Raw genomic sequence first — 72,089 nt, forward strand, 5'->3', positions numbered from 1 at the left:
TAACAAGCAGTCAACAGCCAGACCAAATAGGTTGAGCAAAGACGAGCGGGATGGGATTGACAAGATAGCAAAGACACTGGTAGAACGGAAAGAGAGCGAAGAATATACGATGGATATGCACAATTCACATGCCGGTAGCCACAGACGGCATTTCATTTTACGGTTCAGCTACCACACCCTGAACACATATGAGGATAGATATCAAACTAAGGGTCCTGCTAAGCTGACGGCTCTATATAGAAAGGTCGATGTTGGAGATGGGACTGAGCGCGATGTGACGGACCTCTTCATGCAAACGCTTGAAGTCTTCCGCCACCTCACGGAACAGAAACCAGAGGTCAAGATCACAGTCCCTGAAACGGATGAGTCCCCATTAGAAGTAGCCAACACTATGATGCCTATCAGAGAAGCCGCCCCCTACTGGGTTCCCCCAAGAGGTCAGGGAACAAACGACGATATCAACCACGCAGATGCAAAAGGGAGGGTTGTGTACAATTGGGTTTACCAACCATGGGATCGACAAGATATTTTAACCTTTAGGCAAACCCTGCCTGATTTAAGGAAGAACCCAACAGCATTTTACACCGAATTAGGCACAGCCTTGGGCTCAACGATAATGACTCTAGCAGACATTGATTTGTTTTTCGGGTTATGTCTGCCGGCTGACGTGTGGAAGCAAATCCGGAAAGCCGAACACACAGATCTGTTCGGACATACCTGGAATCAACTCAGTGAGCTAGATAGACGACGAGAGCCCGGAAGGAAACCGATAAAAGACATACTGGAACTTCCGGACAAAATAGTTCAGAAGTTAAAAACCTTGATCCCAGAGAAAAAGGTAGATTGGTCAATAGTCACGGCTTGCCGTCAGAAACCCCAGGAAGACGTATCAGAATACTTCTCCCGATTTGAAACGGTGTTCTCCGACTACAGTGGCCAAGACATGACCACCGCAACCGGACAACACCTATTTGTGCAAAACTACGTAAAGGGTCTGTCACGAGAGGTTTCCCAAAAGTTACAAACGAGCGAGAGTAGTTGGGGGGCCTCCAAACCCGCCGCTATTCTCCAAATGGCTCAGTACTACGAACACCAAAAGGATGAGAATGATAGGGAAATCGAGAGAAAGAAGAAAGATTTGAAAGAAAGGGTGATGATAGCCCAGATACAAGGGGTGGCAGTCGGGAAAGAACTACACAGGGGGAGCTACCAATCAATCGCCCCTAGAAATCCACCCCCAAAAGACCGCACACCCACTCCCTACTCTGGACGTAGGGATATAGAAGATAATCAGTGTGCATTTTGCAAAGGATTCGGGCATTGGAAGTCTCAATGTCCGGTTCTTCTGGAACTAATTAAAAATAAAGAAACGAGGGACATGACGAATGGCCCCAGGACTAGAGGACAGGGACGGGGGTACACAAACGACACCAACAGCGACAGACCAGGAAGATCGAACACATTTGACCGTCCCCGACAGAACCAGTACCAACTATCTGACAGTGAGAACACTCCCTACTTCGCATAGGACTGCCAGGGGCAAGGAAGGGATCCAGTCGAGCTCTGTGTTGACCAGCAAGGTCCTTACGTCACCGCTAAGGTCCTGGGTACAAAGTCTCCATTCTTGGTAGACACTGGAGCGACACGTAGTGTATTATCAAAGCGACTGATTCCAAGGGCACCCTTGTCTGGCTCACACATTACATCGATAGGTTTCGATGGAACGCCCTCCACTAATCCCCTGTCTGTACCTATCTCCTTTGACCTAGGAAACAACCCCACTGACACAACATTTCTGCTCTCCTCCAACTCCCCTGACGCCATTATGGGTATTGACTTACTAAAACATTTCCGAGCTACTATTAGGTGTTCCCCAGATGGAGTCCGGGTCATCCTGTACGACAACCCGAACATGTCCAGATCCCGCCCCGCACGACATATGTACTCTATAACTGATGCTGACCTATCCTTGCTCGACACCCTACCCCCGTACCTATGGGCCAGAAACGACTCGGATGTAGGACGAATGATGATCAACCCTGTGCACATAACTGTTCGACCAGACGCAATACTCCCGAAACTCCCACAGTACCGGATATCGCCCGAAGGCGAGAAGGCATTGGTAGCAATTATTCAGTCCCTGGTAGATGCAGGAGTGGTAGAGGAAGTGGTTAGAAATTTCTGCAACAGCCCTATCCTACCCATTGTTAAGAAGCAAGGTGAGGGAGATGAGAAAGCGTACCGCTTCATCATCGACCTGCGAGAAGTCAACAAAGTGGTGGTGCCACAGTACCCCGTAGTCTCAGACATCACCACCATTCTGACCCTCATCCCGTCCACTGCCACCACCTTCACCGCTATTGATCTCAAGAATGCATTTTTCTCTATCCCCATCCATCCAGACAGCCGTTATCTCTTCGGCTTCACCTTAAAAAACCGTTCGTACCGATTTTGTAGAGCTCCCCAGGGCTACACTGAAAGTCCCAGCATTTACAGCCAGGCCCTCAAAAGACAGCTGGACGCCGTCCAGCTACCAGATGGAGTGGTGTTGATCCAATATGTCGATGATATCCTTTTGGCGGCCGACACCACTCCACTTGCAATCACGGCCACTATCCAACTCTTGCACTTTCTTGCGGAGAATGGCCACAAAGTCTCCAAAAAGAAACTGCAGTTCTGCCAGCCTCAAGTGACATACCTAGGCCATCTCCTGTCCAAAGAAGGGAGGAAACTTACGCCCGACCGAATCCAAACCATCCTAGACACCCCCATCCCAAAAACACAGAAGCAAGTCCGTTCATTGGTGGGCCTTACCTCTTTTTGCCGACAATGGTTACCAAATTTCAGTCTCATTATAAAGCCCCTACTTTCCCTGTTGGCCAAAGATGTTCCCTTCCCACTCCCTTGGACCCCCGAATGCCAAGCATCCTTTAAGGAGTTGCGGGATGCCCTTTGCTTGGCACCCGTCCTAGGGACACCAGATTACTCCAAGCCCTTCTCCCTCTTCACTCACGAAAGGGAGGGTTGCGCATTATCTGTTCTAACTCAGCCCATCGGTTCCAAACAACGCCCTTGTGCCTACTTCTCTGCCACTCTTGACCCAGTCGCCAGAGCTTTACCTGCCTGCCTTCGAGCAGTAGCTGCCGCTGCTGTCTCTATCCGTCAGAGTGAGGGAATTGTACTTTCGAACTCTCTCACGGTGTTAGTACCCCACGCAGTTGACACCCTTTTGAACCAGACCAAGACCCAACACCTGACTAGTGCACGACTGACGGGGTACGAATTGACCCTACTTGCACCCCACATCACTCTGAAGAGATGCACAACTTTGAATCCTGCTACACTGTTGCCCTTGCCTGAAAATGACCCCGATGTGCCCCCTATACACGACTGTGTGACCCTCACTAGCGAACAGACCAGGAGTAGAATTGACCTCCGAGACATTGCTTTTACAGACCCTGATGGAGAACTATGGGTAGACGGCTCTTGTATCAAACTCCCAGACGGCACCACTTCAGCTGCCTATGCGGTGACGACAGCCCGAACAGTAGTTGAAACAGCCCGCATCACGCAACGATCCGCACAGGCGGCAGAGCTAATTGCCCTCACACGAGCATGTATCATAGCAGCAGGAACCACGGCAAACATTTACACGGACAGCCAGTATGCCTTCGGGGTGGTTCATCATTTTGGGCTCTTGTGGAGGGAAAGGGGATTCCTGACGTCCTACGGCACGCCCATCCTTCACGGAGATCTAGTCTCCGCCCTGATTGAAGCAGTCCTCCTCCCCAAACGATTAGCAGTGATCAAATGCCAGGCACACAAGAAGGTGACGGACTTAGTTGGACAGGGAAACGCACTGGCCCACATCACTGCCCGAACCACAGCTGAGAATAGGACGACGACACACATATTTGTGACCAGGTCACAAGCAGAAAAATGGACTGACGCTAGGGAAACGATTAGGGACATCCAGTCGCCAGCACACCTCACGAACTGACTGAGTGGGCACGGGTGGGTCTAAAGGACGATGAAGGCTGCTGGCGGACAAAAGACACAAACAAATGGTTGCTGCCTGACTCATACTTGATTCCCATACTGACTATGGCGCACTCCCCTGCACACATAGGTTCTGCCCCCATGATTGAACTCATTTCCAAAGTCTGGCACAACAACAAAATCCCCGACTCAGCCAAACGCCTGGTCCAGCAGTGCCTTATCTGCCTACAACACAACCCCGTGAAAGGAACTGTGGTACCCCGGGGAGGGTTTGGGATCCCCGACCACCCCTTTGAGGTCCTCCAGATGGATTACATCCAGCTGGAGAGATGCCAAGGCTTGAAGTACGTATTAGTCATTGTATGCGCCTTCAGCAAATGGGTGGAAGCCTATCCAACCCGTGATAACACTGCCATGACTACTACCAAAGTACTACTGAAAGAGTTTTTCCCTCGCTACGGCCTTTGTCGAATTTTATGGAGCGACAATGGCCCCCACTTCATTGCTGAAGTTATCCAACTAATCTTGAAGGGGCTGGGGGTAAAGCAAAGGTTCCATGCGGTCTTCCACCCCCAATCCGCTGGCCTAGTTGAGCGACACAATGCTACACTAAAACTGAAACTGTCAAAAATAGTGGCCACCACAGGACTTAAGTGGCCAGATGCCCTCCCACTGGCATTGCTATCGATGCGCTCCACTCCCACTAAGCACCACTTGACCCCCTACGAGGTTGTGTTTGGGCGACCAATGAACCTCTGGACTGCCCCCAAACCGACCTCCATTCACGACGTCCCCGACGTCCTGCTGTCAGATTATTTGTGCAAATTAACTAAAACGTTGTCTGTCATTCATCAACAGGTGCAGCAGGCCATCCCCGATGCTTCCAGGGGTCCCGGTCACGATATCCAACCGGGAGATTATGTTTTAGTCCGGAATTTTCAACGGGCAAAGAGTCTGGAACCCCGGTGGACGGGCCCCTGGCAAGTACTGATCACCACTCGGACGGCTCTTCGAGTAGAGGGAAAAAGGCACTGGCTGCACGCACACCACTGCAAGAAGGTCTCCTCGACCCTGGCCACTACAGAAAACGTCGACACCCAAGAAGAGCTCCTGAACAAAGACCGGCCATCACTGAACTGCTATCCTGATACCGAGGCACTTGAACTTGCAAAATTCTCTGATCCCACTGTGCCATCCCGGGAAGGGTATTTCCTGCGTCGAAAAGGAGGAAGCTTCGGCTAAGTAGACCACGGACTAAGTTAAAATCTCAGAACGGTGGCCTAAAACAACCAAGGGTTACCCGGAGAGAAGCTAAACAAAGTCTGTGGTTCTGCCCACTACCGAGCACCTTGAAGATGATGGAAGCGCCAGATAAGAAGATGATGGAAGCGCCAGACAAGAAGATGATGGACGCAACCGGAAATACCCACTACAGGAACCCAAAGGCTGACAATTTGCACAAATCAAAGACAATCGCCTTCTTCATTCTCTTCCTCCTGTGCCTCCTCCTCATGACTTCCTTCTGGATCTTGGAGGAAAGCACACCCGCTCATCAGATATTGCTGACCACTGCACAGCCAACCACCATGAAAGAGCATCACCTGATCTCCCTTTCGCCTCAGCTCCGAGAAAGGCGTAAGGAGTTCTGGAACAATTCCTTCGTGCAACTATTGCACCAGCACAACCTTGCTGCAAATGCCACGAACTGCTGGGTCTGCGGGTTGCTCCCGCATGCCACTGGACACTCCATCCCCTTCATCCCTTCTCCTTTTTCAGTTCACGGCTCCTGCCTCGCCTGGTTGATCCTCTTGCAGGAAAGCCACAAGGACAACGCCGCTTCTGGTCAAACAGTGTCACACTTCTACTATGGGTTCTGGCTGAACAAAACAGGAAGGACGTCTGCCCCCTTTTGTCCTGTGACCTCAGGTTCCGCCTTCCATATGAACATCCCTGCCAAAGAACGAGTTGAAATGCAAGTGCTCCACAATCCAGCTAGACCCACCTTCTCCTACCTGCGGAAGCGAACGGCTGCCACTCTGACTGTGGCCCTGTCTGTCATCAATGTCACAGGTCTCGTGTGCCTCGAAGGCCAGGGAACACAGCTGGTGGGTCACAGTTCCTGCCACATCACCAGAACATTGGTCTCAGTTGATCCCCCCTCCTTTGTTGCTTCTCCGAATATGTACTTTGTTTGAGGCATCAAAGCTTACACTTGGCTCCCGAAAGGTTGGAGGGGTACGTGCTACATCGCCTTCATTCTCCCCCCACGTATGTGGCCCCAGCCAACCATCACCGGCAAAAGCGCGCCGGAGACATTGGACAAGCCGACTCCACCGAAGCACAGTTCCTGGATGCGGTGAAGGGACTTGTTCCTCTGTGGGGCCCAATGGCAAATAGCCGCGCTATCCGACACCTGACTCAGGCAGTAGAAACAACCATTAACATCACTGCTGGCATCCTCGCTAACAACACGGCTGAGCTTCAGGCAGTCCGCCTGGTGGCTTTTCAAAACCGCCTTGTTCTAGATGTGGTTCTGGCCGAACGTGGAGGAGCATGCCGCATCATCGGCTCCAGCTGTTGCACCTACGTGCCGGATAACTCGCCTTCAGTCTACAAAGCAATCGAACACCTCCACAGACTATCCTCAGAGGTTCACCAGGAGCAAGAAGGATGGTCGCTTGGAAGCTGGTTTTGGGACACTTTGAAGGACTGGGGATGGAGGTTGTTTACATTTATACTGATACCAGTCGTGGTACTGTGTGGGTGTTGCTTAGGTATTCAATGTTTGCCACCTTTGTGTTCACTCATTTCTAACTGTATGTGCCCTAAGACTTTGGACTATAGAACTGAGCACATGAGTCCCCTCTATGAGATAGAAATACGTGGTCTTATGGGGATAGATCCGAATTGACAAGCTGGCGAGACATGTTAAAAGGGAGGACTGTGGAATTTTAGTTCGTGAACTGAACATCATCTGCGCCATCTTGCCCATTCCTCAGACTCACGTATGAACATACACAACAGCCATTTTAGGTACCATGGTCTCCCTGTTCACGATCCATCATCAGCGCACTTCCCTGACCCTGCAAGCATCCCCCATGCACCCTGGCTGCCCCCGCTCTCACATGCACAAGTCATGAACCCTCCCCTTCCGCATGACTCTGTCTCTGGGTATCACACCCCGCGCCTGACCAACACCTCCTTTCCTTTCATGAATACCCCTCTTTTGATAAACCCTTCCTCTACGCTCGATTGTCCACACCGATCCTTCCTTTCATGAATATCTCTCCTTTGATGACCCCTTCCTCTGAGCCCGATTGTCTGCACGGACCGCTGGTCATCCCTTAGCCTGAGGATACAGTTTATTGCCCACTACTGTATGCACTCGCCCCTCTTCAAAGGAGCTACTATTGATCATGACCTCCCCACCCCCTGAGATTCGATCAGGCGCACACATTCCACAGGAATCGGCGGAACACTCAGCTGCGTGATAGCCCCCTCCTATTGTATGGGGGGTGAGGACCTCTACTGTAGCCACGTGTTGGAATGAGCCGGAACTGGGGGGGTACCGGGGATGTCGTTTTTCATTATTTCACAATGTCTTTATTGTAATAAAGAGCGGTCACATGTCGTAAACCAGTGTATAAAAGGCCAGGCCTCAGAGAGGCTAGAGAGAGCACCTTGAGACGATACCTTGTTGTCCGATCTGATGTGTTCTGCTCCTTCGGAATAAAACTTGTTTCCTGTCTTCCTGTCTCCAGCGCCTGCCTCTTTATTTGATAAACTTCGTATGGTATTAGAGGCGTTTTACACCGGGCAAAATTACTTAAGAAACATCGACTAAATCGCCTGACCATTTTTCTGACTTTCCTCAGGAAAACGTGCCACAATTCAATATAAGGCAGAGATAAACAGGGCATGCTACGTGCAGTACTAACTACGCCAGATGTATTTTAAATTAAGTAGCCCATGTGTAGATTCTATCCAGGAACTGCTCAGAGAAAAATTCTTTCCACCTATTCGATATTGCTTCTTTTCATATGGCTCTAAATTAAAAAAAGATCCGGAGACAGTCTTGTCCACCGCAGTCTGACATGGTTTGGGGCTTCCAAGTATGTTCAAGTCAGTCAATTAAGATTGGAATTTAGGCTTACTAATTTAACTAGGATGGGCGATTTTACTTTTCATTAAATAGTGTCTGGGGAAAAAAAAGCTGTAGTAGGCCTGCTCAAGAATTTCTCAGGGAAGTAGCGTTGTACTGATTTAAAAATGCATATTACAAATGTCATCACGAATCTTACCAGAATTATAAACGATTCAAGACTTAACAAAGATTGGAACAGTCATCAGAGCTACATCTCCCTCAAGGAAATGGCCAAAGAGTCACTTGAAAAATCTGAGAAAAGAATTACATGTATACAAATCAGGTTCTGCCTTCTCTCAGGAGAAGTATGAGTGAGCTGGAAATAACAAGACTCAATGCACTGTAAATATTATTGCGGTTGTAACTATACTTGTGAATCATTCCCTCTTAAACTCTGTGTCTCCTCCTATTAGGGCTCAGAATTAGTTTATTAAGGCCCTGTTTCTTAAAATTGGGGATACACACTATTAATGAGGCGACTGCATTGTGTGTGCTGGGTCAAGATGTACAGCAATTCTGCAGATTGGTGAAATATTGTGACCTTGCTATCGGAGAACTTGAAAGGTAACGGATAGAACCCATGCTCTGGCTCGTAGGAAGGGAAGCATCCCAGATTAATGCACACTGTCACTTATGAATTGCACACCTTCTTTGAAGATTTCTTTCAGAACGTACCTAGTCATACATTGTAGCATTTTTTATTTCCCTGTGAATTCCCAATATTTTTTCCAAGAAGCCGAGGAATATTTATATACATTCAGTTTGGCTTGTAAAAATATTGTAATCTTGGTTTTCAGTGGGAATCGGCACCTGTGCACTATTGTTTTGACCCCCTATTGCAAGGATATTAAAAATGAGGGAGAGGGAGTGAGTCAGAGAGAGAGGGAGACAGAGGGAGGGAGACAGTCGGAGGGAGAGGGAGTGAGACAGAGAGGGAGTGAGACAGAGAGGGAGTGAGACAGAGAGGGAGTGAGACAGGGAGGGAGGGAGACAGTCGGATAGAGAGGGAGTGAGACAGAGGGAGGAAGACAGAGAGGGAGTGAGACAGAGAAGGAGTGAGGCAGAGAAGGAGTGAGACAGAGAAGGAGTGAGACGGAGAAGGAGTGAGACAGAGAAGGAGTGAGACAGAGAGGGATTGAGACAGAGAGAGAGGGAGGGAGACAGTCGGAGGGAGACAGATGGAGGGAGACAGATGGAGGGAAAGGCCACCTCCGCCACTGATTCCCTCACTAGTACCCTTTAACAGTGCCCTTCAAGTCTCTGTGTGTGGGGGATGTGTGTGGGGTGTGTGTGTGTGTGGGCTGTGTGTGTGTGTGTGTGTGGGGTGTGTGTGTGTGGGGTGTGTGTGTGGGGGTGTGTGTCGGGGTGTGTGTGTGGGTGTGGGGGTGGGGTTATGTGTGTGGGGTGTGTGTGTGGGGTGTGTATGTGTGGGGTGGTGTGTCTGTGGGGTGGTGTGTGTGGGGTTGTGTGTGGGGTGGGGTGTGTGTGTGTGGGGCCCGAACCCACCATAGGTGGTTCGGGCTCACTCGCTGCGCTTCCTCGCGTTAATGTGTCCCTGAAATTCTTTTCACAAGAGGGTGTGTCACCAACATGAAAAGTTTGGAAAGCTGTGGTGTAGATAAATGTGTTCCTCCTTTTGCCTTGAGATCTTGTATAATCGATTATGGGCACGAGGGTCTGGTATGGAGGCCCCGTGGACCGAGGATAAGTTTGCCCTCTGTCCTCTGGTGGAAAGTGAGGTCCTCAGACTGATGGAAGCGGTGAAATCTGGGTCACCTCTTGATCCAGCCCCTCCAAAATGTTTGCAACTAGGAAAGAAAATCATTGCTCTTGTTCTCACCTCGCTACTGTACCTGTCCTTTAGCATGGGGCAGGTCCCCAGTAATTAGAAACATGCTATGGTTGTCCCTATATTGAAGAAACCCTCATTGGACCCCGCTCTTCCTGAAAATCTAAGACCCATATCTCTACTTCCCTATTTAGCTAAAATTGCAGAGAAACATCTGAATGGCCAACTCTCAACGTTTTTGGAAGAGAGGCAGGTTCTTCATGATACCCAGTCCGACTTTAGGCCTTTGCATAGTACAGAGTCCACTCTCCTCCTGGCAGCCGAAGTTGTGAGGACAGTGGCTGATGAAGGTAGGACCACAGCCTTGATTCTGCTGGACCTAAGTGCCGCGTTCAACACGGTGTCCCACAGCCTTCTACTTGAGAGGTTATGGGAAGTCGGGGTCAGAGGTGGCACGTGGATTTGGCTGAAGAATTTTCTGGAAAATAGATCCTTCCAGGTTTTGCAACATCCTTTCAACTCCAGAGTCTGTCCTTAAAACCAGGGGGTGCCGCAGGGATCAGCTCTCAGCCCTACCCTGTTTAATATTTATATGCGCCCGCTTGCAAATATTGTTCTGTGACATGGAATTAAGCTGGTGTCATATGCTGATGACACTCAGCTAGTTGTGACCCTGGAACAAAAGGAATCTGGAAGGGCTGTTGATTTCGGAACTTGCCTGGGCGAGCTTATGGACTGGATGAGACTGAGTTGCCTTCAGTAAAATGCAGGGAAGACAGAGGTGATGGCGGTTGGAAAACAGCCCTCTTTCTGGTTGTAGCACTGGTGGCCAGATGAACTAGGACCTAGTCCAGTGCCGAAAGCCCCGTGAAAAATTTTGTAGTGTGGTTCGCCGAAAATCTTTCCTTCTCTAAGCAAATATCTGCTGTGGCTGGGTCATGTTTTGGCATTTTAAGGATGCTACGTAAGATTCTGGACCTCCTCCCTGGACGCTAAAAGAACTATTGTACAGGCTCTGGTCATGTCTTGCCTTGACTATTGCAATGTCCTGTATTTAGGGGTTACTGCAAAAAAATTTAACATTTTGCAGAAGGTCCAAAATGCCGCAGCCCGGCTTATCCTGAATATCCCAAGGAGGGCTTCGATGGGAGAAGCTTTAACGGAACTGCATTCCCTCCCTATCCGGGCCAGAGTCACCTTTAAGGCATATGCTTTAGTCATAGGATCCTCAGGAAAAGGGGCCGTGTTTCTCCTCCCCCTCCTGACGATCTACCATCCTGCCCATAATCTGAGATCGTTGGGGAGTGCTAGATTGACTGTGCCCAGGGTGCGGAAGGCTAGGGCTGGCGGGAGATCCTTTGGTTTCCTGGCAGCCAAGGCATGGAATGAGCTCCCTATGGCTCTAAGGACATCTGAGTTGGAGTCTCTGTTCCGCAAGAAACTGAAAACCTGGCTCTTACGTCACCCCCCGGGAGGGCTAAAGTAGTAGAGTGCCACCTCTGTGTTGATGTCCGCGTTGGAAGGTGGTTAGCTTGGGAGGGGCGCTGGGGTTCATTTGGTCCTGGCATGGGGACACTCCGGTTGGAGTAACCATAGTGCTTTATAAGCTTCCTAATAATAATAATAATATTATGTTTTTTGTTAGTTCTTTTTCTTCTTGGTTTATTTTTTTCTCTTTCTTTCTAGATTTTATTGCATTCTCTTATCTAAATGATTTCTATATTTTGTGGAGAGAAAGGAGATGTTGTAGTAGTATGTCCATTCTCTTTCTTGGCAGATAGGGTGGGACACACTTACACTGCCTTTCCACTGATGGAGGTTTGAGATACCTTACCCAGAACTGTACTATCTCTGTGCCCAGGCGCATTATTGGTATGGTCTGAGAGCGTTAACATCACATGTGGCACCTGAGACAGATGAAATGGCACCTTTATCACTAAAGGCTCTTATAGGAAGTGAAAAACTATGCCGACGGCACACTACACACTAAGAACATGGACCGAACTAGGCTGACGACGGGCCTAAGGGTGCTATATTCTCCCTCACTATCACTTAGCCAACACCCATGAATACTGGTAACACATGAACCAAAAGTATTATCCCACCTGTGCAATAAGGGCCTAGTAAACTGGGAGATATATATATGTCAATTAGAGATTTTTGAGCTTGGACGATTTCGCTGATGCCACACAGTGCACCTCCTTGGATACTTTCTTATATACCACCGACTAAAAACTGTGCTGGCGACATTAAGGCTAGAGTTCCTCAACGAATCTGTGCCATTTAGGGTACTGGATACACTCCTCAAGGCCACCTCAATGACACAATTAATCACTAAACTATATGGGGCAGCATTGGAGGATGCGCCAGCAACAGCACAATCTGTACACACCAAATGGGAGGGGTTGATAGGGCTTGAGATCTGAGAATTCTTTTTGACTGTTTGCTTTACCCAAAACAGCATGATATCCGAGCACTAGGGTTCATATTATACACTATAAAATTCTTCAACATGCATGCCACACCCCCTTCTCTCTCCATCAGTATGGCCTCAAGGACTATACCAACTGTGCAAGATGAGACCAGCTGGGGGCGCTTGAGAGGCCTAGAGACTCAAGAGTTGTGGTTTTGGGCTGGGTACAGGTTGTTCCAGTATCCTACCGCTGGTACACTACACTTGCATTTTTGCAGGCATGCGGGCTGGTGGCTTGCTGATAGGGCAGAGGAAGGTCCCCAAAGTACAAGGACTGCATTCAATCCCTCATCTAATATAATAAACAAGTTGAATTATATGCCATGATGCTCCCTCCCTTCGTCGCGGCCCAGAGATATTTGAGGCCCCTGAAAGCCTTTCTACTGACTACACACGAGTGAGATGCAAAGACCCCTGGTGGAGTTCTGCAATGGACAAAGGGCACCCCACTGTGGAAGTCCAATTGCTTTGTGATCAGATGTTCATGGCCTGATACAGGGCATGGGTAAGTGGTTTGGAGGTACGGTTACAGAAAGGCCTTTGCTGGCTCATGTTTCTCTTATATGCATGAAGGTCTAAGTGTACGCCCATGACCACAGACTGTTGATGCTATTGCCTTTCTTACAGACTGGTTGTATGTTTCTGGTTCTCTTGCTGTCAATAAAAATGACAAAACAAAAGAAATTCTGTACATTTCACAGCTCCTTCTCCAGTGTCATGATATCCAGTGGCCCCTCGCTTTTGTCACCAAAAAGAAATTGTGTAGGTTAGCAGACTTGGAATTCAACAATGGACTGCTGCTTTGAGAATTGTATGTTTCATTTAAGACGATCCAATTTTTTTTATGTCATAAATTATTTTATTGATGCAATGTCATATACTGCTATTCTTTTTTTAAAACTCTTTTTATTGACAGTGCTCAATCTGGTTGACATGTCAATCCATTGGTCACATTGCATCGGACAAACAGGCAGTGTACAGCATAAAGAATACTCACGATTCACCATTATCTGGACAATCAAAATAAAACCCATTATCCCAGACCTCCCCCTATTCCCCTGTATCTTCTCCAAGGCCCCCAGATCTTCTTCCATTTTTTGGGGCACCGGGCCCGAGGATTGCCAAGACGTTACAATTTTTAATAAAGTATGAGCTGGAATTTATGAAATTTCTAGTAAAGTGAACTCATTTGAGCCACTTTTTATAATGGCACTAAAAACTGGAGATAATAATAAATTATTTTCGAAAGATGGTACATCAAATCCTAAGAGGAGCAATCATTTTGTACATAGTGAAATAAAAATTCACAGCATTTCTAAAACACATGCATCACCACTGATATAATTTGATATTGAATAAAGGCTGTGATCACTACTTTACATACTCTCTTCGGTCCTAAAAGGAGTCATCTACTCCGCCAGGTTTGATTGGAAGATCAGGTTGCTCCAACAGGGAAAATGGTGGTTCACAAGCCCCAAAAACAAAATGGCACAGCTATGTTCTTACCACATAGCACCAATATGGTTGTTTTGTAGGAACCATAAATATGGTCTCACCTAAATATTATGTCCTGTATATCGTTTCAAAATATCATCCATTTTCTATAGATATTCGGTAATTAACTCCATTAGGGTGATATTTTTGTATATGATATGTATATGATATTTAGGATATGATATTTAAGCCAGCTCTTCTGATAACAATATTTTGGTCCCAGATCCACCTACATAGTTACATGAAAAAAATATTCTGATTTAAAATAGCAATATTATCCAATGGAGAGGGCAGTCCTGTATGTTGTTAACCAACACAGGAGAAGAGACATCAGCGTTATCTCCTTTTACCTTACCTATCTAGGAGTGCCTTTCCAATTGGATAATATTGCTCAATTATGAGATAGCAATGACACTTAAGAAAACACTAAGGTAGAGGTGTCAATAAGTTCCAAAGAGTGCCATTGGCAAATATGTAATTATCTTATGACATTTAATTATTTGTCTGTCATTTGCAAAACGCAGAGGGCAAACATCAAATTATGTAATCTACTGGGGTATGTACTTTTATAAGTGCATTTAAGGAATATTTAGAATATTCTACAACAAATGTGTATACAAGCAACAAGAGAATCATCTGAACACAAAGTTGTTACAATAAACGGGACCAATGGATTATGCTCTGCAGGAAGCAATTAGACGAGCAAAGGGTTGAGTATTTCTCATAAATTTGGTGTCGATGCTTTAAGAGACACATTTTGGAGGAGGTTAACATTTTTAGATTAATTCTATGCATCTATCAGCATCTTTGAAAGTGTGCAAAGATTTGCATAGATAATGAGTAGCTGTATGCTGTTGCTACAATTTTGGCAGTGATGTTCTAGCCCTTAGTAGTTGTGTTAGATATTTCTTTTCATGCTCCTGTATGCAAGACAACACAAATCCTAACATTTGCTTCAACAAGTTTCCAACCTGTGATATTTAAATTTGACTACGTTGAAATGGTTGTATAAACTGAATAAATACATGTTCTAGGATGAAGAATAACCTAGATCTCTAATTTGTTTTTGTATGAGTAAAAAATGTGCACTACATTTAACTTTAGAAATAATGATCATGACAGAACTTCCAGTGTAGAGGATACCAAATTATTATTAATTTCTGTGATTATGTGATGTAAATTGTAAATTCATCTCTCCTACAATGCCCATAAATACCAAATTTGAAGATGCATTTTGAAGTCCTTTTTGAAAGGGATATTTTTTTTAATGCTTTCTGTGTATGAGATCTACAGCACAGAGCTATCACGAGTAATGTCAGACATACCTCAAGGTTTAGGTTGCACCATAATGCCATTCCCCTGCAGGGTTGACAATGACCCTACAAATGCTTTCTACTGCTAGAGGCAGAACTGTGTGAACGATAAATACTGTGTGTAAAATTGGCCGAAGGACTACAGTATTATGCCAGTTTGAAACTTGTAAACAAATCTGTAACTGACAGACTGTTTGGGTTATATTCTCATAATAGTAATTTATTTAAGTTCTGTGCGTCGCCGTCTTATTTCACCGAGGGTCGCATAGCATTATCACAGTGCACCATTATGAATGCTCACCATGTTTTTTAAAGTCTAAAAGGTTCTATTTCAGTTAGAAAACACTATGTCAATACACATAGTACCACACACTAACAAGGGTCCAACTTATATTTTGCAGCATGTGGTAGACTGCCAGTTACTGCCTGAGCTACAAATGTTGGTCAGTATACCAGGACCTGGTAAGTATTATTTATGGTGCCTCAATTAACTTTGGTAATTATCATGCAGTACCAGTGCCATTGGGCAATCATGACAAGATTTCTGCCATGCACGGCGTTTCAGTAGAAGAGGTCTAGGAGTGCTGTGACAATTTCTCAGAGCAGCATCCCTCACTACAATAGGTCATCTTATTGGCTACAGTGTCAGCTGTGTGCTGTGTTGCTTTCTTCAAACATTTTCATCTCAATGATCTTCTTACTGGGTGCAGGTTCCACAATGGGCTGGATTATCAGTTGATGATCCCTGGATTGGTTAAAGTTATGGTAGCACTTTCTGCTCAGGACTGCCTACTCAACATACACTTTGGGGGCATTGTACAGTGTTAAAAGCATGTTATCTCACCACAATTTATTATATTTTCCATTGGGATAAGTGCTGATATTTTATTTTGAAGGGCATGAGGAAAATATTGTATTCCCTTCTCCTTCTGTGACGCACACACATAATATAGGTTATGGTATAGCCTGTAATCCTGGTGATTGTGAGATCTGAGCATTTTATTAGTATACTTGCTTGCTACATGTTGACCATTACAATATAACAGTGTGTCTTACTTGTGTAATTTCTGACACAGCCTGCAAATTATATTTAATCATAAATGCTAGAGCTTTTGTGCCATGCAATTTGAAGCAGCTCCTATGTTCCTTCAAAGCAAAGGTGATCCTCCCATACCATGGTCTAGGAGCAAGGAATAATTGCTTATTATATTACAGCAATAACGGCTGATGCAATGTCTGTGGAGAGTATTGGCAACCAACAATTGAATGACACTACTGCTACAGCTAAGGCAGCTATAGCAATTGGACAACATAAAGCACAAAATACATCAGTCAACAGTGACATGGGATAGTCTAAATGTTCAAGGTATGCAGTATATCTGATGGTAATATAAGCCAAACCCATGCGGGAGAAAAGTGTTTTACATGTGGTAGGAGCAGCCATGTTGCCTCACTTAAGTTGTGTCTTGCTATTGCTAAGTAATATACGGTATGGAGCAAAATAGGGAGTTAATTTTGCCAAAGTGTATAGAGAATCTAAAAAGTGTCTTAAAAGCAACAAAAAAAAAGCACAGAGTGAAGAGAATGTAGCTTGGTGTATTGACAAGGAGGAAATAGATATGTGGCACGAAATGGAATTCGTTTTGAAGGAGGCTAGTGGCACTCTCAAAAACTAAAATATTGATGAACCCATAGGTCCACACAATAAACATGCCAGGCTGTGGGCTAAAGAGGTAGCTCCTATGGCTGATTCTCACCAGGGTCATTTATCATGTAGGATGTGTTTTATAATGAGTTTGGAAGTCAAATTGATGTGAATGGATTGAAACCTCCAGATGTGGTGGTTGAAGTATTTGATGGTGGGAGAATGTTTGGGTTATTCCACACTAATTTATTTTTTAAAAGAAGGAATGCTGAAAAGACATTGCATGTTGCACATGAAGGGTTGGATGTTTTAGGTTGGAAAGATCTATGGGCACTGGGAAGAATTTTAGATCTCATGAGATGGATAAAGGACATTAGTTCATCAAGAAATATCCTGAAGTGTTTTCCGAGAAAATTAGATTGCTCTAATTTAGTAAGGCATTACAAATTGTTAAAGTTAATCTAATTAATGCAGTAATACAGTAAGGTAACATTTGTAATGTTAAGCGCATGGGTAAGTATGACGGAGGTTGTGTGCAAGAGAGAAAGATCTATAAACCACCTGGCGATACTAACAAATTAAGATTTTCTAGTAATGGTGAGGAAAACAAGTGTCTGTGTAACTCTTACAGCTCAGTCCAAGCTTGTGTGTGAAGGAGATTTAATGACAGGAAGCGATGCAGATGAGCTGAGGAACTCAAATGATGGCAACATAGCAAAGGATGAAACTGGTTCTGTTGCTTTGCTGGTCAAGCTTAGAGGCAGAGTTAAGATTCCATCCTTTAAACTCAAAACATTTGAGTGAATTTAACCCCTTGGGCGCGGCCGTGATTCTGCGCCTGTGCGGCGTTTTTCGAAGTGGGCGGGTTTATGACGGCCCCCAGCCGTCATCAGCACACGAGCCCCGTGATGCATGACGGCTGGGGGCCGTCATCAGCATCGAAGGGGTTAAGTTATCTCCTTCCTTCTGTTAGCGATTAATATTTTTGTACATTCTTATATTATTGTAAAGTTTCATTTTTATTGTTCTGTTTTTTATTGAAGGGAAATATCTTATATTCTCATTATTGCAATGTACTATTCTGGGACCCACAGTCTTATTTCAATATGAGCCATGCTGAATCACCATCACTTGCCTCACCATGCGCAAAACAATTTAAAGTGCAAAAGGTTCTGTTTCAATTAGAAGGCACAGTGTCAATAAACATAGCACCACACATTTACCAGGGTCCAAGTGCTTTTTTAATATCTCTCCTTGGACACCGAAAGCCATTCTACCATTCCGATTCATGGGCTCAGATACTAAATCTTCCTTTATTCGTTATGGGTAGAGATTAATAGCTTGAGGGACCAGATTGACCTATTGTAGGGAGCCATAATTCCAAGGTCCCAGTGTGACATAGCTGTGAAACACCAATGTGTGCCTTTTACTGAGAGAAAAAGTGACTCAAAGAGCCTACCTCAGTTCATTAATCAATGTTTCCAGAAAGTAACACTTTGTTCAGGTTCCACTACATAGCACCAGTGCTGGACCAGTCAGGATACCCAGACAAACTCCAATAAAGGATGACTTCCTTGTGTTGGGAAGCTACCACTCTTCTAAACTGTGCATTAATGGGATGAATGGGGGGAAATGTGCTGTGAAAAGTTCATTAAATCACATCTTTCACAATTATAAGGAATCTCTCGACTTCCCGAGTGGTAAATCCACTAATTCTGAAGTAATATATAACTCAACCAATGAAATGCCTTTTTGGAGTGCCTCTGAAAAGGTGTTATTAATTTTCAGAGCATTTCTTTGCTGAAAAATTAGTGAGCGTAGGTTAGGGCACTTTTAATATTTGGTAGCATTTTCCATGTGATTGCATTTCATAGTTTAACTAATCATTTCTCTTATCCAATCTTGACCCCCATGAAGACCATCTCTACTAACAATTTTCATAGGTAAATGTGGTTATTGAATGTTATCTCCAGCTGTAACTTCACTGTACAAAGCACTAGCGAAAGGCTTGAAAACCAGAAACACAAGATGCAATACACAGTGGAATAAACACTGCACTCTACGCATCCTGATTCTGAAACAAATGGCCCCCTACACTCACACACCATCCCACTCTACAACAATTTGAAAATAATGCCATAATCTACCTGATGACATTGTTTCTGTTGTCTGCAGCTACCCACACCTTACCTGCACAGACCACTCTACCTTTTTGCACAAGTCTTTATTACCTTCACCATGCATGTGTATCCGCTACCATTTACCCCGTGAATGTTACCAACCTACAATGAGTGTTGAAGCACTACCTGTGAAGTAATTCCAAGCTCTGTGTAAACTTCTCCTATGCCTTCTTTGAGTCTCAATATACATACTCTGCCGCTCGCAGTCGTGGTGCAGGTGAGAGATGTTTGGTGACTTCCCTGATGTTTCCTTGCCCTGGTGGATATTACGAACAACAGACCAGCTGATTGCCTGGGGACATTGGTAAGAGCGGGACTGCGAGTCCCAGCGGTGACTGCGGCGCTCAACCGGCCATACCTGGAGACTCTTCCCGCACCGCCTCCTCCTATTTAGCCCCTCCCACTACCGCGCACGCTGGACGTGCGCGGGAGGGCGCCGGGCGAAGCCCGGGCCAAGGGCGGGCCCGTTGTAGCCCGTTTGAGCCCGGGGGAGACCGGTCCGGGCCACCCCTCTGGGTTGGTGGCTAGTTTCCCAGGATTCATCAAATCTTGTGCTACACCGTCCTAGCCTGGGTGAGAATCGGCTATATGAAAAATTAAGCAATATGTCAACAAGGGAGACGAGGAGGAAAGCCACAGCATCGTCTACCATGGTGGCAGGTACTCTGGATAGCTTTCTTATTAGAGCTAACACTGTGGTAAATAACGAATTGACAGCCCTAGAAAGACAGACTGCGGATGGGATCGAAAGTACTAGGTGATCTTCTGTGGGATTAATTGTTAGATCCCGGAAATACTTGATGCTTCTCATCTATCTCTGTTGGATAGTATTGACCAAACTATTGAGTCTGTCTTACAACAGCTAAGAACTTCCTCAACCTCACTTCAAGACTCCCTCCATATTATACCTGAGGTGGATCCTCTCCCAACTTCTGACCCAGTCCTGACACGAGGAGAGGGGAGTGATCTAAACTTATCTCACTCACGGGGCCTACGTGAAGGTGCTGTTCCAAAAAGAAAAAGAACTAGACAGTCTAAGGGTGTAAAAAGGGCCAAACTGGATCCACAGGGTGGAGAGTGATCATAATCCTCTAACTTTAGATTTTAAAATCCCGAACATTCTTAAGGGCAACTTATCACTGCAACCTGACATACCCAATAGGGCTACCCTGTCAAGCAATAGACGCAGGGTAAAATGGGATAAGTTGGCCAAAAATCCCAATGCGCTAGCTAAATTGTACACCCAGGTAATCCCAGTATTGGAAGATGTTGCTCCTCTTATTGAACAGCATCCTGTGAATGACTGTCATGAAAGGCTGCGAAAACTGCATAATATATTAATAAGCACTCTGTCAGAAATTTTAAATCCCCCCGGTCCATGTGCAGGAGGGTTGGTAAGGAAGCCATCATGGTATAATAAGGCATGCAGACGGACGAAAAGCGAGCTACTTCTGGCACTAAAACAGAATAATGATAGGGACCTTATAAAAAACAGGAGGCAAGTATACCGGAACCTCATTCGCCACGCTAAGATTGAATGGGAGAATGAGAATTGGGTAAAATTAACACTGGCACTTGCGGTCAAAGACGCCCGAAAGTTCTGGCAAATTGTGAGCACTGGCTCAGCTGAACCAGAGCTGGCAGTAGCACCAAATATTGCAGCTGAGATTTGGGAGGAACATTTTGCTAGATTGTATGAGGGGGAGAACTCCATGATTGATGCAGCGAGCATTCTTGTCTCTGTCTCGTCGGAGATTAGTTTTACCTTAGATGAGGTACGGGCGGCTATAGCTAAGCTTCCTGCGGGAAAAGCCCCAGGGCTGGATAAGGTCCCGGGGGACCTCTATAAACAGGAACCGGAGATATGGGCACCCTATCTACTAAAATGTTTTAATGCAGTTCTTGGGGGAATGGCACCTCCAAATACTTGGCTGGGAGCTGAGTTGGTCCCTATCTTCAAGAAGGGGTCGCCTTTGCTCCCAGCCAACTACAGGCAAATCAGCCTAATAGATGTATCTCAGAAACTGTTCGCAAGGCTGATTCTGAATCGCCTCTTGGACTGGGTTGAGGACTCTGAAATTTTAAGTGATTATCAAGCAGGCTTCAGACTAAATATTCTTTGTTGGAAAACGGTCAAAGTGGAGGGCGGTTCGCTTTATACTGTGTTCGTAGACCTTTGTGCGGCCTTTGATCTGGTTCCACGAAGGAAGCTTTGGAGTGTATTAGGGGATTTAGGTATTCCAATCCCCCTTTTGAATATCCTTCTACGTCTCCACTCACAGAATTTCGCAATGGTCAGGTGTGGGAGACAAGGCAATCTGTCATCTAGTTTCTCCGTTGGCAGGGGGGTAAGGCAGGGTTGCGTTTTGGCGCCGACCCTGTTTTGCCTCTACGTCAACGGAGTAATTGCCCACCTGAACATGGTCCCCAACAGAGACGCCCCAAAGCTCGCTGGTTCAGGGATCTCTGCGATTCTGTTCACGGATGATACCCTGTTGCTGGCAAAGACTCCGATGGGCCTACAGCGAGTTTTGGATGGCTTTGTCTCATTTCGTCAAGACCGGGGACTAGAAATAAATACATCCAAAACAAAATTCATGATTTTTAATCCACCGAAAACATCTCGCCCAAACCCTGCTATAGGTGGTGTTCGTTTGGAAAGAGTGCAAACGTTTGAATACTTGGGACTAACTCTCAATGAAAATATGACCTGGGTACAACATCAGATCAAAACCCAGTTAAAGCTCTCGCAAAAAGCAGGGGGGATTCTCAAACTCCTAAAACAATCCACGTTAAAACCAATCTCAGCCCCACTTGAAATCTATAAAATGCAGGCACGGGGTGCGGTGATCTATGGAGGGGAACTGTGGGGTCACAGTTGTTCCCCAGAAATCACCGTTACGGAAAATAGGTTTCTCAGGCAGTTGGTATCTCTGCCCGCTAGCACGCCCCTACTTCCCCTTAGGTTGGATATGGGATTGAGATCCCTCAAGGAGGAACTAGGACTCACGCCTCTAACTTTTTGGAGGCGTCTCTGGGTTACCCCTGAACTTGCCAGTTATAGGCACGAGCTTGTAGATTTGTTAAAGTCCCCAAATGTCTGGAATTTCCCCTGGCTGAAATATATCAGGCAGGAATTTGACAGGCTAGGTTGCACTTTGCTATGGACTAACCCCAAACAAGCGTGTAGGGGTATATCCCGCAAGGAGCTAGTTAGCCTGTATTATGATTATAATTTGTCTGCCAGCATAATGAATGACCAAATGGGGACAATGACGAGTAAATTCTTGATATTAAAAGACCACTACAAATTAGAGCCTGTCCTTGATAATATCAGCCCTAACAGTTTTAGGAAGATGTACCTCCAATGGAGGTATGACTCCCTACCAATAAGAGCTCTCACCAGCGGTTGGCGCGCTAATGCTCCCAGAAACTGCCCAGCGTGCACTGCGGAGGTAGAGAATGAGTTACATATAGTTTTCTTCTGTCCTTCCTACCAGATTCCTAGGAAGAAGTGGGTCATCCCTATCTGCAAAAACCTGGGGATTAGGAAATGTTCTCATTCCTATAGAATATTAAAAACAGACTTATCCCCATTAATTGTTTTTGCTGTTACGAAATTCCTGGCTGCCATGTGGAATATTAGAAGAAAGTACATTGTAAAATGAGATCAAATGTATTCGCTTACAATGCCCAGATGATTCGGGGGTGTTGGGACCAGTGGTTCATCGGGCTGATTGTCCTTTTAACCTTAGATAATGTTTTTACAAGAATGAATTTTATGGTACTTTGTATTTTTAAACTTCTGCAACGTTGTATACTGTAATTTTATTGTGTATTCTTTTATGACATCTTTTTGTCAAAATAAAGACAAAATGAATGAATGAACATACTCTCACTAAAATAAATAAATAAGCAAACCTTTTCTATTTTTAGATTTATTGAATTCAGTTACTCTCTATCACTTTTATTAATGATCTCTTCAATCTTCATGGGTGATGAATAGTGCCTAGCGATAAACAGTGTTAGCAGCCCGGTAGCTTAAAGAAGGGACTACGTTTTACCTCTTATCTTTAGGTTTGAAAGCACAGTCCTAGATGGCAACTACTGCTGATCAGTGTCTGGTTGCCTTTTGAAAATGTGTAAACTCAAACTTTAGCCTCTGTGAAGACAGATTCCATCATTTGATTTGCACATGCTGGTCATCCCTTTGGTTAGCCAGTGAGTCTAGAAACGGGTGTTGCAGAACAACCGACTGCTATCTTCCATTGCTTTGCATTGGTAGGGCTTTAAACTACATGTGAAGGTCCAACATTAAGATCTTTTAGTTTTGTTTACTCCTGGTTTCTCACCAAAACTCAATGCCATGCCACCATCTTCAAATAGCCACTTCACCACTATTTACCTCCAAAGAATTGGAAAATGAACAGCAAAACTGGTCAGGAATAAGCTTACCAGGCTTGTTTACTGCTTCACCATATCTAATCATTGACTATTACCCCTCTCTTCAATTTCTGGCACTAATCGGGGCCATCTATAGTCTGCAGAAACAGGTTAGTCTAGCTGCAGGGTGCATAAATGGTAACTTTTTTTGCTGCTGGTTATTCAACATATTTACTACCAAATCACTAAGAACTAGGGTAATGACTTGAGGTGATACCTTGAATAATACCTTGTAGTAATACCTCAAAGTAACAGCATTACGTTTGTAAATCAACAGCACTGTATTTTCCGACCTAATCTACTTTTTCAATAATTATTGATTGCTTGCGATGTTTTTTAGCACAAACCACAATGTTTTCACCAAATATTGCATCTTATGTAAAGCAATCTGTAGCCTGTTTCTAGGAAAATTCCACTTGTGTACATTTTGCATGACGGCGTCAACACTTATCAAGGAAAGGTTTGGATTGCAACTATTTATCTTCTGTTCTGTATGTGTGTGTGCTGATGTGGAGATCAGACTCTTACGAATAAATGCTTTATTGGTGTATTTAAGATAACTTGCATAAAATAGAGTTGTAGCACTTGAAAACTATTAGTTGAGATTTTTTAGATTGCTTACTACAATGTTCTTCTTGAATTGATTGGTAGAATGTGAACAATTTGCTTTTGTTTTTTAAAAAAAACAATAGCTCGTTAGGGCTGCTGGTCTTTGGACATTTAGATCCAGCAATATTTCATATATGTTGGTGCTACTGGCATAACGGCGTAATCCATTTTTCCCTCATGGTGTTGTTGTTAATGGTACATAGAAGTACGGAAGTTGGGAATATGGAAATGAAAGGGCGAGATTTTGATCGATACCTTATATCTATTGATCCAAACCTCGATCTGGTCGACTGAACCTTTATTGCCTGTCTTGGAAGGAAACAGTACACCTATCTGCAAGTTAGTTCACCCAATAAAGGACTCTACTCTTAAAGATCACGGACAACTTCTAGGTTTCAAAAGTTTATTGTAAAGATATAATGAGCTGCAAATACAAGCATCTCAGAATGAGATTCACGAGATACACAGGTCCAATTACATACATGTGCTCTCGAAAAGCCCTCAGACGAGCAACAGAAATCACTAACACAAGTTCTAAAAATAGCAAAGCTATCAGCATAGACGCATATCTCTCCTTCATTTAGGTTGGAGGAAAACAAACACAGGTTAGGCGTCCCTACCCTGTTCTAGATGGTATCCCTACTTAACCAAATCCCAACCTAACAAAGGTGTCAGCAATGAATGACCCCCAAGGGAAGTCACCCACTCTAAGTCTCTTGGTGAAAACCTAAAGTTCTCCAGTCATGACCCCTCACTGCCTACCCATCCGCTCTCTAAAGGGTCCTCAGGTCTCTGCTCTAACTCCACCCAGGGGTGCTGTCCCTAATACAAAACAGTCAACAACATTTGAGACGCCCCTTGCGAAACGCCTCTCACGTGGTGCAACTTCAGGCTTTTTCCATGATGCTTTGTATTGGGCCTCAGACGTTAGAGTTGACCTTGCTTCTCAGTCTCTTCTCCGGCCCGCTGATACCCCTTAAACATTCCAGAACCCTCCTCCATGTCTGGGCCGTCTACTGAACAGACCTCTATTCATTCACTTATAATTGGATCCCCCCTTTCCTGTTGCAGACAGATATCTGCCGCCAAGAACCCAACTCTCATAGACTTCTAAAAAGGCTTGCAACATTTCTCAGCCCAGACATGTACGTGTAAATCACTGCTAAAACATTTCAGGCCTACAATATTTCACATTATGATTATAGCATTCAAATTCTTCATTTAATTAAAGCATGTTAAACTCTTATTCTATTATTTAGAAAACATTATTCTAAATCACGGCCCATTAATGCAATGACCAAAAACGTTAAACAATCTGTGTCGTGAAAAGAAACACCTTCCCTTTTAGCTCCAGCTCTGGCCCTGAGGCCTACCACGTTCTGCGTTTTACCACAGACCATCTTATATGTTAACAGCTACACGACATAGATTCAAAATAATCACGTCTAATAAAATCATATAATGTCACACATTTCTGTATTAGTTCCACTTCTACTTAAATCTCTATATTAGCTATACATTTAGAATATAATTTCAGATACTATTAGCACTCATGGCATTTCTCATCATGACTTGTGCTTACTATAGGTAAGTGTGATGTACTCATACATTTATATCAGTTTGCGCTCTCTCAGTTCCCCCCTTTGATGACCTCTCGGGGTCATCACTAACATTTAAACTGCAGTTATTGCTGGCATTCTCTGCGCTTCCAGAGCTCTCAGGCTCCTGTACTGATTATCTTGTATGGCAGCCAATCTCTGCAACTGTTCTCTTTGGGCCCTTTCTGACCTTCTTGCTCTGTACCATTTGAATACCCTCACCAATCCCCACAATATTATCCCACAGATCAATATTATGATGATAGGCTTTAGGATATACCAAATAAAGCTTTTGCCTAAGGTGGAAAACCACCCTCCAACTGTACTCATTCCGTGGCCCACCTTTTCCCAGACATTTTCTCTACTCAAGTCTTCGATCTCTTTGTGTATATTAGTTATGTTCTTAATAACTTTCTCAAGGGGTTTTGAAAGGTCTGGAATGTAAGTGCAACATTCCTGAACCTTCAAAGCCTTACAGACTCCGCCCTCTTTTGCTAATAAGACATCTAATGCAAGCCGATTTTGAAGAACCATAGCCCTTATCGATTGCATCTCTCCTTCTACCAGCATTAAGGACTGAGCAGTGCTGGCAGACAACCTGTCGACAACTGTTGCCAGTCGTCTAATTTTAACATCATTAAGGATTATTCCCAAAAGAGGGAACATAGCTCCAAAGACATCTCCAACCATTTCTGCATCGCCTAAATCTCTCCTTCCCCTCGATGATGTCTGGCCCTCAATGATCAATAAGTCTTGTGCATGATATATTTTGGGGAAGACAATTGCCAAGTAACATGATCCATACCAGTTGTCAGGTAGTCTCACGTAAGCATTTCTTCCACATACAAAATACACATTTGGAATTACTTGCATTCCCTTCAGGAAATCCTTAGTGTAGTACTCTAAATTAAAAGCATGTTCACAGTCAACTTCACCCACGTATACATTTTCATAATACGTTTTGGCTCGGTGAAGACATAACTTTCCTTTCTGCGCTTTATCTAAAGCTATTGGACCACTACTACCCTTTCTCTTATGTGACTTCTCTTCCTCGGTCCAATCTAATTTCCCTTGTCCTGATTTTTTCAAAATCTTTTGTCTCCTGTAACGATCATCCACCTGCCCTATGAACTTTTTCTCGACTTCTGACACCTTGCATGTCAGATTATTTCTACGGGCATGTGAAGTATCTAAGGTAATCCAAGGAATGAAGAATTTGGCCAATCTGTCTTCACTCTTCCAGTAATCCCATTTATTCATCTGCTTATAATTCGGGACTTCTGGCAACACAGAATCATAATTGGAGAAATAGTATTCAAAACTATCTCTCTCATAAAATATACTAAGCAATAAGCTACATGTAATGCCATATGTCAGAGGGAGGTGATGATATCGAATTCCTTCATCTACAGACGCAGGCAACTGCATGCAGACGTAGCAATCCTTAACCTCCATGGCATCCACGTATTCATACAAAAGTTTAGCATAAGCATTTGACCTAAAGTCTCCTTGGGACTCGTCTACATGTAACCTGCGGGCTTCTGCAGCCAATAACGCTTTCTCTTGAGTGTTTTCCCTTTTCTCACCTGCAACAGTGGGTGTAAGTGTTACTACAGAATTCGCATCAGTTACCTTTACCTCTTCCTCATGTCCCTTTACATAAGAAATTGTTACCACTAAAGCTATTAATATTATCACTCCTACTATTAGTGTACCTATTATACATTTAGCTCTGCGGTTCGGGGTGCCGGCCTCCATTTCGTCAGACAATCTAGCTTTCCCTTTCTCTTTGCAAAAAGTTCTTTTCCTCTCGTTCCTTTACAGTCTCTTTCAATCCCTTTTTGTCTTTAGAATCCACACAGCTGGAGGCTGACAGCCTTTTTCGCAAAAAAGTCCTTTCACAGTTCAAAAAGACAACCCTAGCCCTTCTCCATCCACTCAAGGGGTTCCCTAAAATTCTCTGCTTCCTGGGCGCTAGGTAATCTTCTTTTCTTCTGCTTGCTTTATTTACAAAGTCCTTTAACAATCGACTATTAGATTTGTGGTTGCAGCTTCAATAGCATAGTTCAATATTTCCATGCGAAGAGTATGCTCTTCATGTGCTGTTATCGTGGTACCAAAGTCGGGGAATTTCAATTCTGTAAGAAACATGTGTTTTAACTTGCTGAGGCGGGGAGGTCTGGGGAGCACGAATGTTAGTGACCCTTCTTGTTCGACACCGGGTACCAACAGTTGTATTTCCACGGTGATAATGGGCTCAGAACTGGACACCACCACCGCTCGGATCCTCCCTGTCTCCGGTTTCACAGACATTTGTCGCCAGATATGTCCACTCAGGTGTGGAGTATCTTCTGTTAGGCACACGCACTCTTCTTGACCTTCTTCGGTCTGGTGCTTCAGCGCCCTGAGCACCTTCTTCTGGGTCTGAGTCTTCTGATATCGGAGGAAGGGTTGCTTCTGGAGTTGACCTCAGGCTAGAACTTCTTCTTTGCGGCCAATTTGCTTCTCCACGTGCCCTTCTACTCCTTCTCCTTCTGGTCTGTTCTCGCTCTCTTTCAGACCTGTCAGGGTCAGACTCGTACTCCCAGCTGTCTTCTCCTTCTGTAGCGTCTTCTGTTTCGCTGTTGTACTGACCGTCCTCAGCTTGGTCAGACTCGTTCCCTGCTTCCACTGGCACCTCTACAGCTTGGCTAGCCCCCTCTATGGCTTCTTGGTCCTCAGCTGGACGTCCATCCGAGAGAGGAGCTGTTTCCAGAGGTGCTGGAACCCTTTTCGTATGCGACGCGTGTATCCAGTTGGGCAGGCCTCCCACCTTTACAGCTGTACTTGTGATCAGGATAACCTGGTAGGGCCCACGCCAACGAATATCCAAGCAGCTTCTTCTCACATGTTTCTTCACCAGGACCCAGTCCCCCGGATACAGGTCATGGCAAGGGCCCTGGCACGCTGGAACCTCTGCAGCCTGCACCTGAAGGGACACAGAACGCATGGCGTCAGACAGCCCCTTACAATAGTCCAGGATCATATCATCTGTGATATTTAACAGTGCAGTAGCTGGAATAGATGGCAGTCTCATTGCTCTCCCCATTAACACCTCATGTGGTGACAACCCTGTTCTTCTGTCTGGGGTACTACGAAGGCTCATGAGTACCAATGGCAGGGCGTCAGGCCAATTCAGGGTCGTTGAGGAGCAAACTTTCGCTATTCTGGACTTGATCGTGCCATTAATTTGTTCCACAATTCCTGAGGCTTCTGGTCGGTAACTGCAATGGAGCTTTTGGTCGATATTCAGTGCAACACAAATCATCTTCACAAGCTCGCTGTTAAAATGTGTTCCCCTATCTGATTCCAAAAAGGCCGGCACCCCGAACCGAGGGATAAGTTCTCTAAGCAGTAACTTAGCCACTGTGAGGGTGTCGCACCTACGTGTAGGGTATGCCTCAACCCATCTGGAGAACACACAAACAACCACCAGGACATAGCGGAGGCGGTTGCATCTTGGCATTTCAATGAAATCTATCTGCATTCTGTTGAATGGACCTCCAGACCTTCCTATGTGACTTAGTGCAACTGGTGTTCTTTTCCCTACATTCAGCTGCTGGCAGGTCACACAACGCTGGCACACTGCTTCTGCTGCTATTCTAAACTTAGGATTGTACCAAGTCTGTCTAAACACTCTCAGCATAGCATCTCTCCCTAAGTGTACGGGACCATGTATGAGTCTAGCCATTGGACTCACCATCTCATTGGGCAACACTGCTCTGCCGTCTGCTGAGACCCAAAAATGAGTCTCACCCATTACACATCCTGCCTTTTCCCATGTTTCTTTCTCAGAATCAGGAGCATTTTCTTGCATGGTTGACAATTCATCCCAAGTATCAACAGTTTCCAGTATCATGGCTAATTCAGTTCTTACATTTATTCCACCCACATCCACCTCTGTGAAAGAGTAACCTTGTTCTGCGCAATACCGCGCAACTTCATCAGCATATCTATTGCCTTTCGAAACAAAGTCCTCATTTTTGGTATGTGCGATGCACTTTACAACTGCGATACTTGCTGGACATTGCAATGCTTCTAACAACAAGCGCACAAACTCTCCATTGCGAATGGGAGAGCCTGAAGAAGTCATGAACCCTCTTTGAGACCATAACTGCCCGTAATCATGAACTACCCCAAACCCGTATTGGCTGTCGGTGTAGATGGTGACTCGAATTTGATTGCCTGCTAAGCAAGCACGTGTTAGGGCAATAATCTCGGCTACCTGAGCGGAGTGTACTCCTTCCAGGCACCCAGCTTCCACAACTCCTTCAATTGTACAAACAGCATAAGCTGCTCTCAACTGCCCAACTTCGTCTCTTACACATGAGCCATCGACAAAGAAAACTTCATCTGGGTCCGTCAGTGGCTCATCCACGATGTCGGGTCTGGGTTTGGTGCATAGTTCAGTCACATCGAGACAGTCATGGTCTGTATATTCATCATCATCATCAATATCATTTGGAAGTGGCATTAAGGTAGCAGGGTTCAAAACAGAGCATCTCTTGAGGGTCACGTTCTCTGCAGCAAGAATAACTTGCTCATAGCGCGTGAGCCTGCTATTGGTCAGATGCTGTGTTTTGGTCCTGGTCATCAACAGTTCAACAGAATGTGGCACGCACACCTCTAACGGGTGCCCCATAACGATATTTTCACATCTCTCAATGCTGACACCCGTTGCAGCAACGGATTTGAGACATCCGGGCAACGCTGCGGCTACTGGGTCTAAAGTAGCTGAAAAATAAGCAACTGGTCTACGGGCATTCCCATGGATTTGGACCAACACAGACAACGCACAACCTTCTCTCTCACAACAGTAAAGAAAGAATTGTTTATTGTAATCAGGCATTCCCAATGCCGGAGCACGACACAGGTCCTCTCGCAACTGTAGGAACGCCATCAAACAGTCTTTGTCCCATGGTACCGGATCACTCACCTCTTTGTGCGTCAGTTTTTGCAAGGGCTTTGCTTTCAGTGAAAAGTTCACGATCCACTGTCGGCAATAACCCACCATCCCTAGGAACATCCTGACCTCTCTCTGTGTCTGAGGCGCGTTCATTTTCATGATCGCCTCTATCCTGTCTGGTGACACCTTTCGTTTGCCTTTCTCAATTCTGTGTCCTAAGTACTGTACTTCTGTCAGGCAGTACTGCAATTTTCCCGGGGACACCTTGTGCCCATTGGCAGCTAGGTGATTTAACAAAGCAATGGAATCTTCCCTGCAAGCTTCTTCTGTTTCTGACGCCACAAGGAGGTCGTCTATGTACTGGACCAGAACTGACTTCTGGGGCAGCACTAGACTTTCAAGATTTTTCTTCAGAAGCTGGTTAAAGATCGATGGACTCTCTGTATACCCCTGAGGGATACGACACCATGTTAGGACGCGATTTTCCAGCTTAAATGCGAAAAGAAAATGGCTATCTTCGTCCAAAGGGATCGAAAAGAAAGCCTGACAAAGATCTATCACAGTGAACCACTCTGCTTGGAATGGAATCTGAAACAGTATCACTGATGGATTCGGTACCACTGGACAACATGAAACGACTATGTTATTAATCTTTCGAAGGTCCTGCACTATCCGAAATTTCCCATTTGGTTTCTGCAGACCCATAATCGGGGAGTTACATGGACTACCCACGATTTCTTTCAGTATTCCCTGTTTAATCATGGACTCGATCACGGGTTTTATGCCTGCAATCGTTTCTGGAGTCAATTTATACTGGGGTGTTCTTGGGAACTCAGCATGCGGTTTCACTACAATTTTCACTGGGTCCACCCCTTTGACTAATCCAATCTCTTCCCCAGTGAAATCCCATACCTCTGATGCCACTGTCTCTCTCAAATCCCAGGGAAGCTCGTCTACTGTCAAAGTAGGGTACAGCTCCACACATATTCTTGAGTTTGCAACTTTGAAATCTGCATCATCATCATTAGTCAATACCTCCACTCCCTGGGGTGTACAATATATAGTACAATTCAATTTGCACAACAGGTCTCTTCCTAGCAGACACACAGGGCTTGAATCGCAAACCACAAATTGGTGCTCATCGCTGTACTTCCCTATTTTCACCTGTACCGGTTCTGTCAATTGGCTGGTTATTCTCCTGTTTGCGACCCCTACCACCTGTATGGTCTCTCCAGACATGGGCAGGTCTGGAACTGCAGCTGATCTGATCGTGGATCTAGTGGCTCCTGTGTCCACCAGAAATGTCGTAGGGCACCCTGCTACTTCTGCTTCCACATAGGGTCCCCTCTGATCTACCTCTAAGGCTGCCCCAAGGGTGCAGTCTTCTCTTTCCACTCTCTGTCCGGTTAATGGGTCCACATAATAGCATTCTTCACCTTCCACAAACAGGGGCATTTGTCTATAGGTCTTACCCATACTCCCTACTCGAGGAGGTTGCGGGAACTGGGCTCGGGGAGGAGCCCCCCCCCCTTTGAGCACCTTTCCTTGGTATGGCGTCGCCCCTCTCATAGGTGCGCTCTGGACCTCTTCCTCCTCTATCTCTTGCTCTCCGATCTCTACATTGTAAGGGCACTCGCGTTTCCAATGCCCCAACTCGTTGCACTGGTGGCACCTAGTCGTTTTCTTCAAGGTAGCTATGTCTACTCTGGGTCTGAAGGTAGTACTCTCCTCATTACCCTTGTTCTGACTGTACTGCTTCTTACCTCCTGTACCTGTCCCTTGCTGCTGTTGTTGCGGTCCCCCCTTTCCTGCTGCCTGCAATTGTACCACCATCAGCTTCTCTTTTAGTTTCTTAGCCTTGGAGTCTACCTCATCACAGCAGTACCTGGCATATCTCAGTATTTCATCTAGGGGTCTACTTTGCCAACAAATCGAGTGTTGCTGAATCATTAAACTAATATCCGGTCTCAGTCCCAGGACGAACTTGGACACAAATTGCCCTATGTCCTTTGGATCCATTACATCCAAGCCGCTATACTGTTTAAACGCCTTCAGCAATCTCTCGTAATATTCATGGACTGTCTCTTTGGGTTCCTGTCTCGTTCTGTCTATTCTGACCCAATCTATGTCTTGCATTGGCACTTTTTCTTTCAGCCAAGTCATCACTCTCTCGAATTTTGCCATCACGATCTCGGACGGCCCATTAGTCCTAGCATCTCTCTCTGGCTCCGTTGTGGGCCACTCAGCGCTAACCTTGCATGCTGTCCACAGATCTCCTGGTACTACAATGTCAAACAGCGTGTTCAGATCTATCCATAGGACTTTTGAGATCTTTACAAACCTCTCGACCTGCTTGTACCACTCCACGGGGCTCTCTCGTAACTTGGGGAAAGATGTGGTAAAAGCAGCTAAATCTCCCCTACTCCAAGGGACATGTACATAGCTCCCATTGGCAACTTCACGCAAAGGGTAAGCTTCTATTCCCTGCTGTCCTGGTGTTATACCAATCATGCTTCTTCTGCCGGTCCCTTTCTTGGACCACCTCTCTTCCCATTTATCTAGTGCCCTCCATGTCCTTATTCCAGTAATCAGTTCCCTTATGTGTGTTTTCAGCCCAATCGTTCTCCTCTCATCTAGATCTCGATCTGAGTAATGTAGCCTGTGGTTACCCTGTAATGCTTTGGTTCTTGACAAGTCCACCATATATTTGCCTGCTAGTTCGACTAACTTCTCATGGACTGCTCTCGCCTTTCGTGTGATGTCCTTTGCCATATACAGTATTTCATCCTGTTCATACATTTCCATTCTTTCTAAAGGCAGGGTACCATCTACCATGTCATCCAGATCTGACCTTAAGCTGGAGACATCAAGTCTCTTGGCTTTTATCTCAGCTCGCAATATGTCTTTTGAAGGGGGCTCACTGGTCTCCCTCCCATCCCAACTTCGAGCTCTGCGTTTGGGCTCAGGAGAATTAATGGGTGGCCTCCCTTGCTCCCATCTCTCCAGGTCCCATGCTCGGCCATCCAATCTTGGAAGGTGATGGAACACGGGCCTTTTATCCCTACTCTCTCTCTGCCCACTCTCGTCTTCTTCTCTCCTCTCACCGCACATCTCTCTGTTATTTTCCCTCTGGTCGCTACACTCCCTTTGCCTCGTATCGCTCAGTATCCGATACGATCCTTCCTGGTTCCCCATATTCCCTGGGCTGCGCTCATTTCTGTCATCACAGGGACTATGGTGCGACCTCTCACAACTCCCATTCTGTTCTCTGGTGCCAGGCACACAGTGTGGACACTTAAAGCTGTTCCTGTACTCTTGCGCTCTCCTCTCCTCTTCACTGAGTATTGGGCACGCCACCCCTTCACTCCCGGGGCCCCCGTTTTCCAGGTCTGTTCTACCTCCATTCCGGGCCCAATGGGTGACTCCCCTACTCCCTCTACAGTCCCACTCCGGGCTACTCTCCCCAGCCCCGCAGTGAGTTCGTGCTCTGCTGTCCTGACTTTCCCTTTCTGCTTCTGCAGCATTGATGCACTTTTGAGCCTTCACTGCCTCATCCCACTGCTTCATGTACTCATTTAGCTCTTGAAAGGATTTTCGTCCAGATCCCCTCAGATCCATTGGCCATCTAGGGCCCCCAGGATCTCCTCCTGGGTCCCCTGCTGTGTGCATCGGGGTACTCCACTCTCTGGGTATTGGCATCTGACTTGGGGAATTAGTGGTATCGTTCCTCCTTGCCTGCTCTGCTCTTTCTCTGTCTTTCCGTTTCCGTTCTTCCCCTTTTGCTCTCTCTTGGTCATATATCGATATTATAGGACCTATGGTAACAGGTACCTGTAGTGCATCTGGCAATGGGTAGGATGTGGCGCTTTCCGTTTCCGGCGCTCTTTGTACCACAAACCTACCGACCACCTGTTGCACCTGACTAGGCTGGAGCAACTCTTTCTTTGGCTCAGGATCCCACTGTGAACTGGGAAGCGGTCTATGCTCTCCTGCATTGCCCCCCTTTTCTCCTTCAGTATTCTCGACCTCTCCCCCTGCTCTATTATACGGGGGTGGCCTGTCTGTCAGTAATCTGTTTATCAGGCTGTCCTCTGTTTCGCTCTCATCATCTTCTTCTAGGGGGCTTTTATTTACTGGCGCCTCTAACACTGGGTACAGTTTATTTATTTCCAAATTATGCACTCTCCATCTTTTAGCATCCGCATCCCACCTGGCATCCTGTACTGCCCTTACCGAGCGTTTCACCCTTTCTTGTCGTCTGTTCATATTCCTTTCATGCGCTGCCCTAAGCCATGCCTCAAGGGCTTCAAACTGGGTTGGTCTAGGCAAGGGTCTCTTTGAGGTCATGACTGATTTCAATCGATGTAACACCTCTAATCTGAACGTCCCGTACTTCGGGAACGTCAGTTCCTCGTTTCCTTCAGTAATCTTACTCCACTCTGATATCCAAAGGATCGTATGCAACCCAACATTTACTGCCATATAACGAGCTGGCGTACCCTCCGGCGGGGCTTCTTCCCCTTCATACGATCCTCGCCTCTCTTTCTTAAACAGCGCTTTCAACCATTTAAAACACTTCATAATTATGCGCACAAAATCCAGCCTCGCTACTCTGTTTACTTCCTGATGACAATCCACCAATCCTGTCGCGGCTTTGCTAGCTTGGCCTATCACAGCGCGGTCTTTCTCCTGTTGGCCAATCACGTCGCGACCCTGTATGACGTGTTCGCTAGCTGGCCTATCACAGCGCGGTCTTTCTCCGGTCAGCCAATCACTGCGCGACACCACCTGACGTCTCTTTTCTCCGCTTCGCAGCAGCACCCCTCCTTTCTCAACTCGTCTCCCGGTTATGCATGCGTCCCATTCATACACTGAAAAATGACTACTTCCGACCAAGCGGTCACTTCTCTCGACTGTACGTCCACAGTCTATCTGTAATTGTCAACACAACTGACGAGATGTCTATCGTCTTTCTGATAGGTTACTTACACACACAGTAACTTCCGACCAGCGTCCGTTACTCACGCACTCACTCTTACGTTCCCCCTATCTCGGTCTCTCGGGTGATCAATGGTACCTCATGACCCCCTTCACTCTAGTTGACAATTACTCTGGGTGTCCGATACACCCGAACCACTTAAGCTCTCCTTGAACTTAAGATTTCCACCGGTTGCGCGCGCTCACAACCTGTTCCACAGTCACTCTACAGACATTCAACTCCGCCAGACATTACAACATAGATACAATACAAAACACCGCAATCTAACACGCATAACCCTTTATACTCACTCTCTCTGATACTGCTGCTTTTTCTGTCTCACGTCATCCGGATCTTCATCTGCGGGCTGTTCTTCCGATCATCGATTTCTAGGGGCCTTGGGGTAAGCTAACCTGGCCTAGGTCACCGTCCTCAAGAAGGCAACCATCCTCTATAGCTACCAACTGAAAGGGCGAGATTTTGATCGATACCTTATATCTATTGATCCAAACCTCGATCTGGTCGACTGAACCTTTATTGCCTGTCTTGGAAGGAAACAGTACACCTATCTGCAAGTTAGTTCACCCAATAAAGGACTCTACTCTTAAAGATCACGGACAACTTCTAGGTTTCAAAAGTTTATTGTAAAGATATAATGAGCTGCAAATACAAGCATCTCAGAATGAGATTCACGAGATACACAGGTCCAATTACATACATGTGCTCTCGAAAAGCCCTCAGACGAGCAACAGAAATCACTAACACAAGTTCTAAAAATAGCAAAGCTATCAGCATAGACGCATATCTCTCCTTCATTTAGGTTGGAGGAAAACAAACACAGGTTAGGCGTCCCTACCCTGTTCTAGATGGTATCCCTACTTAACCAAATCCCAACCTAACAAAGGTGTCAGCAATGAATGACCCCCAAGGGAAGTCACCCACTCTAAGTCTCTTGGTGAAAACCTAAAGTTCTCCAGTCATGACCCCTCACTGCCTACCCATCCGCTCTCTAAAGGGTCCTCAGGTCTCTGCTCTAACTCCACCCAGGGGTGCTGTCCCTAATACAAAACAGTCAACAACATTTGAGACGCCCCTTGCGAAACGCCTCTCACGTGGTGCAACTTCAGGCTTTTTCCATGATGCTTTGTATTGGGCCTCAGACGTTAGAGTTGACCTTGCTTCTCAGTCTCTTCTCCGGCCCGCTGATACCCCTTAAACATTCCAGAACCCTCCTCCATGTCTGGGCCGTCTACTGAACAGACCTCTATTCATTCACTTATAATTGGATCCCCCCTTTCCTGTTGCAGACAGATATCTGCCGCCAAGAACCCAACTCTCATAGACTTCTAAAAAGGCTTGCAACATTTCTCAGCCCAGACATGTACGTGTAAATCACTGCTAAAACATTTCAGGCCTACAATATTTCACATTATGATTATAGCATTCAAATTCTTCATTTAATTAAAGCATGTTAAACTCTTATTCTATTATTTAGAAAACATTATTCTAAATCACGGCCCATTAATGCAATGACCAAAAACGTTAAACAATCTGTGTCGTGAAAAGAAACACCTTCCCTTTTAGCTCCAGCTCTGGCCCTGAGGCCTACCACGTTCTGCGTTTTACCACAGACCATCTTATATGTTAACAGCTACACGACATAGATTCAAAATAATCACGTCTAATAAAATCATATAATGTCACACATTTCTGTATTAGTTCCACTTCTACTTAAATCTCTATATTAGCTATACATTTAGAATATAATTTCAGATACTATTAGCACTCATGGCATTTCTCATCATGACTTGTGCTTACTATAGGTAAGTGTGATGTACTCATACATTTATATCAGTTTGCGCTCTCTCAGAAACTTGAGGCATACGTTTTGTCCAATCATTGAAATAGTGCATTATGCCACTTTGCTTTTGGTGCTCCTATGCAAAATGATATTGTTGAATGAGCGTGATATTGCATTACTATGAATGGCTTACTCATCTAAATGAACTAGCCATCTTGAAATGGTGCATGTACCAACTAACTGAATCAGCAGCTATTACCTTACCAGGGAAGTAGAACACGCTTGAAGACAGTGTCAGACAACCTTGCTTTTCACTTTTGTTATAAACAACAGTCATTGTTAATTCGTATAATGACAGTTTTAATATTTCCTGCTCTAAACATGTATTCTCTGTATGCAGAACTATAGCATTATTAAGAATCTTGTACAATTGTTGGAAGATGTTGAGTTACAAATTACAATGATAAACATCTTTTGTTCTACAATTTCATTGAGCAGGGCCAGATCGGAATTTATATATTGATTTGTTCACACATTTTATAAAGTGCTACAAGTTTCTTTACAATTATTTCAGAGTGTTTTACACATTGACGAAAAACACTGCAAGATATTGGGAGGGGGTGGTTAGAATCCAGTCAGACAGATGAGCAACCCTGCTTTGATTGCCACCCCCGGTCTGTGTTGAATTCGGTTAAAGGAAAGTGTGAATACTTCCCATTGTGCTCCCCTAGATTTTATTGTATGCATTGCAAATAATAGGGCGGAAACATACTTTGTTTGTAGTAGGAAAGTGTAGTGACAATGGATTTATTGTGGGATCTCTCATTAGAGGGCAAGGACAAGTTCTTATAAAACCAAGGGGCATATAATCAAGAAACAGCGTTAACATTATCGCCGATTTAGCGGCAGAAAACTGCCGCTAAAGTGGCGATAATGGGCTTGATAATACGCCCTTGTGAATTCCCATAGAAACCCATGTTCTGGTGTGAACATGGGCTTCTATGGGCATTCTCTACGGGGTATTAGCAAGCCCATTATCGCCGCTTTAGCAGCAGTGTTCTGCCGCTAAACCGGTGATAATGTTGACGCCGTACTTGATAATATGCCCCCAAATACGTCTAATTCACAGCTGCACTTGCACTGTCAGTGTATGTAGTGTGAATTTGCTGGGTTGTTCTTTTCCTAACAGAAAATAACAAACATTTGCAATGTAATAAATCTCGCGTTTGCAGGAGTTTAATCTATTGGTATTGTAAATGACATTGCGTTTTATTTATGTGGTTTGATAATTAACACATAAATAAAAGACATTGTCATTTACCATGCCAATAGCTCAAACTCTTGTAAATGCGAGACCTCTTTCATTACAAAGAAGCGGCCGCCATTGTCACTGGCTTCTTGGAAAGAGAAAGTGCATGGTGCGCTGAATGTTCAGGAAAGCATGCCGTGCCTGTAGTACGAGACACTCATTAAAGAAAATACTGCTTACAGACTAAATAAGACATACCATGTAACACCAGAAGTAAAAGGGCCAATCCTCATTTGGAGGCTACAAATGAAGGCAAGGCAGTACTATGGAGGGACTAACAATCCTATTAACGAATCAGAAGCCAGCATTTACAAATGACAACGACACAAGCCAATGACAAATATGGCCAGAGAGTGGGTGGGGTTTCAAGTGCAAACTTGAATAGAGCATGCATCGCAGAGCAGCGCATGCGCTGCCCAGGCTCGACCTAAAAACAAGAGAGTGCAAAGAAAGCGCTGCTGTCATGAAGACCGTTGGAAAAATAATCTTGGTAAGTAGAAAACACAATACTGTAAATTAGAAAAGTAACAACCGTCAAAACACAGAGGCTTTAAAACAAAGCAGATAGCAAGAGCGTTTTGCCCGAAGGAAGGTAGATGAAGACATGTGGGGCTACCGGGAGCTCCCTGTATAAAAACAAGCTTGTGTGCTCCCAATACACTATGATGTGGGGACCAAAAAAATAGAAGGCAAGGAGGGACAGTTTTGAATTTGTCTGTTTAGCAAATCAACTGAATTTAGCATTCCTTAGACACGTCTCGGTCGATTTTCATAAATGGCATATAATCTGCAATCAAGGATCTTCAGTTATGCATGGAGGCAAAACCTTGATGGCTATCCTAGAGATGTTGAATCAATTGCTTTTCACTAAAATGTTTGACCAGTTGACAAGACGGCTAAGTGTGCCAAAGGCATGCCAGAGATATCTGTTTTAATCTGCATCAGTTTGAATCTCGGCACGGCCAACTCAGGCTCCGATCTTCCAAGGTCTGGTGAATTGGGTGAAAGCAACACGTTATGCCGATTTCTTCAATGAAATTATATTGCAGAATTCAATGTTAAAATAAAGGCATACAGACATTTATTTTGGACCGTTTTCTCAATAAACTTGACTGATTCCATTGGAACAGAAGAACTAATTATTATCTCGGTGGCAAATTTAACTTCAAATGTCTGTGCTTCTGAGTTTAGGATCTGTGCTTTGAATGCCTCCTAGAACTCACAAAATATAGATGGCAAAATAATGAAATACCATTTTGTAAAATGCCTCTGCCTCACCATGCCTCACAATGCATCATTGAGTTAATAGCTTGTAAGAACAGCAGTGCTGGAATAAAGTCAGTACTGGGTGGATTGGAGCTCTGATAGGTATCCGTGAGCCAGAACTCAGTTTAGGACAGTCCCGTTGAGTCATCCTGATGGCATCCAGGTGCGAGTGCTGAGACCCACACCCTGGCTGCAAATGCATCACATCATAGTCAATTAGTGTATTATTTTGTATGAATTGTGTCCTGGTGGATAACAGTTTCAAGTGAAACTGAACACAGCTGTATACACACCTTGCCACCCAACTCATTATACCAACAAGAGGAGCATAGAGACTCTGCTTTACATGCTGAGAAGAGATACATTGCAACCTGAAAGAGTGTGTGATTTTTTCAAGTTCTGAATCTGTGTAAGATATGCAATGTATTGCCAGGATCTTGTATTAAAATATTTAACCTATCAAATTACATAGAAAATATATCCACGACTAATAGGTCACACGCAATGCTCTGCAAGAGACACGTAATTCCTCCAAGCTATTTTATAATGAGTCAAGCCTGTAACCAGAAACTGAACTCAAATCTCTGCAGCAATTACATTAACTGCCTAAGCTGTTATACCTAAACTATAAGCAAAACCCTGATGGATAAAAGTAGATCTCTGCATCAGGTACTTCAAGACCTTAAATGTTTTTAAGTATATTCTGTTTGCGACTAATTTAGACAGAACGACTTCATAAACCTTTTCTTGTTCTCAATTTCTTTGGGGGACAGAGTTTGTCAAAATAATGCAAGTGCACTGGCAGGCGGTTGGGGGATCACTGACAGAATACCGACAGTCACAATATCGACTTGTCAAAATATCGAGGTAAAAATATCGAATGCCAGAATATCGACTTCCTATCTACAAACAGGTAAGTACAAAAATATTGACTCCAAAATATCGATAGGAAAAAATATAGACAGTCAAAATATCGAATTTTTTAAATATCTTAAAATTAATTTAAAACTAATATAATAATACATATAATTAATTTAAACATTCTTAAAATACTTAAATAAACTTAAAATTAATAAATAATTAATGTAACTTTAAAAAATATATATATTTAATTTTAAAACATATATATATATATATATATATACATATTATAAACAAAACATATACAATATTTTTCCCGTAGGATAGCGAGAGAGTTAAATTTACTATTCCCACTCCAGAGAGTGCAACAGTAGGGAAAGCGTTGGATAGCGTAGGGGTAAAAAGTACTATTTCCACTCCAGAGAGCGCAACAGTAGGGAAAGCGTTGGATAGCGTAGGGGTAAAAATTACTATTCCAGCGCAACAGTAGGGAAAGCATTGGATAGCACAAGGGTAAACATTGGATAGTGGGAGGGTAAAAATTACTATTACCACTCCAGAGAGTGCAACAGTAGGGCAAGCGTTGGATAGTGGGAGGGTAAATATTACTATTACCACTCCAGAGAGAGCAACAGTAGAGAAAGCGTTGGATAGCTTAGGGGTAACATTTACTATTCCCACTCCAGAGAGCGCAACAGTAGGGAAAGCATTGGATAGCGTAGGGGTAAAAATAACTATTCCCACTCCAGAGAGTGCAACAGTAGAGAAAGAGTTGGATAGCGTAGGGGTAAAAATTACTATTCCCACTCCAGTGAGTGCCACAGTAGGGAAAGCGTTGGATAGCATAGGGATAAAAATTACTATTCCTACTCCAGAGAGTGCAACAGTAGGGAAAGCGTTGGATAGCGTAGGGATAAAAATTACTATTCCCACTCCAGTGAGTGCAACAGTAGGGAAAGTTTTGGATAGCGTAGGGGTAAAAATTACTGTTCCAACTCCAGAGAGCGCAACAGTAGGGAAAGCGTTGGAAAGCGTAGGGATAAAAATTACTATTCCAACTCCAGAGAGTGCAACAGTAGGGAAAGCGTTGGATAGCGTAGGGGTAAAAATTACTATTCCCACTCCAGTGAGTGCAACAGTAGGGAAAGCGTTGGATAGCGTAGGGGTAAAAATTACTATTCCTATTCCAGAGAGTGCAACAGTAGGGAAGCGTTGGATAGCGTAGGGTTAAAAAAAACTATTCCCACTCCAGTGAGTGCAATAGTAGGGAAAGTAAATACTTCATATATAAATATAAATAACATAAATATTAATACCAATTACAAATTAATTAAAATATTTTACAATTTTATAAAATAGATTAATTACAAATAAAAATTAACTAATAATAAAAATTACCTACTAATCCTAATTATTTACCAATTACCAATAAATTAATTTACAATATAAAAATAATTAAAAACTAGACACAAATAAAAATATTTAAAACATTTAATTACTTACAATTAAATTACTTCCCAAGCTATTCCCCTATAAACACAAAACCCACTACAGAAAATAATGTAATAAAAGTAACATATTTATCACTTAATCAATTACAATAACAATTAATTCTAAATAAATACCAATAAATAAAATACCACTTTTAAATAATTATAATTAAATTACTTCCCACCCTATTCCCCTATAAACCCACAACCCGCTACAGAAAACAAATTACTAAAAGTAACATATTTGTCAATTAATCAATTAAAATGAATTACCAATTATATTTTAATTATTTACAAAGTAATAATTAATTCACAATTATTTCCAAAAAAATACCAATAAATAAAATAACATATTTAATTAATTATATTTAGGGCTCCCGGTTTTATGGTATTTATTTTTGTCACATTTCCGTCTGTATTTATCCATATTTATTTTTTGGTCATTTTATCTGTATTTAATCACATTTATTTTTGACGCAAGAAAAAAAAAACGCTAAAGCTAGTATTTTTCCACATTTATTTAAGTTGGCATGCACACTTGCACTAGGTTGTTTAGCTTGTTAAAGTACATTAACCTTGCAGAATTATATATCATGGATGCATCCACATCTCTTCTGGGCCTCTCTCTGTCCCCATGGCACCGCACTTCCTCTGCAGCTGTTTCTCTTATGGAACAACGCTCCCTGAAGCTTTCTCTCCCATTGCACTTCACCCACTGCACCTCTCTCACCCAAAACACATCATTGCTTGCAACAAACCCAGCCTCTGGGGACATTCTAGCCAGCAGATATCTCTACCAAGTCACCTCATACATGCAGTTCTCTATCTCTGCCCACATACCAGCAGCATGCCTCTCACTCCTCCACTGAGCACAACACCGCCTGCAGCTTTCTCCCATACCAGCCCCTCCATCCTCCATCAAGGAGCAAATTGCGGTCTCTGAACGACCCTCCCCCAATCCTATCACTGCTTTTAGCTCTCGCTCTAATGTCATATTCACCTTGCACAACTCTCTCCAACTATTTAGCACAACAGTGCATATTTCCCAAGACATATTTTGCAAATTGCTCCCAGTGCACATCGCAGTCCCTAAAAATCTCTTGCCTACGGCATATGTAAACCCCTGTGGATTTTTCTCCCTTGGCTCATTCCCCCCTTGCGGCTCTAGCTCCCAATCTCTGTGTCAAACGGCGATGCCCTAACTTTGCTCTTCCCTGCCTCTAGTTCCTATGTGCCAGGACACTTCGCTTATTGTGGCTGCCACTGTGCACCTTTGACTCGATTTTACAGCGCACAGAGGCAGGAGGAGCATTGGTTTTATTAGTATTTTCCCGTTTTTATATATAAATACAGACAAAAACCAAAAAGCTTTCTGTCTGTATTTATATGTAAAAATCCGTTTAAACGGAAAACCGGGAGCCTTAATTATAATTAAATTACTTCCCACCCTATTCCCCTATAAATCCACAACCCGCTACAGAAAATAAATTTCTAAAATTAAAATATTTATCAATTAATTAATTAAAATGAATTACCAATTATATTTTAATTATTTACAAAGTAATAATTAATTCACAATTATTTCCAAAAAAATACCAATAAATAAAATAACATATTTAATTAATTATAATTAAATTACTTCCCACCTATTCCCCTATAAACCCACAACCCGCTACAGAAAATAAATCACTAAAATTAACATATTTATCAATTAATCAATTAAAATTAATTACCAATTATATTTTAATTAATTACCAATTAATAATTAATTGACAATTAATTTTAAATAAATACCAATAAATAAAATAACATATTTAATAATTATAATTAAATTACTTCCCACCCTATTCCCCTATAAACCCACAACCCGCTACAGAATTATATTACACAAATATTAAAAATTATTATTAACTTACCTTAAATTCGATATTTTTGTTGTCTATATTCTGTCTAGTCGATATTATGTCCATTCTATATTTTTGATTCGATTTTATATGATATTAAAATTTTCTAGTCGATATTTTGGTAGTCTATATTCTGTCTAGTCGATATTATGTCTATTCTATATTTTTTACTCGATATTATGTCTAGTCAATAATAAAAACTCGATATTTTGACTCTATACCCCGCAGGTCGACTTTCATGAATATGCTCCTTCAAAGAATAACTCCTTTTATCATGACTCCCTCCCCCCATGATGTAATCCCTCATGATGACACCCCTTGTCTGCTAACCCCAACTGTGTCGCAAACATGTGAACGACAGGCCATACGAGATTGGAGGCTGTGAATAGGTGACACCTTCACCTGCATAAGAAGGAATAAAAGCACATATAAAACAATTCTTAACCCTCATTATGTCGGAATATTCATGTGCCATTTTAGTATAAATGTTATCTTGAAATCTACTAACTAAACCTATGTTTAATCATATTATGTTGTACTTCATAATGTACCATAGTTAATTAAACACTTGTGGAGGCATGTCCCACCTGAGATAGTAATCACAACAACAAGTTAATAAAAATAAAGAAGTATATTAATAGCACAATAAAAACAATAATTTCACAATCCTTAAACTTCTCAAGGTGGTTCTTCTTCTCCCTCTGATTAATTTTTAAACTCACTTTCAAAACTGTACTGGAAACCATTCACTGGGCTGCAGATCTCTGTTTCTGATTCTTCATATGACATTGTAGCTAGATTTACCCATTTAGGTGATGCATACTTTTGTTTGGTGTTCTCTTCCACACTAGACATTTAGCAATGGGTTATTAAATCACACTATTTTCTGTCTACTTTAACTATTTTGGGATTTTCATTGATTGATTTTAGTCTCTCTGGTATCTCTAGCTGACAGTGTTTTCTTTTGCAAGTTCTTTCAAGTGACTTATTTACTTCTTCTTTTTCTCTATCACCTACTCAATGATGAACTGGAACCTTGATCAAACTCAACTTTAAGACTCAATGTGAAATGTTTTTTTTCTCTGGGCGTTCTTGTGACTAATTTTAAACTGCAACTTTTCATTGTTTGGATCAGAGACTACTCCTTTTTGCTGCCACTCATCCCTTTGACTTTGATATTGCAGCTACTCTTCACTGTGATCTCTGCTTTTAAATTGGACTTCATAACCACTGAATGAAGTGCCAGGTTCGTCACCAGAATGCTCACTTTTACTGATCTGTACTTTCATGATTCGATGTTCCCCAGTTTCAACACTTCAAAAAAACTCTGGATCCACACTGCAAACTTGAGCTTGACTCTGTGAAACAGTGGTTGTTTTTATCACTTCTTCATCTACTACTTTCCCTCATTTCATGCAAGCAGTGTGGATCCACCGCAGGGTTCCTGCACAGTATACCTCAGTGCTTGTTGTAAATATCACCTAATAGGGTCCAAGCCTGTGCTCGTTAAGACAGCATTCCGTGCTTCCAGACCACTAGCCAGTCTTCTGGTTTAAGTCCATGGCCTACTATGTCTTTCATTGCTTTTACTGCCACATACATGCAGTGGGAGACGTATTCCACCATATCAGCCAGACCTTTGGAGTAATCTAGCACAATGTCATCAGCTTTTGCTACTGAAACAGCAGAAGGCATATGAACCAATCTCATTGCTAAACCTATGATTACTTTATGAAACGACAGACCTACCTTTTTGTCAGATGTACATTTCAAATTCATTAAAACAAGAGGATGAGCATCAGGCCCCCTTAACCCAGTTGAAGACCAGACTGGAGCCAATTTATTCATGAGGGTTGCATTGACTCTTTCTATCACACCATAAGATTTCAGGACGACAACTACAATAAAATGTCAGATTTATTCGAAAGGCAGTGCAGATTATTTGCAAAACGTTGTTCCTAAAATGTGAGCCATGATCTGTCTCAATAGAAGTCGGGGGGTTAAATCTAGAACCAACTCCCACAACATAAATTTAACAATTACAGGACTATCAGACCTTTCAGTGGTGTATGCCTCAACTCATTTACAAAATCTGCAGACAATGACCAAGATATAATTCAAACCATTGCAAACTGGCATCTCTGCAAAGTGTGCGTGGAGTCTGGTGGTCATACTGAGTTACAATTTCATTCATCACAGTTAATGTCTTTTTTCATGAATATTAAGCTGACATCTCAAGCATCTGGAACACAAATCCTCAGCAACATCTCTAAAATGTGTGTTTTCCCAATACTTTCTAAACGTACGAATCACACTGTCTCTTCCTGAGTAGGACATGTTGTGGATGTACCGTCAAATAGGATACAACATGGCATCAAGAGGAATATATTTATTCTAAAAAGTAACATACAAATCTTGATGATTTTTCTTGTAATCTAATTTCTGCCTTTTTCTTTTCTAATCTTTTGTTGCTTCCTTATGACGGTCCATCAGTTCATTGAGGGAAGTCTGGGTCAAATTTGAAAACAACAGTTCACATTTTCTACATTTCATATGGTGTTTTTTCTTGATTCATCTTTCCCAGTCTCTTGAATTACTGTTTCATCTTCAATTGCACAATATTTGGCTACTTCATCAGCATAATTATTTTCTAGAGTAACCTAATCATTTCCAATGGTATGGGCAGTGCACTTGACCACAGCAATCTTCTTTGGTTGCTGAATTGTTTTCAAGAGATCGTGTATATAGAGATTGCTCTTTATGGTAGGTCCAGTAGATGTCATGAAACCTTTCTGTGACCAAAATGGTGCCAAATCAAGGACCACACCAAAACCATACTGGCTGTCTTCACACTTATAAATTGTTACGCTAAGAGTTTTTGACAGGCAGCGAGCTCTTGTCAATGCAACCAATTCTGCCACTTAAGATAAAGTTACATTTGGCAGATAGGATGCTGCAAGAATTTCAGAGATGGAACATACTGCATAGGTAGTCTTTAATGCTTAGTATTGGTCTCACAAACAAGAAACATCAACAAATAGAGTCAGATCAGTCATTTCTAAAGGAGTTTCTTTTATATCTTGTCTTGCTTTGGAGTATAACTCGACTCTGTAACTGCAATACAATCATGTTCACACTCATTATCTTCATACTCCTCTTCATAGTGTCCTTGCTTTCACAATGTTTGTCTGGAATCTGAAGCAGTGTTGCTAGGTTTCAATTAATTGCACATTTTAATTGAAATGTTTCTGCTGCAAGAAGTTCTAGCTCATACCTGATGAGTCTACTGTTTGTCAAAGGTTGAGTCCTTGTTCATGTTAAAACAAGGTCTCAACTGAATGTGGGACATATACAATTATAAAAAGGCCCATCCCTATTACTTCACTTTGTTTAATACCAACACAAACAGCTGCAACCCATTTCAGACAACGAGGAAGATTTTTAGGTATTGGGTCTAGTACAGCTGAAAAAAGTAGGACACTGGTGTCATCATGTCTCTGTGTAAGAATTGATTATGCACATCCAGCCTTCTCATAGTATAAAAAGAATTCAAATTATAGTCAGGCATTCTAAGTGTTGTTGCATTACAGGTGCAGGTGCATTCACCATGATCTTTAATGTCACTATGAGTTAATCACATTAAAGGCTTTTTGTAGTCAAGGGAAAGTTGGGATCCACTGTCAACAATAGCCAATCATCCCCATGAACAGTCTCACCTACCTCTTGGTGGTAGGAGCATTCATTTTTAGAATTGCATAAACGCATTATTGTGAGACTTTCCTTGCAAGTTTTTCAATATGGTGACCAAGAATGATTACTTCATTTTTACAGAACTTTATCTTTGTTGGGGAAACTGTATGACCACTATCAGCTAAATGATTAAAGAAAGAAACTGTGTCAAGTTTCCAGTCCACTTTAGTTTTGTATGCAATTAACAAGTCATCAATATATTTTACTTTGACTAAGTTATAGAGCAGTCTCACATTTTCTAGGTCTTTCTTCAGAATTTGACTTAAGATTGAAGGACATTTTGTAGGATGTTACACCACATGAGAACTCTATTTTGAAATTTGAAACACAGTAAAAAATTACTTTCCTCATGCAAAGGAACTGAGAAAAACGCTTGGCAAAAGTCGATGACTATATACTATTTTTTTTATCTGAATGCATTTGGAACAAAATTACCACTGGATTTAATACCAGTACACAATACGGCAAGACAATTTTTTACTAATTTTTCAAAGATCTTGCATGATGCATAATTTCTCACTAGGTTTCTTTATCCTGATCCTTGCTCACTTATTTTCTCACTAGCAGGCTTCATACCCTCTTCAGCTTTCATATTGCTTATTTTTTGGGAGCATTTTGTCAAGTTTTATTCTAATGTTAACTGGCTCTGCACTGTTTATCAGTCAGTCAGTCAAAAATTCTTTATTTCGGCGTAAACCATAAAAGAAGCAGCAAGAAAGAATACATTCACAAAATATTTAAAAACCGTTAAAACCCAGAAAATGTCAATATTTACAAAAATGACAATAATAAATAGTTTAAAATCATTCCAGTTTTTTAATTTTCGCCCTTGCCCACCACATACGACACAAAAACCTAGAAACTACAAATACGATGTGCAAGTCCGTGTTCGCTTTTAAAAGTCTGTAGACTTCCTTACAGTGTCCGAAGCCCAAGTTTATAAGCTCTTTCTGACGTATTTTGCTGTATACTCGGCAGAAAAAGAGCATGTGCAGGCCAGTATCCTATTTGGCTGGACAAGCAGGGCAACCCTGATCCCGCGCGGGTACCCACTGATTAGTATATGCATTGAGCAGGAGACAACCATGTCGAAATTGTAAATAATGTTTCCTAGCCTGGGTTGGATAAATAACATCAAGTACAGTCTCCAGCGTATATGTACATTTCACATCTAGAAATATAGACAGCCTGGAGGCAGCCCTAGGGCAAAGATACAATTTGTCCATTTGAACATCCCAATATCTTCTTATCAAGACCTTCCTAGTAATACACACACACAAATGCCTATAGCAATCAAACAGTTTTTATTATACATAAGCCATGGAAATTACCTGTTCCCCGAAGTGCTAAGAATCTCCTCTAGCTCAGTTCTATATAGAGCGAGTTCCGGGGTAGCCCATATCCTTCACCAGAAAAGAAGTGGTCTACATCCTACAACCTGGGTGATTGGTCTTACTCCTAGGTCCAAGCAGAGAGGAAATAAAGGGATGCTTGCCGGAAGATCAACTATTTGTCTGAGAAATTTGTTTTCGTTGATCAACATTGGGTTTATGTTTGAGTGGCCCCATATCTCAGCACCATACAGTGTCGCACTTCTCACCTGTGTTTTATAAATCTCTAAGACGAGGTTCAAAGGTTTGTGATGAGTGTTCCTAAAAACTTTGGCCAAACCCCCCCAGATTTGGGTTAATTAAGATTTGCCTTTGTGACTTGGGGTCCCAGGTCATTTTTTCATTCAAGATGACCCCCAGGTACTCAAATTCGCTTGCCCTCTCTAGGGGTGAGCTTTTAGGTGGGGGCCGGGATAAAGCGTTTTCGAGGGGTTAAAAAACATATATTTGGTTTTCTGTATGTTTATCTCCAAACCCCTGTCCTTACAAACAAGTGAGAATCCATCCATTATTCTTTGTAGCCCCATAGGGGACTTAGACAGGAGTAGCGTGTCGTCAGCAAACATCAATGCCGGCACACAGCCCCGAGCCAACTTCGGGGCATCGATGTTCTTGCACTGGCTCAGGGCACATACCAGACAGTCGATGTAAATGCAAAATAAGGTGGGGGCCAAAATGCACCCCTGTCTAACTCCCCTATTGACCGGAATTGGGGTGGTGAGGTCCCCCCTTTTCCCATACCTAATTCTGGCATAGTTCCCTACATGGAGCCGAATGATAATCTTTAGGAGATATGGGGGTGTCCACAATTCGCACAACACTCTCCACAAGGTCTCCCTGGGAACCAGGTCAAAGGCACTCTGCAGGTCAACAAAGATCAGATAAAGGCTCCCCCCTCCGATACTACTGTTTTCCAATAGAGGAGTTGGAGCCTAAATATCTGGTCCATAGTCGAGGTTTTGGTTCTAAACCCTGCCTGTAGATGGGACATTATTTTGTTTTGATGCAGCCAGGTCTGAACTCGGTCAAAGACCTTTTGTGATATGTCTATTAGACTGATGGGTCTGTAGTTTGAGGGTTGCAGAGGATAGCCCTTCTTAAATACTAGAATTATCTCAGCCCCCAGCCATGATTCAGATAAATTCATCCCTTTTAGGATGGCATTAAAAATCAGCCACAGGTATGGGGCTCAAATTTTGGGCTCTTTTCTATATAGCTCTCCGTGGACATTGTCAAGACCTGCAACTTTTCTTATGGGAATTTTTTTGATTGCAGTTTCAACTTCAGCCAAGGAGATTTGAGGGCAGTCTATATCTTTGATAGGCAGAGTGAAGGGAGATGTTGCTTCCTTAGCACCATTGTCTAATGTTGAAGAGTACAAGGCTTGATAGTGGGTAACCCAACTCTCTGCCGCTATGTTCACGTCCAAGGGAGTCCGACCTTCACTGCTACCGGTCGCAACAATGTTCCGGAATAATCTTGGATCCTTGGCTTCCAGGGCTGTTTTTAACCTGTCCCATTTATCTATTGCCCAGGCAACCTTAGCAGAAGCAATACTGTTCTTATACTGGGCCCTAGCTGTTTTGATGGCACTCTGGGATTTATGTTTAATTGCCTCTACAAGAGTTTGTTTTCTTTGCCTGTTTACAGCTGCTATTAAACCACGTAACCTTTTGTTGGCTCCTTCTGACCCGCGGGCAGGGTCTGCAAAATGCCCCGTAGTCCATCAGGTCTGACAGGGTCGTTAGGTCAGGAATGATACTTTCGTAGAGTATGGCCAGCTTCACTTGACAGTTTTCCATCTGCGCCCACTTGACCTTTCTTTTGTTGTTAGAGAGAAATAGTCCATCCCTGCCACGCTGAACTGGATCTCTTGGTCCCATTTCTAAAGGGAGCTCAAGGGTTACTAGCAGGGCGTTGTGATCACTATCATGCCTGGGTAGAATAATAAATTCAGTAACGAGAGACCAACCTCTGTATTCTATTAGAACATAGTCCGGTATTGACTCGTGGCCCACCCTATTAAAAGTATATTTACCAAGCGACTCGGAACTAAATCGACCGTTACAGGCACGTAGTGAATGTTTCAAGGTAAGAGCCTTAATTTGTAGCGCCAGAGAAGACCAGGCCCTTATCGGGGTGAGTTTATCTCAGGAATGGCCCACACCTTGTCTTCTCTGCCACAAGAGTCGTCAAAGTCTTTTAGGGGTTCAAATTGGCGGTTTAAATCACCATCCAAAAGAATCAAGCCATCTTCTAGGGCACCCGACATTACTATGTCTAGATGGTCTATTGTTGGTGACTCCTTTCCATTTTTCACAGGCCTAAAGTACACTTTTGATCAATTTGATTTTATAATGCTTGTTAAAGGACAGGATAAGACTCAAGATATCTGGTCCAGTTTCCTCTATTTGTGAGACAGTGCATCCTAAATGGGTCCCAATCCATATAATTAGCCCTCCCAATGGTCTTCCCTGCCCTTCAGAGATGGCTGGATTGTAATAGGTTGTAAATCCCGGACGAGTATGTTTCTCAACAGCCCTAGTTTCTTGGAACATGCAGATATCACAGGAATCTACCAGTATTCCCCAGTCCAGACAATTCAATTTATTTTTGATGCCTGCAATGTTCCATGAAAGGAGCTTCAAATTTAGACTAGATTTTAGTGGGGAAAAGGAGATATTATGGTTCCCTTCCAAGGCATCCACATTTAAAACCAACAGGGGAGAACAAGCAATGTTGTAAAGGGGTGCTTCAGCCTTGTTGCAAGACCCGTATCCTCTAATGGGCAAATGCCCACTTTTAGCCTGCAACTTAACCAAAGCCAGATTTTGGATCGAAGAAACAGGAGGTGAAGCCCATACAGGACAAAGATAAACATCACTTTGACCAGGGTCAGATTTCTCCTTCTGGTGATGTGAACTATCTGGCCTTTGCTGTTCGCTAACTGGCCCCCTTTAGAGTCTCTATCAGTCAATCTACTTCATCTAAGTGCCTAAATCAATTTTGTAGAGGTAGAGTAAACTGGATGGGATTTTGATGGAAAAGTAGCCTGATCCACACACCTTGAGCTAGCATTTTTGGGCACATAGAAGTAAGTGAGAGGAAGACATCTAATACGTCCGCCTCTTACTTGGTGGTCAGAGATAGAGTGTAGGAGATGTTGTGTAATGTGTGGCTTTCTTAGATGAACTATTATGCACTCCCCTTTAATGTCTTTTGGCCTATTTCCTACCCAACTTACTCTGCTTGTCAGCAGAATATTATTTACACTGACAAATTGTCCCCTGCTAGAGAAAAAATGGAGGCATTTATTTTTTAACTCAGAGTGTGATTCCTTTGTCCCTGGACTAAGAGACGGGACTCCAGAAAGAATTACTATATATGGAATTGAAGCTGGAGGGAGATTTGGGGTGGGCAACTCTGGACTAAATGTGCTTGCCAGCCGAGGACAATCCGGCGACAATATTTGTAATAGCTCTTGGTCCATCAGCCTCCAAGCTCCCTCCATTTAATCTCTTTTCCATAGGACAATTGAGATCCTTCTCACTACAGGTAGTGTTTTTTCCCCCGTCTTGGCCAGGGATGCCCACCCCTATCTCTAATGGCCCTGAGCCCGCCACCTCTTCTAAGACTGGTGGGCTGTTTTTAACCGCGGGAGCGGATAACCTCTCATTTCTAGGCCCTTGAAGGCTGATTATTTTATCAATATGCCCATGAATATGTGCCAATTCTTCCCTTAATATATCTCTGATTTGTACTTTTAAAAAACTCAGCAGGGAGGGGAACCAAGTAGGTTCTAAGTCAACCTTTTTGCACTTTGCCTCACTCTGCTTGTTAGGGTCTAGGCCACTATCTACGAGTTCTATGGAGTCGCCATAAGTAGCTTTCCTCTTTGTCCCAGCTCTTGTGTTTCCGTAGATGACAAGGGAGGGAAACACGTCCTCTGTTTATACAGCTCAAAGACAGTTATATCTTAAAATAAGATAAATGATCAGATGCATTAAATCCTGACATTTTTAGGTTTGGCTTATGATGAACCTTGCAACAGTCATGGCAAATATATTGTATTTTATACATACTCCACGGGGCTTTGGTTCAGCCTCAGATAGCCATAGGTTTTTTTGGGATCAGGAATCTTAAGCATTTGGCATGAGACATTGTCAATTGCTTCTTGGATGATTCCACAGGAATATTTTAATCTCCCCTTCTGTCTATTCGATGTTTGCGCATATCCTTCGCCGTTAATGAAAAGTCTGATGGACCATTTTAAATCTGAAAACTATATTCGGTTATGGCACATTTATGACACATTTAATTATTGCACAGGTGGAGATATGTGTATTACCTTAGTCAGCACTTAAGTGGCAGCTTCAAACCTGTTGGATTTGCCATTATTATTCTACTTTGGTTTAAAATCATAAAAAAGATTATACATGCACATTTTTCAGGGAATACAATTACAATTAGAAACATACTCTGCCAGTCAGGGTGGTGGAGGCTATTAAGATTGCCATCCTGACTGAGTAATGTCTGCCAAAGTTAGAGAACCACCATGCTGACAGTTCCTGTCAAGGTACATACATTTTGGTGGACCGTTGTAGGTTTTGATGACCGGCCACCAAACTTTAGCTTTTTTCTTTTTCAGAAAAGGAATTCCTTGCTGAAAGGTGACAAACAAATGACTCATCCCCTGTATCTGGGAAACATCCTTTACCACGCGGATTTTACTCCGCGTGGCCTTTACAACGCGTCCCTTACAACGCAAGTCGTTACCACGACTTGCGCTGGAGAGCGCTAAATGATTAAAAATAGTAAATTTACTATCCCAACACCTTCCCTAGTGTCCACGGGGACTGGTGTTAGAATAGTAACTTATACTATTCGAAATCCGCGCCCCCAACGCAAGTCGTGGTAACGACTTGCGTTGTAAGGGACGCGGTGTAAAGGGATGCGTTGTGACGGTACGCGTCGTACCGTCATACATCCCCTGTATCCTGGGGGGTTTCTACCAAGCGAAAGGACTCATTCCATTTTTTTCTGTCTTTCACCATCAATATTTTCCTAGTGGTGATGGACAGAAAAAGTGGGCGATGTAATGGCTTTACTGCAACGATCCCTACTCCATAGGAGGTAGCCTTTAATCGAGGGAGCCAATGGGGGTTTCTGTTGACATCAATTTGATGGTCTATTTGTCTTTATATGAGGCAAGTGGACCATCGCTTTGGTGGACAGAGTACTACATTGGATTTGTGATGGAGTATCCTCTCCACCAAACTCTAAACCAACCCCTTAATTTCCACTAAAGTTTAGAAAGCGCAAATGTAGATTTGTTTTCAACATTACTAACAACTCATTTGAATTTCTTTTGACAAAAACAATTATAAGCTCACGTTTTCATAGAACTGCTTATGCCAGCATTTTATAGAACTGCTGGCATATCTGCTTTTGTGCAACTTACTGTTTGTAAAAAAAGAATGCACCAGGGGCGTGGCCATGGAGGATAAGATGGCAGTCACTGCTTGAAGCTGCTCCTGACCCTCTTTTGTAATCTGGCGTTATTCTGCCAAGGCAAGCAATCCCGGGGATTTACATTCCTTCACCATATGCGGGGGGATCTGCAGATACCTTGGGGGCCAGAAGTGATTGATGAGACCAGGCGTCTGGCAGCGCTGCAAGCCACGTGTCCTGACTTTGGGCATGCAGACTGTAGGCTAAGCCTATTGGGGTGCTGTGGAGGCGCGCTGCTTACCCCATACAAGCCTAGCATGTTTATTAATCATGAACTGTATAATGATTACACAAGTTCGATTTTTTTAAACTGAGTATTTTATGTTTTTATTATTGTATGGCTTGACTGCAAAGCTGAATCAATAAATGTGATAATGATGATACTGCCTGGATACAGCCGTGCTGCAGCAGACCAAGGGCTGATTTCCTGCACCTGGGCCTCGGTGGGTGAGTGGTGGCTCAGGACCTCAGGGTCCGCGTGGCCACACTGGGTCTCTCTTTCCCTCAGCTATGGCTGCATTTGGTTGTCTCCAGAGCCGCTGATTTGGGCCTCGTGGGAATGGAGCTGGCTCTGGGGCAATATTGGGTGCTACTACCCTTTTTATCTCCCTTGTGCATGCCCGGATGACTTGCAGACTTTAGGCTGAGCCTGGGGCAGCACAGTGGAGGTGGGCCACCGTATTCCTGGATGTGGCTACGCAGCCAGGGGCCGTTTTCCTGAGTCTTGGACCTGGCGGGAGAGTGATGGCTCTGGCCCAAGGGGTGGTGCGTGGCAGCACCAGACCTCTCTTTTCCTCTGCTAGGGCCACATTCGGTGGTCTCTGGAGCCACTGCTTTCGGCATGGGCCTACTAGAGCTGGCCCTGGGTGAATATTGGGTGCCATTACAGGAGAGCACGAGCTGTGTCTCTGTTCCTTCCTCCCCCGAGTGCTGCTGGGCTGGCGGAGGGCCCTGCATCCTCGAGCTGCGGCAGACTGGCGGTCAGAGCCTTGACAGTCGCAAGCCAGCCCTAAAGGAGCATCATTCACCACTGCAGGTGAAGGTGTCCCACATCCGCACTCTCTCTTTTTTGTGATTGTGACCTACCTGCTGGAGGAGTGGGGCTGCTGCCAGGGGAAGACTTTTCTGCCTCTCATTTTCCTGTTTTGGGGGCATCAGCCTCTGCTGCCCTCCTGGAACACATTTTGGGGCCCAGTCATATCTACGGGGCCCACCTATTTTCCTTTGGCCATTTTGCCTGCCTGTGTGATGAGAGGCCTGCTGGTATCCTCAGGGAGTGGGGGATCCTCTCTTGACTTAACTCTGTAGGGGCCCATGTCAACCTTGGTCCAATCACTTATCTTCACCACTGGGCCTCTGCCTTGACTAGCGCATTCATGATAGCTGGTTTGTGCATCCTGGCGCTTACTCGTGCTGAGCCCACTTCACTACTGGAGGCGACCTGGCTGCTAATGCTACCACCAATCAAGCCGGCCAATAAGGACATCCCTGCACTCCATCTTTACCTCACCAGCATCTCAATCCCATGTGTTTCGAGTGAGCCGGGTAGGAGTTCTCTCTTGTGTAAGGGTCTACGGACTTGGCTTTGCAATATTCTTCAATGGGAAAGACAAGGGCCCATCACCTGCCCCAGTTGAGACCAAAAGGGACCGCTTTACTATTATGCGGGGGCCTGTGGGCTCCGGGGGAACCCTCTAGAGCGGCAGCCTTGCCCAACCTGATTTGGCCACTATTCATAAGGCCATGGAAGACTCAAAAAGGGTCCTAAAAAACAGGGTGGCGAGGTCTAGAGGGACATAGCACTCCTTCACCAAGACCTTCGCAACGTAGCTGCCAGAGTCGGCAAGGCAAAATGCTGGGTGTCCTACATGGAAGATGGTGTGCCGATCCTGAAGCGACAAGTGGCCGGGTTTCTGACCTCTTTGGCGGCCTTAAAAGAATTGGTGTAGGATACAGAGAACCGCTCCCATCACAATAATCTGGTAATAGTGGGCTTCTTGAAAGGCTCAGATGCGCCTGACACTGCAAAGTTCCTGAAGGATTGGTTCCGCTTGTGAGTCCTGGAATTGTCTCTCTCTCCTTGGTTTGTTGTTGTGGAGTGAACCCATAAATCCCTAGCCCAGCACCACCCCCATAACCCCCTCACTCCGGGGCCCCGGCACAGCATCGGATTGCTTGGATCCTTTACTTTCATGACAGAGACGTGATCCTCAGGGAGGCCCATGAGCCGTCTGAGCTGTGTTCCCTGAACACGTGTTATGTTATTTCCCCACAATACTAGGGCTGTAGAGCAGTGCCACTGCTCCTTTACTGAGGTCAAGCAAAATCTCTGGGTGTTAAACCTTCAGTATATGCTCCTCTTCCCGGCAATGCTTAAAGTCCTCTTCAACTCTAAGTCCTTTTTCTTCGACACTCCTGAGCAGGCGTGGGAGTGGGATGAGGAGTGGAGAGACCCGCGCGCCCCACCAGATAGACTGGGCCCTGGTGGCAGAGCCAGTCAGGGCACTGCCAACCACTCCCTGAGGGCTCAGAGGAGCCTGGACCCATTCCTACACCCCCCTGCATATGATGATGGGCGATGTGATTCTTAGGACTCTGAATCAGAGACCTCTACATCCAAGCCAGCGTGGATGACTGAGTGGGGCCTCGCCAACGTGTACACCCGAGAGAGAGGTCTCTCAAACTGACCCTATATAAGCCTGCCTCTGTGATCCTGGTTCTATATGAACCAACCGATGTCTCCCATGGCAGCCAGGTCTGCCTATTAGTACCTGTGTGTTGGTCTCATTCTGTCTTTCTCCCGCACAATGTCCTTCCAGAAGGGAGTCTGGGGGCCTTCCTACAATCACTGTATGCTTCCCTCTTTGTTTTCTATTTCTTTCTGTGGTAAGAGCGGACTGGTGTGCTCAGCTTCAAAAGTCTGCTTACATTGCTAGGTTGTCTACGGAAACATGACAAGATTTGGGATAGGTGTGGGCATACTATGGACTGTGGATGTGACTTGTATGGGCTGGATACAATGTGAAAGTGAAATGCGTATGTAGATGTACATTATTTGGGGATTTTAAAATGGATTTAAAAAAAATTCCCCCCAAAAAAGAATGCACCAATGCTACCAGCTGTGGGGGACATGGCCTGGAGATGCGTGGAGCCAATTGTGTTACCTCAGAGCTCTGGTGCCATCAGCCGACAGAGGCAGTTATCCTGTGAAGAAGGGGGCACCACAGGCCCCTGAAACTGAGCATGTGGCAGTTAGACCAACAGAGGCTGGCACTGGCACAGCTCTGAGCCCAGGGGCCCTGCAGTACTGTTGGATAAGTGAAGGAGAGCGCTGGTGAACCATAGGCCACAATGGTGGTGAGCCTCGTGGCAAAGCTGCCAGAAGAGGAACCTGGAGCAATGGAGGAGCTGCTGTCACGGGCAGAAGCAAAAGGATAGACGACCCGTGGCGGCCCACAGCCAGCGGCTGAGTGACCATGGCACTGACGGGACAGGGCCCATGGAGAGGACAAGGTATACCGGGTCACCAAGCTATCACAGCTGAAGCCCGCAAGAGATCTCAGCTGCTGGAGAGGCCTGGTGGAGCTTCGGCCCACTGGAGAGTAGAGTTAGCTGACTACACAGACTACCCATAGCCCAACCTTTAAATTCCGGCACCTCATGGTGAGTGGAGAGTGGGGTTGGGGCAGCGTGCTCGTGCCCTCTGGCGGTGGCTGGAGTACTTTGCTGGGGCTGGTGTGCACCTCCTGTCTGTACTACCCATGGAGATGCAGTCAGGGAGATGGCTCCGACGCTTGGGTGTCTGGGGGCAGCGTGGGCTCCTGCAGAGACGGCGTGGTGTACTGGCTGTGGGGCTGCCCCAGCCCGCATTCACCAGTGATTGACGAACCCTGGAGTTATGGTGAAGGAAGGGACTACATGGCGTTCGAGTCTCCTGGGGCCCAGAACAAAATCTGGCGAGGATACAGGAGCCCATAAAGGGAGTCCTCCTGGCGTTTCACATATAGTATGCTGAGATCCATGTAACAGGGATGAGCCGTGCCAAAGGAGCGAACAGGAGCACCATGAGAATTCTGCATGGCTTCTGGGGACCACGTGTAGTAGCATATAGAAGGGTAAGAGTTATCAAGGGAATTTTTCCACACATTTTGTTTCCATTATTTGTTCAGCTCAATTGTGTAAGTACATTATGGTAAAGGTATCAAAGGCAAAAATCCTATTGCTTTGATAAGCTTCTCAGACAGAGACAATCTAGGAAGGTACATAAATGTCTAAGTGAAAGAAAAATCAATACATTAATAAAGAGAACAGTCGTAAATATTTGAATTGTGTACAATTTATGTATTTTAAAGTGCATAGGTCACCTAGGGGTACGCAACAAACAGTTTACACAGAACAGAGGCGTGACTTTATCACTAACGAGTGCCAACGCCCCCCCTTTATAATAATTTAAGATGCGCTTCCTGAGCTGACTTCAGATTTATACAGAAAACTGGTGTTACTTTATCACTAACAGTCGCTTTGTCTAACTAAACAACGCCCCTGACTGCAGTTTCAATTTGTGCTTTTCATCTTAGCGATTATTTGATACTACTTTAATATAGACATGTCATATATCTTGATTTCCTTTAGGGCACTAAGTCAACATTTCCCCTACCTCAATCTTGTCCTGAATATGGTCTTGCAGGTTCATTTCAATTGAGACTGAAATGTAGACGATAAGTCCACCTTTTTTCTTTTGCAACTTGATCTCTTCACCCATGGACTGTTTACTCTGCAGTGAAGATTGATACTATTTAATTATGAGAGTGGACTTTTTATACATTGACACATGTTTCTTAGATAATCTCAAATGTACTGAACTGTTAAGATATAGAAACACTTTGTTGCTAGCCCTGGGTGACCTATGCACTTTTAAATACGTCGGGGGCATATTACCAAGGGTGGCGATAGGCAATTATCGCCTGTTTAGCAGCTGTTTTCGGCCGCTAAGCGGCGATAATTCTATCGCTCTATTAGCAAGCTGTCGCTAACTGATGTTAGCGACAGCTTTTAGGCGATAGCGAGCGGTTTGGGGCCCGCTTTGCATGTTAGCGATATTTATCGCTAATGACAGGCAAAGTGGGCGTACCCAACCTGTTAGCGACTGAAAGCAGTCGCTAACGTCGCTATCGCCTATTAGCAAGGCAGGCGTAGCGATGGAAATAGTCCCGCTATCGCCAAAAACCAATGCCTGCTCAGACCAGTTCTCAGCCATGCTATCCAATGGGAGGTGGATAACATGGCTAAGAGCATTTTGTCGCTAATGCGTGAATATCGCTGTATTCTCAGCGATATTCACGCATTTCGCCGCTATCGCTGGATATTTTAGCACAATGGAGAAAAACATTGCTAATAGCATGTTTTCTCCGCTAACATATCCAGCGATAGGCAGCGATAAAAAAATCGTCGCTAAGCCTATTTACCAATAATTATCGCTACTTGTTGGTAATATGCCCCTCGGTTTGTTCACCATTCGAATATATACGCCGGTTCTGTTTATTCATTTATTGATTTTTCTTTCATTTGGACATTTCTGTACTTTTGGCGATTGTCTCTGTCTGAGAAGCTTATCAAAACAGTAGGATCTTCGACTTTGATACCTTTTCCATAATGAAGTTACACAATTTAGTTGAACAAAGAATTCTAAATGATTTTTTGATGAGAATTCCCTTGTTAGCTCTTACCCTGCCATAGCCTACACCCAAGCTCTCATGGGGCTACTTTGTTAACCATTTCATGTAATTCTTTGGGGGAACACGAAAAGTCGCCATCGGAGGCTGCCAAACAGAGTCTCGAGGCTCACAGTGGCAATCCTGGTGGCCATTTGAGATAGCAAGTCCACTCTAGAACATAAAATTGAGATGGTGAACCTAGAGGTAGGGCTGCTGTGGGCAGACCACAGGAAATTGGCAGAGACCCTCATGCAACTGACTCTGATGGTGGTGGGGACTGAAGACCGTTTAGAGAAACTGAAAGCAGAAAATGCAGCAACTGGCTCGAGGCTGGACGAACTGGGGGACCGGTCTTGTCCCAACAATATCCAGCTAGTGGGTGTGTCATAGCGGATGCAGGGCTGAAAACTTGAACTCTACTTAAAGGACTGGAAGGACTCAGTGGATCTGGAGGGGTGACTTTCGAAGCTGTTTACAGTGGAATGGGCCCACCAAGTACTGGGTGGGCCTCTGCCCCCAGGGGCCTTCCGAAAGGCATGATTGTGCGCCTCCTTAACTTTCGTGATCGAGATCACATTCTGCAAGTAGCATAAGCCCATGGACCATGGCAGCTGGAAGGGGGGCTATAAAGATTTACTCAGACTACACTGCGAAAGTGGAGAAAGTGAGGGGCATATTTACAAACCCCTACCACCACCACAGCTTCACTTTTCTCGACTTTGTGGTGACGATAGGAGCTTCGCCTTATTCACAAGGTGGCGTTAAGCCAGTTAACATGGCTTAATGCCGCCTTGTGAATAAGTCACCCTTTCATTCTATACTTAGCGTGAAAGGGGTGGGCAATGAGTGTTGTGGTGGGCGTTCCACCCCAACACCCACTGATTATGACGCTGCCCCATGTTTACAAGAGCGGTGTAAATATGAGTCAGTGCCAGAATTACCCTGGCACAACAAGGAGAAATGTTTATTTTCTCCTTGTTTTTCTTGTGTCCATGTGTGCTGCATTGTGCAGCTCACATAGAAACAGCAAAAAGCCATTGATTGTTTATGTGCAAGAAGGTGTCCCTTCCTGCACATAAACCATCATTAAAAAAATGACGTTTTGCAACTTCAATGTGTGCTGCACACATTGAAGTTTCAAAACAAAATTTAAGATTGTTTATGTGCAGGAAGAGTCACCTTCCTGCACATAAACAATCTTTCCCTCAAATCAGGCACCCATGCACTATGGTGCAATGGTGCCTGCATTGGCGCTAGGCAGCTAAATTAGTGCCAGCGCAAGGGGAAATGCAAGGCTGCACTGTATTCTTATTAATACGGTGCAGCCCAGCGTTTCAGAAGTGGCGGAGAGCGGTGTTAAGCCAAGGAAGCTAATGCCGCACTCTGCCACTTCTTTGTAAATATGTCCCTGAGAGAGACTTACAAAGAGGTAATGCAACAACTGGGACATTTGAAATTCAAGTGTGCACTAATGTTACCCGGCAAGCTCCATATAACAGTTACTGATGGCTCACAGTTCTTTGGGACTGTGTCAGAGATGTGGGACTCGTTGGAGGCATAAGGACACCTTGTACCCAGATATACCGAAGGCAACTGCACTGAGAGCTGGAGGCCCCAGAGATCGCGACTGGGGCGGCGGAGTAGACCTGGGACTACCACCACCAAAATACAGACTGAGTCTGAAAGAGCAAGGGTGTTAACTAAAATCCAGAGCAGTCAGTCCTAGTACACAGGCAATAAATAGGCAACACTAGACTTGTACAAGGACACTTCAGACGGGAAGACCTCCACAGTGGGAGATGACCAGGAAGAGGGGAGACCATCAGTGGTGACCCTCATGACTGCTGACTGGAGCTTCTGAGGAGAAAAAGAAGTCTCTGTGGGACTGTGGCCCGCCCCAATTCCAACCTAGTTCTGACCCATTTTGACAGGTTGGGACAGCTAGTACTAAAGGGAGGTGACGTACACCTCAAGCATTCGGGTGATGGGTAGTTTAAGCTCACTGCATGAGGATGTGGTGAGGAGTGTGGTAACTATTGGGGAGGGGAATTCACAACACCAGACGATGGCTATCGAGGCAGAAAGTGGAGTGGACAGGTACTGAAGGTCGCATGCAAAACACCCAGGATAGTGGGACCAGGCCCCCATGGAATGTCAATGATCTTGGCAGTAGCCTAAGAGGAGTTGTCAAAATATTAATATCCCAACATGATCCACACATAGTCCTGCTGCAGGAGACCTACCTGATGGGTAATAGATGTGGAATCTTCAATAGAATAACATACTAGATGGTGGTGCATGCATGATTCTCACAGGTTTCCAGGTGGGTTGGGATCCTGGTATGTAAAAACACCCCCTTCAACATCACGTGGACATGGGTGACCCTAAATGCCTGCTAGGCAGACGCCTATGGTACTTGTAATGTGCTGCCCCTAACTGTAGTATCATGGTTCCTTCCACCGGAACTGCAGACAGATGGGCTGGAAGAAATGGGGGACTGGCTGTGGACCATACCAGGCACCCATGCAATCATTGGAGGGGACCTCACTATGAAGACACAGGGTGACAGAGTGTCTGGATCTGGAAACGAAACGTGTACATGGGGAGGCAGAGTTCATAACCTTGTCAACACCCAAACTGGTGATAAGAATTGAAAAGATCTGAGGGGAATATAGAAAAGGGGCTACAGCCCACTTTCAGGTGAAACAGGGGCTGGTATACGAATTTGGTGACAAGACTGGGAAATTCCTGGCCTGGTTGGCAAAGCAGGAATAAGGTCAGAAATGTATATACAGGCTAAGGGGGACAGAAGGAGCCATGGTGGAGACACTGAAGGGCTTAGCCCGGGAGATGGTGGGTCACTTGCGGGACGTTCACAGCTTTGATGATGGGGAGGGATTACTTGATTTTGTCTATGACCTCCCAACTATTGGGGATTAGATACGAGAAACACTACAGGCTAAGAAATCAGACTCTGAGATTGAAGAGGCACTGACCCTTCTGCAGAGTGGGAAGGCTCCAGGTCCCAATGGTCTCCCTCCAGAATTCTTCAAATGTCTCCGGCCGCAGGTTGTACCTGACCTAGTGGGGCTGTTCCAAATTTGAGGAAGAAGGGGCTACTGCTGTACGACCTGCAGAGGGCACTGATCATCCCCATACACAAGCAGGGGAAGCCATGGGAGGACTGTGCATCCTACTGTGCATCCTACCATCCCATTTCGTTGCTCAACATGCAAGTAAAGGTGGTGACACGGGTCCTCGAGATCTGCATGTCGCAAGTGGTGGGATGCCGACCAATCGGGCTTCATGTCACGTGGAGCGATGGAACAGATGGGGTCACTAGAACGCTACTCTGGGATGGTGGGCCCCTCGGATAGCCCGGGCAATGCTCTCAAAAAAGACGTGGAGTAGGGCATTGCCCTGCTTAGCATGAAGTTGTACTAATGGGTGGCTCAATTGGTGGTAGTAAACAATTTGTTATTTTCCGATTAACACAACCCTCCCTCCAGGCAGATAGATGGTTACCTACACTACGGGGGAGAATACTAGAGCTCCCACCATTAACGGCCTTAGTGGTAAATATCTGGAGGTAGGCTGAATGGACCATGGACTGGAGGGGGAGGATCAGAATGACGACACAACTGTGGGAGTCAGACACCCTAAAAGAGCTCAGGACGATTGAGGGATTCAAAAGATGGGATACGCTGGGTACCTCAGCGGTGGAGACGTCTGAAAGGAGGGGCATATGGTACCCTTTTCAGAGCTACAGGCAGAGTACGAAATGTCATGCTGCCAAGGCATGGTTTGGCAGTTCGGGCTGGACTGTTCCCATGAGGCACAGGGTCAGACTGATTTGCATATGGCCATGTCTGAACTGGGGTGGCAGAGTGGGCTAAAGAACGGTGATGGATTAAACCCAGATCTGTTGACTGGGTGTGAGTGTTTGATTGGTTCAGATGCTCCGTCCATCACCACCCCCTTTTGTACCACTTTGTTCGCCATAGGTTGGCAGGGTATGCTCAGACGTGAGTCCCTTGCTCACTTTGCCACTGGATTCAAGCAAGACGGGCTGAAGACGGCTGAAATGCCAGAAACTAGTCCTCGGAAGCTTGTTTCCGGTCCAGGGAAGGCATGGCTTGGCAGTTCGGGCTGGACTGTTCCCATGAGGCACAGGGTCAGACTTATTTGCATATGGCCATGTCTGAACTGGGGTGGCAGAGTGGGCTAAAGAACGGTGATGGATTAAACCCAGATCTGTTGACTGGGTGTGAGTGTTTGATTGGTTCAGATGCTCCGTCCATCACCACCCCCTTTTGTACCACTTTGTTCGCCATAGGTTGGCAGGGTATGCTCAGACGTGAGTCCCTTGCTCACTTTGCCACTGGATTCAAGCAAGACGGGCTGAAGACGGCTGAAATGCCAGAAACTAGTCCTCGGAAGCTTGTTTCCGGTCCAGGGAAGGCATGGCTTGGCAGTTCGGGCTGGACTGTTCCCATGAGGCACAGGGTCAGACTTATTTGCATATGGCCATGTCTGAACTGGGGTGGCAGAGTGGGCTAAAGAACGGTGATGGATTAAACCCAGATCTGTTGACTGGGTGTGAGTGTTTGATTGGTTCAGATGCTCCGTCCATCACCACCCCCTTTTGTACCACTTTGTTCGCCATAAGTTGGCATGGTATGCTCAGACGTGAGTCCCTTGCTCACTTTGCCACTGGATTCAAGCAAGCCGGGCTGAAGACGGCTGAAATGCCAGAAACCGGTCCTCCGAAGCTTGTTTCCGGTCCAGGGAAGGCATGGCTTGGCAGTTCGGGCTGGACTGTTCCCATGAGGCGCAGGGTCAGACTGATTTGCATATGGCCATGTCTGAACTGGGGTGGCAGATTGGGCTATAGAACGGTGATGGATTATACCCAGATCTGTTGACTGGGTGTGAGTGTTTGATTGGTTCAGATGCTCCGTCCATCACCACCCCAGTTTTGTACCACTTTGTTCGCCATAAGTTGGCAGGGTATACTCAGACGTGAGTCCCTTGCTCACTTTGCCACTGGATTCAAGCAAGCCGGGCTGAAGACGGCTGAAATGCCAAAAACTGGTCCTCGGAAGCTTGTTTCCGGTCCAGGGAAGGCATGGCTTGGCAGGTCAGGCTGGACTGTTCCCATGAGGCACAGGGTCAGACTGATTTGCATACGGCCATCTCTGAACTTGGGTGGCAGAGTGGGCTAAAGAACGGTGATGGATTAAACCCAGATCTGTTGACTGGGTGTGAGTGTTTGATTGGTTCAGATGCTCTGTCCATCACCACCCCCTTTTGTACCACTTTGTTCGCCAATAGTTTAGGTACCTGCAGATGCAGTACGTCCTTTAGAAACATTGAGCACTCCTGGACGACCTGCTGGAGGAATCATCCCTTATGTTTAGAGTGCTGGCCGCTCCTCCTGCATACACATGCTATATAGTTAGTATACACCACACTTCTAGCTCATAGCCTCCCCTCCTTGGGCTCACTTAGAAATAGGTGGGAGGGGGATCTGGGAAGACTGGAGGACCATGCGTGGAGCAAGGCCTGCTGCTACTCTTGGGAGGTGGTGATACGGGCGGCCTTTCGACTAAAATTGCTGTACAGCACGTATTACATGAGGGAGACATTACACAAAATAGGACACAGTGAATCTGACCCCTGCCTGAGGGGTTGTGTTACAGAGAGGCACCCTACTGCATTTCATTCAGGGGGAGGGGTGCTGGTGCGGAGGTACTGAGAGAGAGTTGGGGTACGAATATCTGAGGTGACAGAGGTACAGATACAACTCACGGCCAAATTGATTACACTAGGCATATGTGTGGAGCAAACACTAGAGAGATACAAGTTACTCTTGCAATGTAACCCTAGTAGTTGCAAGGCGGGACATAGCTAAACGATGGGGGAGCCCCACTCTGCCCACAGTGTGGGAATGGGAATCTAACCTTGGCTGGTGTATGTGGGTGGAGGAACATGTGTGTAAACCCCTGGGTTGCCCCCGCAAATTTGAAAAGAATTTGGAACCCCAGGACTACCGAGGGGGGCAGCTATTCACGGACGCTGCCCCCTGAGTGGTAGATACAGGGCTGTAACTAGTATGGACCACATAAGCATGAGTGGGAGGGGGAATAACAGCGGAGAGAGAGACAACGCCAGGCCACACGAGGTGGGCCCGGACCAGACACTCAGGATACATGTCTTGCCCAAGACATGGACCGACACTCCTGTTTTACATAGGGTTTGTGGGGATAGACACCAATGCCCGACATAGTTGCACGATGCACGACAGCAGCTGTCTGGAAGATGTTCAAATTGGGGTAGACACACATGTTTTAAATAGGGTTTGTAGGGATAGATACCAATGCCCAACATAGTTACACGATGCACGACACCAGCTGTCTGAAATTGGGGTATGGTTAATTGCTTCTGCGTATCAGGCCAGCCTTTGCTGACCACTGCCTGCCTTTCCATTGCATAAATGTAAGATGTATGTTCAAAATGCCAATAAAAAGATTCTAAAAACAAATGCTGCCAATCGTGCAGCTACTTTTTTGTTTGTAAAGGGCACTTCTTGTGTGTTTTAGTACATTGCACAGTACAAAAGGGATGGATGAGACTAACTTTGTACTATGTCTGTGTATTCTGAAAGGAACCTGAACTATTCTGCTTCACCGTTTTGGTTTACTGTGACTTGATGCACATCTTTGTCACATCGCAACTGTTTTCTCTGGGTTTGCTTTGCTTTTCATTATGTGCATTCAAAGTGCCCTTGACTACATGCAACATCCAGCGATGCTGACTTGAGCACACAATCGAGAGGTTCCATGAAGATCACTGCGCGCTGTTTCTTTAATTGGGACCTTAATCTGTTAAAACGCCCCAACTGCCGCCCTTTCCAACCACCCTAGCAACTTGAAGTGCAGTTAGTGTGACTTTGCCTGTGACTGTGTACAGCCTTTTAGCTAGGTTCGTGCTAAACAATACCACATATTTATGTTGCATTTGTACTCTGCCCTGTAAAGGACCTTACAACTCCTCTCTACACCCGCCATTGTGTTGCTGTCAGTGTTCTGTTGGAGTGAGAAAAGCTTGCAGTGCTAATGCCTATGTAGTGCCTGTATTGTTAGTCTAAATCATGCTTTGCTGCTGTCCTAGTCACACCAGTACCACTGCACAAGCTGTAAAGGTGATGTTATGTTTGATAGAACTGTGCACTACTGCTGTCTGTGTTGTTCCTGCTCTGCTTGTGAGAAGGAAGCTTGCACAGAGGTCTTATCTGCATATATTATGAAAAGTAGGCAAACTTGCATTGTTGCTGCTGTGCTGTACCTGTGGGCACGTGAACTCCTGCTGCTCTGCTGCACCTGTGTCGTAAGGAAGGAAACCTTGCATGGCGGATCCCCTGTCCATAACAGTTGTGTGGGGGAGATAAGCTTGCATCGCTACTGCGACATTACATTTGTCACGGCCACTGAGGCATGTGCCATTACTACTGGGTATTTGAGAGGAGATTCTGTGCGTGAGGAAGAGGGCACTGCACTGCTGCCAACTGCGTGTTACCTGGTGTATGTGTGTGTGTGTGTGCGTGTGTATGTGTGTAGGGGGGTGGTGAAGAATGAGGCGAGAGAGGAAACTTTCCACCTCTTCTGCGTGCACTTATTCTCTGCTTGATCCTCGTGTTAGGGCTGCTTAAGCTGTTGCTGCCCATGCTGTAACCCTGCTGTGGCCTACTGAAGCTTGTTTAAACCTCTCAGTAAACACAAGCTGACTCAATGGCATTGCCAGTGCTTGCTTGCATCCCTATCTCCTTGGAAAGGATACTCAAGTGCTTTTGAGGTATATAGCTCGAGCAGCCACGAGTGCCCCGAAAGGACATCAGCAAAGGTGACATTCCATCATCGACGGTCACAGTCGCTGTGCTCTACATGCTTGTGAGTGCATGTTTGATCCAACGGTGTCTTCTGTTTTATTGGTGCAGAACCTCTTCATAAGAATGTGACGCTGATAAGGGCCTTCCCTTCCAGGTGTGTTGCTCCGCGCGAGAAGGAGGGGCACCGACTCATTTTCGTGTAATTATTAACCCTAGCGCACTAGAAGAACCTAGTAATTGAACCGCATACCAGAGAACATGCTGAGCTAATTTACAACAATAAAAGGCGGCGATGACGCCCCCACGCCCTAGAGCCCACCCCCGTCACTAATTGAACACATTCCGCCATGCGTCTGTCTGTGTTTATTTTCTGGGCCAAAATATACAAGCACGTAAATGATTCACCTTTCTTTAGCGAAAGAACATAAACTATCAACATAAAAAGGGCGCTTACTTGTGAGGGTGCTCTCGAGCTGGTGGTGAAAAGTCTCTGATAAGAAAGCACAAGGTAAATATGTCGTCGTTGTTGTGTTTGCATGCAGCTCTCTACCAGTGTGAGGACCGATATTTTTTCTTTTAAATACCGTTTGACTGACACCGCCCTGGGCGTAGCTGAGTGAGTACGATTGGGGGTGTAAACTTCGAATTTTCCAACAATTAGGCATATCATGTTGAAACACGTTATATGACAAGCTGGGCATAGGGGCCCTTGGGGGTCAGTAGAAAGGGAGAGGAGTTTGGAACTTAGGGGCACTTAAAACACAATATTTTGGAAAATAACCAACATTTTTTAAGACCCTCAAAACAAAGGCAAAAGATGGAGTGAGTGTGTGTAAAATCCATATGAAATACGTTTGAAAGCCCCTGTACACAACAATTTGCTAGAGAATACACTTATTAAGGGAGTGTAACGCTCCAAACACCACTCTCCCGAAGCTACATCACTGTAGACCACGCAGAACCTTTAATCCTTCTTTCCATGAGCATTACTTGTCTTGTGAGTAAACACTGAGCTTTTGAACACTGTAAAGTGCCCTTTTTACACCTAGAAGTTTAGTTTCAATTACAATAACTCCAGGTCATGATGTCGTGACTAAAAAGTCACTATGCTAAAGTGGTACAATGCGTGACTTCTCAAACAGGTTAATATATGCACTGCCCTGGCCACCCCATATTGGTTAATGTTTGTCTCAGAAGGTATTTTATTGAAGTGCAGCATTCGGGTCTTTAGGTCAAGTAAGTAGATAGCCGATTTATTGTGTATAGTAGACAGTCGGTTGTGCAATCCACTAACAGTGGTATGTTTTGTTATCATGTGTCAGACCCAGACCTGTGCTCCAGACTTGATGCATCAGTAAGTAGCAGAACCTGCATGAGGCAGTGTTCAAAAGCAGCATGAGGAAAAAATGCGTGTACAGCCTATATAAACCAGAGTATACAGTAGCCTGTATCATTGCTTTGGAAACAGCAACATCTTTACTGCTTTTCTACATTCTAGATGGTTTCTGATGTTCCTTGTTTTTTCAATCGTTCATTCCAGCCCTTGCATGTTTGCACAGGAAAATCATGATTTTTAAATGACAGAATGATCAGGAGTTGAGTCATGTGGTTAGAGAAAGTTCTGGCTACTTTGCTAAAACATTTTCAAACACAATCCAACCGGATATTTATTGCTCATATCTCTGCTTCAAGATAATCATGTAAATGAATTAATGAGCACATTTTATACATTAGATTTTCGGAGAGCTACGAAGCCAGGAATCAGACTGTACATTTAGACCAGTCCCCATTTTTGTCTTGTGCCAGAATGGATCATTTTTGGCCTTCCGAGAATTAGGGAGTGAGGCAGTTGATAGGAAATACCCCAAAAATTCTGACTACAGTAGTGATGGTGCTGAAACTAAAGCTCGAAAGTGTAGTCAGAATTATTCCTAAATCGCTCTCTAGATTTAAAAGAATTACACTTGAGCAGCCATAGTGTAAATAAATGGGCACTCAAATGACAATCCCTCCTCTTGTTCCATCTAGTATCAAATACACAAGTATTGCTTGTGTGTGACAGTCATGCATAGCCTGAAGTAAACAAACTCCATTTGGAATGTGTTTCTCTTCTCTCTTCAGGCTGTCGAGCTCCAGAGGAGCTAAGTCCAATATGGCAGAACCCCATTGTTAGACGTGGCACCATTGGCGTGGGTCTCCCTTCCATTTGTAGGTCTCGGCCTGTGTAGGCTGCACACATGTGCAGTCTCACTGGTGAGATTTTATGATTTTAGGTGCACTGGCGAGATTTTATGATTTTAGGTGACTTCACCTAGTGGGCTTTAAGTCCCGCCCCTCTTTTCCTTTGGCTGGCCTCACCGTTTAGGGTAAACGGTGGCCGGCCATTGGAAAAGAGCGTCCTGTGACGTACACTTTTCTCTTTTAGAGCCATCCCACTTGGACGGACTTCCCAACTTACTGCTGGCGTAAAAGGTTTGTTATCTTCTTTATGGGGTGAAACAGATGGCCCCCATAAAGAAGATAATAAACCTTTTATGCCAGCAGGGCAGTCCGTCCAAGTGGGACGGCTCCAAAAGAGAAATGTCTCTGTCGAGGACTGGCATGCGCAGCAAACTCCATCCTTGGCGTCCTCGTCGACTTTCTCCCACGTTGAATAATTTGGTTATCCCGTTTTATAAACTATTGTTTCAAAATTATACATGAATCCAGAACTGTAAAATTCTGCCCTTGCTTTAGTTTAAATAGTAGCGGCGTTTTTTACCAATACTGCCGCCCTGCCCCTTACAGCTCCTTGAAGTCTTCCGAGGCCCCTCTCTGCCTCTCTCTGGTGCCGGACACGCTCGTGCTAGGGAACTATCGGATTAAACTTGGAGCGAGTGAGGTTACACAAAGGGGCCGGGCAGGCAGCAGGAACCGGCACCCGGGCACACACACTGGCACCACAGCGCACAGATGGGGGGGAAAGCAGCCCGGGACACGAGGGGCCGTAGCCCCGCGTTGAACAGCAACATGGGGCACCACGGAGGTGGCACGGGAGCCCCGACAGCAGGAAGTGAGCGCTCGGGCAGGAGCTGTCGCACTGAGCCACACACACACTGACCGGTGCCTGGTGAGTGCTGGGAGGCCCAACGAGGCATAGGAGACAGGTGGCAAGTGGGGGAGATCCAACGAGGCCAGCTCAAGGGTGAGGGATTTGTCAGGGGGCGCCAAGGCACACCTCAGGGTCAAGGGGTGTCAGGATCATGAGCAGCGACAGAGCAGGGACTTGGCTGGTGGCACCACTTGGAGCTGCCATTGCTCTTCTCTGTGACCCACTTGAGCCCTCGTGAATATTCCATCGGCTGTGTCTGCTCTCGGGTTACCTCCTGGAGGGAGGCGGACCCGGGGTGCGGGCTGCCGGTACACCTATACATCCGGTGTTACTGGGCCCACGTGCTGCCCTTGTTGTTTTGTTAAATTCAAGCAGTGGAAAGTTGTGCTTGAGGGCCGTGGACTGGGATGGGGACCCCAAGAGCCTGGCGGGGGCTCCCCACGCGGTCTCTGTTGTTATGTAACGAGTTGAGCATAGCTGCGGTAAGTGCGGGCTATTATTCC

This window comes from Lissotriton helveticus, chromosome 2_2, assembly GCF_964261635.1.
Source record: "Lissotriton helveticus chromosome 2_2, aLisHel1.1, whole genome shotgun sequence".
NCBI lineage: Eukaryota > Metazoa > Chordata > Amphibia > Caudata > Salamandridae > Lissotriton > Lissotriton helveticus.